Source organism: Zea mays, chromosome 9 (genome assembly GCF_902167145.1).
Source record: "Zea mays cultivar B73 chromosome 9, Zm-B73-REFERENCE-NAM-5.0, whole genome shotgun sequence".
Lineage (NCBI taxonomy): Eukaryota > Viridiplantae > Streptophyta > Magnoliopsida > Poales > Poaceae > Zea > Zea mays.
This window is the reverse complement of record NC_050104.1, coordinates 27,124,220-27,191,336: the sequence shown is the minus strand read 5'-3', so window position 1 is coordinate 27,191,336 and position 67,117 is coordinate 27,124,220. Positions and strand designations below refer to the sequence as shown.

The 67,117-nt window shown below is 45.3% G+C and overlaps 2 pseudogenes; both read right to left on the bottom strand.

Moving 5' to 3' along the window:
- Positions 1–24,077: 24,077 nt before the first annotated feature.
- On the bottom strand, positions 24,078–25,951 carry LOC118473435 (uncharacterized; annotated as a pseudogene).
- Positions 25,952–31,700: 5,749 nt separating this feature from the next.
- LOC118473434 (uncharacterized) lies at positions 31,701–33,562 on the bottom strand (annotated as a pseudogene).
- Between the last annotated feature and the right edge of the window lie 33,555 nt (positions 33,563–67,117).

The window sequence follows — 67,117 nt, the reverse complement described above, 5'->3', positions numbered from 1 at the left end:
TGCGGCAACACCGAACACTATGCCAAGAATTGCCTCAAGAACCAGCAGAGGCGAAGGCAGAATGTTAATCAGAATCAAGGCAATAGACAGAAGGTGCAAGTGAGGCAGGGCAGGCTGAACTTCACCACCATGGCTGATATTCCAGAGGGAGCACCCGTCATGACTGGTATCTTTACAGTTTTGAATCATCCTGCTATTATTCTTTTTGATTCTGGTGCATCACATAGTTTTATCAGTGCCAAATTTAGTGCCAAGTGCCAGTTGCCTTTTCACCACACCAATGGGGGTATCACAATTTCAACACCAGGGGGCAGGGTTGCCACCTATCAAGTTAACAGACATGTGCCCATAAAGTTTGGTAGTCTAATAATTAAAACCACCCTCCTCATTTTGGGTTTGGATAGCGTGGATATTATATTGGGAACTGACTGGTTAACCAGGCACCAAGCAGTTATTGATATTGCAGCTAGGGCCATTGAGGTGCACTCACCAACTTGTGGTGAAACTACACTATATTTGCCCGACCAGGGATGTACCCGTTCTTGTGCCTTCGTTATGATAAAATCCCCAGTGGAAAAGATCCCAGTGGTCTGTGACTACCCAGATGTTTTCCTCGATGAATTGTCAGGGATGCCACCTGACCGAGACATTGAGTTCGCAATCGAATTGCAACCCGGGACTGCTCCTATCTCCAAGAGACCCTATAGGATGCCTCCCGCGGAGTTGGCAGAGCTGAAAAAGCAATTGCAAGAGTTGTTGGACAAGAGGTTCATTCGCCCAAGTACTTCACCATGGGGATGCCTAGCCTTATTTGTGAAGAAAAAGGATGAGAGCTTGAGAATGTGTGTTGACTACCGCCCTCTCAATGCGGTGACTATCAAGAACAAATACCCACTACCCCGCATTGACGTTCTGTTCGATCAGTTGGTAGGAGCCAAGGTATTCTCCAAGATAGATCTTCGCTCAGGTTACCATCAGATCAAGATCCGTGCCAGCGATATTCCCAAAACGGCCTTCTCAACCAGATATGGGCTTTATGAATTTTTGGTGATGTCTTTTGGGCTGACCAATGCCCCGGCTTATTTTATGTACCTGATGAACTCAGTGTTTATGCCAGAATTGGACAAGTTCGTGGTCGTTTTTATTGATGATATTCTGGTCTATTCAAAGAATGAAGATGAGCATGCTAAGCACCTGCACATCGTGCTTCAGCGACTGCGCGATCATCGTCTTTATGCTAAGCTGTCTAAATGTGAATTCTGGCTGAAGGAGATTAAATTCTTGGGTCACACAATTTCTCAGGATGGGATATCAGTTGATCCTGAGAAGGTGCAAGATGTGATGGATTGGAAACCCCCGACTATAGTGAGGCAAATTCGGAGTTTTCTGGGATTGGCAGGGTATTATCGACGATTTATTCCGGATTTCTCTAGAATTGCCAAACCAATGACTGAACTGTTAAAGAAGGGAGTCAAGTATGATTGGAGCCAAAAGTGCGAAGATGCCTTTCATACTTTGAGGCAGCATCTGACAACACCAAGCCATTTGAAGTTTATTGTGATGCTTCCGGTACTGGATTGGGATGTGTCTTGATGCAAGATAACAGAGTAATTGCTTATGCTTCCCGAGCACTCAGACCCCATGAGCAGAACTACCCTACACATGATCTGGAGTTGGCAGCTGTGGTTCATGCTCTTAAGATATGGAGACACTACTTGATGGGAGCTCACTGTAACATCTACACTGATCACAAGAATCTCAAATACATCTTCACTCAGGCAGATCTGAACATGAGGCAGAGGAGATGGTTGGAGTTAATCAAGGACTATGATTTGGAAGTGCATTACCATCCGGGCAAGGCCAATGTTGTGGCAGATGCCTTGAGCAGAAAGGCCCAGTGCAATTATATGAGCATGGATGCAAGAGTTACCACCCTGTGCGATGAATTGTGCAAGCTGAACCTGGAAGTTGTTGCTTCATGTGATTTAAGTTATATCTCGGTAGAGCCCACATTGCAAGAGCAAATAGTCCGGGCACAGATTGAGGATAAGGGTGTTCAGGTTATCAAGGAAATGATCAAGCAGAAGGCAGAGAAATACAAGTGCTTCCGTCAGGACAGCAAGGGAATTTTATGGTTTGGAGATCGATTGGTTGTTCCCAAGGACCCGGAGCTCAGAAAGAAGATATTAGATGAAGCTCACCTTTCCAAATTCTCCATGCACCCTGGTAGCAACAAGATGTACCATGATCTCAGATCTTTATATTGGTGGACCAGAATGAAGAGGGAAATTGCCAAGTATATATCCGAGTGTGACACCTACCAGAGGATCAAAGCTAGTCATTTGAAGGCAGCAGGCCCTTTGCAACCCCTTCCCATACCATCTTGGAAATGGGAGGACATTTGCATGGACTTTATCGTAGGATTGCCCAATACCTCCAGGCACCATGATTCCATTTGGGTTATTGTGGACAGATTGACCAAGACTGCTCATTTCTTACCAGTGCATACCACCCACAAGACAGAGAAGTATGCAGAAATTTATGTTGATCAAATAGTGCGATTGCATGGTATTCCAAAGACCATTATATCTGACAGAGGAGCACTGTTTGTGGCACGCTTTTGGGAGCAGCTGCAAGAATCACTTGGGACCCATGTCATACGAAGCTCAGCATACCATCCCCAAATAGATGGCCAGACGGAAAGGGTAAATCAGATTTTAGAAGACATGTTGCGGGCATGTGCACTACACTACGGAAAAGATTGGGACAAGTGTCTTTCCTTGGCAGAGTTTTCTTATAATAACAGCTATCAGTCCAGTCTAAAGATGGCACCTTTTGAAGCCTTGTATGGAAGAAGATGTAGAGCCCCGCTGAATTGGTCTCAAGTAGGAGAAAGGGAGATATTTGGGCCAGATTTGGTACTTGAGGCAGAGGAAAAGGTCAGAGTTATTACAAAGAACTTAGAAGCTGCTCAGGCCAGGCAAAAGAGCTATCATGACAAGAGGCGGAAGCCTCTACAGTTTGAGGTGGGAGATCATGTTTATCTTAAGGTATCACCCACCAAGGGTGTCCAGAGATTCGAGATCAAGGGCAAGTTAGCTCCTCGCTACATTGGACCCTACGAGATAAAAGCGAGTTGTGGACCCGTAGCCTATCAATTGGAATTGCCACTTCACATGTCAGCAGTTCACAATGTGTTCCATGTATCTCAGCTGCGGAAATGTGTTCGCCTACCCAATGAAGTGCTACCGGAACCGGACATTGAGATAGAACCAGACTTGTCCTATCAAGAGTACCCCGTCAAGGTATTGGATCAGAAGGAGAGATCAACACGGGCAAGGTCAATCAGAATGTATAAAGTTCAGTGGAGTCACCATTCAGCAGAAGAAGCTACATGGGAGACAGAGGATTTTCTACGCTCCCGCTTCCCCGACTTTCTGCCCAAAGGAGTTGGTACGTAACCCCAAAACCCCACCCCCACCTGCCCTTTGAGTACAATTATGAGAAAAACTTAGATAACAAGGATAGTCTAAGTTGTGGATTTAGCTTAAAAAGGGCTTCCTTCTGAAGTTGCAAAGAGAATGACATTCGAAGAGCAGTTAACAAGAGAAACTTGAGTATAAGAAAGAGTAGCACACCGGCGTGCCTCGTAGCACCCTCTAGAGGACTCTGCCTAAAATCTCGGGATGAGATTCCTTTAAGGGGGGAGGGCTGTAACACCTCAGGTGTTACCATGGCTAGAGCACACCTTGGTACTAAGGAATGTGATCACATGTGGTAAAAACTTAAGGAGAACATAAGAACCTTGGAGACCATGTGTTAACCAAGATTGCTAATGACCTAAGAAGCATCACTCAAACTTTTGTGCACTTGCTACCTTGGGCAAGAGGGGGGAAAACCCTAGACCTCTCTTGAACCCTATCTTCCAAAACCATGGTTAAGAGGGGGAGAGAATAAGCAATTGTGCAAACCATGAGTTAATCTTTAACCAAACTTAAGTAACTTTTTAACCAGCAATTGTGGGAAGGAAATGTTGCAAAAAGACCCCTAGAGAAACCCCAAATCCATTCCTTAAGTGGAGAGAGAGCTAGAGCTCTCTATTTCTCTCTAAGTCAAAAACTACACCTACACTAAAGATCAGCCGTGTTCACCTTGGAGATGGCACCAAAACCACCTATGTTCTATACCAAAAAATGTGGTATACCACCTAGGGCACCCACTGGAAAAAGTTGAGCCCGAGATCTTGACGTTTGACATGCCTTGGCATGGTTTTTGTCGCGAGGTGGGCAGAGTGGCATACCTGATTTGGCAACCGAAGATCTCCCTACCTAGGCCATATCTGCCACGGCAACTCAAGGATGAGAGACAGCCCTAGGTGCTAGGAAAAGACTCGCGCCAGATTTTTGCCAAGATTCGCACGTTTGCGACTTGGGTGAGCTGTGGAACACGGGCAGAAGAAAAACTCCACGTGTTCAACGCGCTCTGTGCACGCCAGAGCATGCCCGCGCGCGCCCCGCGTCGCGCCAAAGGCCAGCCGACGCCATGGCCCACGCCTATAAAGCCCGCTCGGGCGTCGACCACACTCTTCCGCGCACGCTCAAACCTCACCGGAGCTCAACTCATCGTCGTTTGCCCGTGCGCGGCGTGTCCGCGGCCACCCGAGCCCCTGCCGCCGTAGATCAGCCAGCCCAGCCTTTCCCAACCCATCCAACCCTCAGAGACGAGTGAGCACACCTCGGTGAAGCTCCCCGAGCGAGGAATTGAAGTCTGCTTCGCCGGAGAGGCTAGTCCACGGTCACCGGAGTTCACAACCCCGCCGGAGTGCGTGGACCGGGTAATCCACTGAACCATTTTTCGATTCCTTGTGCACATAGTCTCTACGTCACCCCGTGAAGCTCACGTGCCATTGGATTGTACCAGATCGCCTTGATTTGGCCGGCACACCCGCCGCCGACGAGGACACCTGCCTGCGCACGTGGACCGAGCGATTCCAGCCATCCCCGCCGTCGAGCCGTACATCGCTGTGACCGCCAGAGCCTCCCCGAGCCAACCCCGCCCCTCGCCGGACCTATCTCGCCGCCGGTAAGCCGCGCCACCCTTTTCTTTCTTGCGGGCACTGTTTAAACCTAGGGAAGGACCGCGTGGGAGAAGGAAAGAAGTCTGGGGGGTTTTGTGAAATGTCAGAGACTCAAATGAATAGTAGCGCGGGGTATAACTGAGAGAGTTAGTTTGGAAATAACCCAGGGTCCTCGGTGTAAACTGCTTTTCCAGAAAACCTTTATTAAATCTGATTTTAAATTTTAACAAAACTTTACTAATTCATAACTTCTGTTTTATTCATCCAAATTTAGTCAAACCAATTTTGTCAGACTCTAAATAATGTAAACTACTTAGGAAAAATATAAAACCCCTATGTACTACAGAAAACTTTAGGGTTCTGATTTAATTATTATTTTGATCAAAAGCTAAATAATAGGGATAAAAATAGTTGCACTATTTGACTAGGGTTAGAAAAATTTGGAGAAGTTTATATCCACTTATTGATCTGTTTAAAAATGCTAAACTTCTCTGTCCAACCCATTAAGTTAGTTTTTACCAATTATTTTACAATATGCTTAAGGTTAAGAAAAATAGAAAAGGTGATTAAATTGATGAACCAGAGGGCACCCTTATTTTTGCTAAAGTACTTATTCAATGAAGTTTACTAGAAAAATCTATTATACCCTGGTTTAGTATGAAATAAGTAGGATCTTTTTTATTTTAAGACAAGAAGGAAAACTTAGAAAAACCTTACAAAAATAACCCCAAGGTGAAAACACCCCAACCCTTGGGATAACTAATGTTTGGTTATTAAGAACTTAAGAAAAATATGAAATCTGTTGTTTGACATTTTTCAAATAACAATGTAGTAGAAAATGTCTTTTTGGCATTTAAATTTAGAAAATCATAACTAAATGACCATCCCTTAGCTTTCTGTGATTTTTGGCACAGAAGCCTATTATTACTGTTAGATGCCAACAAAAATAACCCTTAGGACAGAACTCACCTCTAATTAAGAGATGTAGTGCAAAGTGGCCCATTTTGCACAACTTTTGCTATTTTTGTCTAAAGCATAGCCTTTTTATTTTAAACCTCAAATTCCTAGAACAGGCTATAATGACCAATGGCAACCCACTGTAATTTTTACAGAATTTTTGGAAAATATTAAACCACTGTCGTAGTTCAAACCTACACTAGAAACCATAAATAGAAAATAAAGAAAGGGAAAAATGAATAATAGGAAATTAGTGTCATACTAAAACCCTTTATAACTTGTCCACTGAAATATATAAAGGCAATACCAATTCCCTATGCCTATACCTAGCAAAACCTAAACCTAGAAGTGATAAGCATAAACCATTAAAAGCCACGTATAACCCAGAAACCCTAAGTTACTCATTAACTTAGTTTTTCTTCTCTTAGCATAATGTTATTAAATCCTGCATAATCATGACATACATGTTCATTGCATTTCGATAGACTGTAACCTTGCTGACGGAGAGTACGTCCTCGTGCCGGAGCAAGGAGCTGCTCAGGAGGTAGCCCCGGATCCAGCACCCGAGTCTGCACCAGAGGATCTGCCTGCCACAGCCTTGGAAGGCAAGCCCCGGTTTTATGCATAACCGTTATATATGCTATTTTACCGCACTTAATGTTTGTAGGCTTGTATTGTGCACTTAAGTGTAGGAGTTGACTGAAACCCTAGTTGCATGATCTCAGGAATCCTTTTGAGATGGATACTAGTATGCTAGGTCGAGTAGTTGCTTTATTTAATTAGGATCTCGGTAGAAGACGAGTGATTTTTCTAGCACTCGCGCGAGATCAGGAATTGGTTGTACCCACTTTCATACTATCATGATACTAGTCTGTGGACAACAATCCATGGGGATTGGTTGTCTACGAGATGGGAAAATGGAATAAGGATTAACGTGCGGATACCTGTCAAGCGTTTGAACATACTAAACACATACCGAGAAATATGGTAAATCGGTAAGCCTAGTACTTGAGTGAACCTGCCCACAGACTTTACCCCTCACGCGACCTGAGACGTGGTCTCCCATTCCGGTTATGGTGGGTACAAGTGCGGTCACTGCACGACGGCAGTCGGGGTCAGTGAGGCATTGTACGCCAAGGCGGTGAGCCCTGATCTGTTGCCAGGGGATCGATGGGGATGGTTGATGTGTGTGGGGACAGAGTGCCCCTGCATGTCATGTGTTTAGGTTTACCTTGCAAGGATAAAAACTCGATTCGAATCGTCTGCTTCTCGTAGCTAATGAGACTACTTGATCCATTGTACTGCATTGAGTAACAAGTGGAAATATGATGAGTTGATATAAGATGTTGATTGTTAATAATGTTTGCTACTATGTATGAGTAGATAGTACAGATTTAGCCTTAAGGGAGTCACACTTAAATTGACAAAGTTAAAACTTGACTTAGGAACTCAGCTAGTGTTTTTGGCAACCAAACCCCACAGCCAAACAGCTGCATGTCTAGAGGTAGAGGAGTAGACTCCTCACACCGGGTAAGTCTAGCTGAGTATTAGTATACTCAGCCTTGTTTGTGGCATAATTTTACAGGTTCTCTGGAGGACATGGTTGCTGGAGTGACTTGGCCATCCATCTTACCACCGGGTTGGACTGTCGAGTGGGACCCTACCTCGGCTGAGGAGGAGCATGAGGAGTGATGGGACAGGCTTCCCCATCTCTCTGTTTATTTACCGTTAGTTTTATTCCGCTGCACTTCGAACAATGATGACTACTTTTGCAAAACTCCGATGGTGATGTAATAATTTTAATACTCTTACATGCATGGTTTTATGTTTTATTGTATTTGCTCTGTGACTCACCATCGAGTGAGATTGTGGTACTTGATCCTGTCAGTGGCCGTGTCGGACTAGATCCGAGGGATTGACGGGTTATTCCCATTTAAGTGTGGTCTAGCCTCTAAGGCGGGGCTTAGACACTTAAGTTGGAATAATTCGGGCAGTTCCGCCACACAAAGACTCTAAAATATGAAACATTGGGCTTTTTACCGGTGAGGAGTTCATAAGATGTCTTCTTGAGGATTTGGTGAAGATACAACCGGTTGATGGAGTAGCAGGCGGTGTTAATTGCCTTGGCCCAAAACCGGTCCAGAGTCTTGTACTCATCAAGCATGGTCCTTGCCATGTCTAGTAGAGTTCTATTCTTCCTCTCCACTACACCATTTTGTTGAGGTGTGTAGGGAGAAGATAACTCATGCTTGATGCCCTCATCCTCAAGAAATCCTTCTATTTGAGAGTTCTTGAACTCCGTCCCATTGTCGCTTCTTATCTTTTTGATTCTCAATCCGAACTCATTTTGAGCCTGTCTCAAGAATCCCTTCAAAGTCTCTTGGGTTTGTGATTTTTCCTGCAAAAAAAATACCCATGTGAAACGAGAATAATCATCCACAATTACTAGACAGTACTTACTCCCGCCGATGCTTATGTAAGCGATCAGGCCGAATAAATCCATGTGGAGTAGCTCAAGTGGTCTGTCCATTGTCATCATGTTCTTGTGTGGATGGTGGGAGCCAACTTGCTTTCCTGCTTGACATGCTCTACAGACCCTGTCTTTCTCAAAATGAACATTTGTTAGTCCTAAAATGTGCTCTCCCTTTAGAAGCTTGTGAAGATTCTTCATCCCAACATGGGCTAGTCGGCGATGCCAGAGCCAACCCATATTAGTCTTAGCAATTAAGCAAGTATCGAGTTCAGCTTTGTTAAAATCAACTAAGTATAGCTGACCCTCTAATACTCCCTTAAATGCTACTGAATCATCACTTCTTTTAAAGACAGTAACACCTACATCTGTAAATAGATAGTTGTAGCCCATTTTGCATAATTGAGAAACTGAAAGCAAATTGTAATCTAAAGAATCTACAAGAAAAACATTGGAAATAGAATGGTCAGGTGGTATAGCAATTTTACCAAGTCCTTTGACCAAACCTTGTTTTCCATCTCCGAATGTGATAGCTCTTTGGGGATCTTTGTTTTTCTCGTAGGAGGAGAACATTCTTTTCTCCCCTGTCATGTGGTTTGTGCATACGCTATCAATAATCCAACTTGAGCCCCCGGATGCATAAACCTGCAAAACAATTTAGGTCTTGTTCTTAGGTACCCAAACAGTTTTGGGTCCTTTCACGTTAGAAACAAGCACCTTGGGTACCCAAACACAAGTCTTTGACCCCTTGTGTTTGCCCCCAACATATTTGGCAACTACTTTGCCTGATTTGTTAGTAAGCACATAAGAAGCATCAAAGGTCTTAAATGAAATGTTAGGCTCATTTGATGCAGTAGGAGTTTTCCTTTTAGGCATTTTAATATGTGTAGAATGCCTATAGCTGGATGCCTCATTCTTATACATTAAGCATGATGTGAAGCAGTATGAGGTTTCCTAGCATGAATTCTCCTAATTTTGTGCTCAGGATAATTAGCAGGATATAAAATATAGCCCTCATTATCCTGAACCATGGGAGCTTTGCCCTTGACAAAGTTGGACAATTTCTTAGGGGCATTAAGCTTGACATTGCTTCCCTGTTGGAAACCAATGCCATCCTTAATGCAAGGGCGTCTCCCACTATAGAGCATGCTCCTAGCAAATTAAAAAATTTCATTTTCAATTTCATGCTCATTGATTTTAGCAGTTAGTTGAGCTATATGATCATTTTGTTGTTTAATTAAAGCAAGGTGATCATTTATAGGATCAACATTAATATCTGTACATCTAGTACAAATAGAAACATGATCGACAGTAGATGTAGAGGGTTTGCAAACATTTAATTCATCTATCTTAGCATGTAATATGGTATTCTCATTTCTAAGACAGGAAATAGAATCATTGCAAACATTTAATTCTTTAGCCTTAGAAATTAAACTAGCATTTTCGGTTCTAAGGCTAGAAATTGATTCATTCAATTTATCAATCTTAGCAATTAAACTAGCATTTTCATTCTTAAGATTGGTAATTGAATCATGGCAAATGCTAAGCTCCTTAGTCAAGTTTTCATTTTTCTCTACTTCCTGAGCATAAGCAATTTTTTACTTTAACATGCCTTTTGTTTTCTTTAATAAGGAATTCCTCTTGGCTATCCAAAAGTTCATCCTTCTCATGAATAGCTCCTATTAATTCATTCAATTTTTCTTTTTGTTGCATGTTAAGGTTGGCAAAAAGGGTAAGCAGATCATCTTCATCACCACTAGAACTACCCTCATCACTAGATGTAGTATCCTTGGGGTTGGTTCTAGATTGTACCTTCTTCTTTTTGCCGTCCTTTGCCATGAAGCACTTGTGGCTGACGTTGGGAAAGAGAAGTCCCTTGTTGACGACGATGTTGGCGGCATCCTCGTCGGAGGAGGAGTCGGTGGAGCTCTCGTCAGAGTCCCATTCCCGACACACATGGGCATCACCACCCTTCTTGTAGTACCTCTTCTTCTCCTTCTTCTGTCCCCTCTTGTCGTTGTCCCTGTCACTATCACTAGACATTGGGCATTTAGCGATAAAATGACCATGCTTACCACACTTGTAGCACACCCTTTTGGAGCAGGGTTTGTAGTCCTTCCCCCTCTTTGCTTGAGGATTTGGCGAAAGCTTTTGATGATAAGCGTCATTTCCTCGTTGTCGAGCTTGGAGGCATCGATGAGGAGCCTACTTGGATGTAGACTCTTCTTTCTTCTCTTCTGTCGCTTTGAATGCGATGGGTTGCACCTCGGGTGTGGAGGTGCCGCCTTGCTCCAAGTCGACGATGAGTTTGGAGCCTTTGATCATTAGTTCAAATCTCACAAACTTTCATGGTCATCCCATTTGGTGCTCCCGAGGTTGCGCACTTGGTTGACCAAGGTCTTTAGCCGATTGTACATCGCTTGTGGCTCCTCTCCTTGGTTGAGGACGAATCAACCGAGCTCCCCCTTGATCGTCTCCCGCTTGGTGATCTTGGTCACCTCATCTCCTTCGTGCGCGGTCTTTAGGACGTCCCAAATCTTCTTGGCACTTTTTAGCCCCTACACCTTATTATACTCCTCTCGACACAAGTAGGCGAGGAGTATAGTAGTTGCTTGGGAGTCAAAGTGTCGTATTTGGGTGACCTCGTCCGAATCGTAATCTTTGTCTCCCACATTTGGTACCTGTGCTCCAAGGTGATGCCTCATTTTATCACTCCACATAGAATAATCTTCACCATCAAAACATGGTGGGTTGCCTAATGGAACGAAAAGTAATGGAGTGCGCTTAGAAATATGGGAATAACAAAGTGGCATCTTACTATACTTCTTGCACTCATGGCGCTTAGAAGTGACAAACGCAGCGTCGGAGCCGGATGTGGAGGGCGACGAAGAGTCGGTCTCGTAGTAGACCACTTTCTTCATCTTTTTCTTCTTGTTGCCACTCCGATGCGACTTGACGCGGGGAGGGGATTCCTCCTTGCCTTTGGCGCCGGACTCCCTTGATGGAGCCTTCCCGTGGCTTGTGGCCTTCTCGCCGGTTTCCATCTCCCTCTTGGCGGATGCTCCCGACCTCACTTCGAGTGGTTAGACTCTAAATGAAGTACCATGCTCCAATACTAATTGAAAGTCGCCTAGAGGGGGTGGATAGGCGGAATCTGAAAATTATAAACTTAAGCACACACTACAAGCCGGGGTTAGCGTTAGAATAAATATCAAGTCCAGGAGAGAGGGGAAAAACAAATCAACCAAGAAGTAATGCAGATGAACACGGTGATTTGTTTTACCGAGGTTCGGTTCTAAAGAACCTAGTCCCCGTTGAGGTGGTCACGAAGACCGGGTCTCTTTCAACCCTTTCCCTCTTCAAACGGTCACTTAGACCGAGTGAGCTTTCTTCTCACTTCTCACGGGTCACTTAGACCCCGCAAGGACCACCACACAATTGGTGTATCTTGCCTTGTTTACAAAGCACTTGAGGGTAACAAATGAAAAGGAAAGAAAGCCAACCAAGCAAACAAGAGCAACAAGAAACACAAGTGATCCTCTCACAAGCCCTAATGCGCTAGAGTTGAATTTGGGACTTTGAGTGGATCAATCGCTTTGATTTTTGTCTTGGAGTGAAGTCTATTGCTCTTGTATTGAATGCAATGTGTGGAATGCTTGGATGCTTGGAGTGGTGGTGGTTGGGGGGTATTTATAGCCCTCAACCACCACATAGCCGTTGGGGATGGCTGCTGTCGATGGGCGCACCGGACACTGTCCGGTGCGCCAGCCACGTCACCCAACTGTTAGGGTTCTGGAGCAGTTGACCGTTGGAGGCTTTGTCTTCTAGTGGCACCGGACACGCATTGTTCACTGTCCGGTGCGCCTCTGACTTCTGCGCGCACTGTTGTTCACTGTTCAGCGGTCAACACGGCTTTTGCAGTCGACCGTTGCGTGAGTAGCCGTTGCTCCGCTGGTGCACCGGACAGTACGGTGGCACACCGGACAGTCCGGTGAATTATAGCGGAGTGCGCTCTGAGAAACCCGAGAGTGGCAAGTTGGATACTGTACGGTCCTGGTGCACCGGACACTGTCCGGTGCGCCAAAACAGGGCACACTCGATTTCTTTGCTCCTTTGAGTTTGAACCCTTTCTTTAATCTTTTATTGGTTTGTGTTGAACCTTTATGCACCTATAGAGTATATAATCTAGAGCAAACTAGTTAGTCTAATATTTGTGTTGGGCATTCAACCACCAAAATTAATATTCGGAAAAGGTTAACCCTATTTCCCTTTCACTTATTCTTCTTGTGCCAAGACTAAGACTGATCTGCTTCCATGAGTATATCTTGTATTAGTCTTAGATTGAAAGGGAAATGGAGTATTCGGCAAAGACAACGCTTCCACTCAACTCTAACAATATCATTTACCCTTTGTCGTTACCCCACAATATCTCAATTGGTATAATCTTTCACTCATATTTCTTTTACCAATGGGGGAAAAAGTATTAAAGGGCTCTCAAGTTCTCCGTTTTTGGCGATTAATACCAAAGGGGGAGAAAAGTATTAAGCCCAATGCAAAAGGACTGCACCACCACCATTTCAAAAAATTTCGAAATAAACTTTTCAATTGATGTATTCTCAAAGTGGTATGTGGTATCAATTGGTATCTATGTTTCACTTAACTTGTGAAAGTAAAATTTCAAACTGGTATCTATCCCAAAACCATCTTGAAAGCTAAGAGGAGAATTTCATTCAGGAGGAGTTTTTATTCAGTCAAAGGAAAAGCATTTGAAATAGGGGAGAAATTTCAAATCTTAAAAATGCTTCTTGCAATATCATTCATATACCTTTGACTATTTGCAAAAAGACTTTGAAAAGATGTTCCAAAAGGATTTGCAAAAACAAAACAAGTGGTGCAAATGTGGTCCAAAATGTTAAATAAAAGAAAAGCAATCCATTCATACTTAGTAAAGTTTTTTCAATTGGTTTAACTCCAAATAACCTATGCACATTCCAAATGCAAACTAGTTACATTACTGCACGTTATATTTTCTTTGGTTTGTGTTGGCATCAATCACCAAAAAGGGGGAGATTGAAAGGGAAATTGGGTTAACCATCTCATATAATTAATTTTGGTGGTTGATGATCAACACAAACACATGGACTAACTACTTTGTCTAGAATTCATCTATTACAGGTGCATAAGGTTCAACACAAACCAAGAAAAGAACCAACTTAGGGACACAATTTTATTGGAGCAAAAGGACTTGAGTGTGCTGAAAATTGGCGCACCGGACTGTCCGGTGTACCACCGGACAGTGTCCGGTGCACCAGGCCGTATAACTCCAAACCAGCCACTCTCGGGAATTCCAGGGCGCGCTCCGCTATAATTCACTGGACTGTCCAATGAGCCAGCGGAGCAACGGCTCCCTGCGTGCCAACGGTCGACTGACAGGATGAACAACGCAGCATAGTGTCATGCAGAAGTCAGAGCAGCGAAGTCAGAGGGGCACCGGACTGTCCCGTGCCGCAAGAAGACAAAGTCTCCAACAGTCGACCAGCTTCGAACCCTAACGGTTGGCTGACGTGGCGGCGCACCGGACAAGAAACAGTGCCTGTCCGGCAGCGGCCTTGGCCAACAGCTACAATGTGGTTGGGGCTATAAATACCCCCAACCACCACAACCTTTGGTATCCAAGTTTTTCAGAGATCACATTCGATACAAGAGCTAGTGCATTCACTCCAAGACACATTTCCAAATATCAAACCCTCTCCAAGTCTAGAATTCATCTCAACCATTTAGTGACTTGAGAGAGAGAGTGTTCGTGTTCTTTTGCGCTCTTGTTTCTTGGATTGCCTTTCTTCCTTTCTCATTATTGTTTTGAAGTGACTTGTAATCAAAGCAAGAGACACCTAAGTGTGTGGTGGTCCTTGCGAGGTCTTAGTGACCCGATTGATTAAGGAGAAGGCTCACTCGGTCTAAGTGACCGTTTGAGAGAGGGAAAGGGTTGAAATAGACCCGGTCTTTGTGACCTCCTCAACGGGTACTAGGTTCTTTGAAACCGAACCTCGGTAAAACAAATCATCGTGTTCACTCGCCTTAATTCTTGGTTGATTTGTTTTCCCCTCTCTTTCGGACTTGTATTTAATTCTAACGCTAACCCCTACTTGTAGTGTGTGTTTAAAGTTATAAATTTCAGGTTTCACCTATTCACCCCCCTCTAGGTGACTTTCAACACCTAAGGGGAGCTTTTATTTAGTCAATGGAAAAACATTTGAAAAAGGTATAGAATCTTTCAAACGTGAAAATGCTTTTGAAAAAATATATTCTTATACCATAGGCTAATTGCAAAACAATTTGAAAAATCGTTTCCAAAAGATTTACAAAAACAAGCTAAGTGGTGCAAATATGGTCCAAAATTTTTAACTATATCAAAACATTCATATGTACTTAGAACTGCTTTCACTACAGTAACTTATGCACTCTTGTCATAATTGCAAACTAGTTACTTTTCTATAATTTATACTTGCTTTGGTTTATTTTGGCATCAATCACCGAAAAGGGAGAGATTGAAAGGTAAATGACCTTTATCATTTTCTCTAAATTGATTTTGATGATTGATGACCATCACAACCTAATGGACTAACTAGTCTGCCTAGTTGATTAATTCTCAGGTGCATAAGTCCATCTATCTCAATTCTAAGTCGACTGTCTGGAATACCGTAGGTTATTTCGCATAGGAGGAGCTTTTTTAGAGAATTCATCTATCCACGGACTGTTCGGGCCCTTTCGGCGGATCGTCCGCGACACCTCGGTGAGTCTCGGACAGGAACTATGCAGAACTCATACTTCTACTATGAACTGCCCCAAGGAGCATAGAACACCGTCCAGGACCAAGCTCGGACCGTCCGACCATTGAAAACCAGAGAACCCGAAGGTGACGAGTTCGGTAAAATGCATTTTTAGCGTCCTCGCGGACCGTCCGGGGTGAACGGCCAGTCCGTCCGCGACTGCTTTATCTGACATCTGATGACGTATTTAATGCACTTATAGCCATCAATATAGTCGTTACTACTGACTGTTGCAATTCCAGTCATTGATGTGCAGGGGCGGACCGTCTAGGCTAGGAGCGTGGACCGACTGCGATTGGCAGAAAGTGGACAACGACTACGAAGTGGTTGGTGGCTATAAATACAACCCCAACCAGCTCCATTCACTTCATCCAAGCATCCCATTCATTCTCATTCAATACAAGAGCAATCATTTCATCCCAAGACATTCAAACCTCCCAAGCTCTTCCAAGTGCCATAATTGTGACTAGTGATCATTAGTGATTAGTGCCTTAGAAAGTCTAGGGAGAGTGTGATCTTGTGTTTTTCTTGTTGCTCGGGTTTCTTAATCGTGCTTTCTTCATCTCCTTCTAAACTCTCAAGTAACTTGTAAAGCTAGCAAAAGATACCTAATTGTGTGGTGATCCTTGCGGGGTCTAAGTCACCTTCGAGATTAAGAAGAAGCACTCAACCGGTCTAAGTAATCATTTGAGAGAGAGAAAGGGTTGAAAGAACCTGACCTACGTGGCCTCCTCAACGGGGAGTAGGTTGTTTAGAACCGAACCTCGGGAAACAAATTGTTGTGTTCATCTGTGTTGATCATTACCTTACGATTTGATTCTTCCTCTTCCCTCTCTCTAAGTTCTTTTGCTTACAATCTTTTTGAGTTAGCTCTCAAACTTATCCGCATTAATTGAGCAACTAATAGCAAGAAAATCACTCTTCAGCACTCCGATTTCATTATTACTCATTTCTAATCCTAACCCCGGGAGAAGTTTGTCTTCAAAGTTTATAATTTCCTGGTTTCGCCTATTCACAAATGTGAGAGGTTGGGAATGCGGGGAGGGAGAGGGGGGCTAGGGGCGGCGGAGTCGCGGATGAGGTGGAGAGGGATGGTTCAAATAGTATTGTACATTGGATTTAAGTGATTAAGGGAGAGGAGTTATCCAACAATATGAACTGTTGATTTTGATGGTGTGTTAAGTATGAGTACAATTTATTTGGTGGATTTAGTGGATGTTACTAATGTGGAGGTGATTTGGGTGAGTGGATGTTGTATAGTTAAAACTAGTGGATTATATATATATAGTGGTATAGATAGATGAAATCTCGTATTAATCTCTCGCGGGGCTAGAATGATAATTGTTGGAAATTTTATCCCATTATTTTTTAAATGTATGGTTATCGATTTGTTAGGCTATAATCACACTTGATAATCACTAAATATTTTTTCCGTTTATGTAAAAGAAAATACCCACATGTACAACATAGAGTATCCGCTCAAATGTGTATCTATAGACCACTATATATATAATTTGGAGCCTAGGGCTTTAAAATAGTTATAGGAAACCCTGGTCGGCTCCTCCCCCTACGACCCGCGCCCATATGGTCCCACCACCCCACATTCCACGTCGAGATTATGTGGCGCTTAATTTTAGATATATGTTTTATAGCAGTTATGGACACGATAATAGTTTAAACGTAAAATTCCTACTGTTTGAGCATAAAATAGTGTCACACATAGCATAGAATCATGTTTACAATCACCTTGCACGCGGGGTCCTATTTTTATGGAAGGTTATGTCGTTATCCAGCAGGTGCGCATGCGGTTTTCGATTTTTATGGCACGTGCGGTTTTAGATCCAAAAAATATGCATGCAGGATGTTGTGTGTGCGCATCCTAGGTTTTTGCGTAAAATTCTCAAGTTCGAGCGTAAATAATGTCGTATATGACGTAAATGATGTTACAATGGTAAACAAGATGATTTTTATGATAGTTATGGATATCATAAATCACGAAATTCCCTTTTATTGCGCCCGTGGGACGCTAATGGTCGTCCTTCAGGTTTGAGCGTAAAAACCTTCATTTTGAGAGTAAATAGCTAGCCAATGTGAGAAACGTTGATAACTCTGATGCGTTGATCGTAAAATCCTCAGTTTTGAGCATAAAATAGTGTTAGATATATACCAACTAACAACCCCCATGTCCATGTATCCGTCATAAATCAAGGGATTTGATTAGGGGAGTTGATTAGAGGATTTAATTTGGTGAGTTGATTAGGCGATTTGAATTTTTATGACAATTATGGGCACCATAAGTCACAGTATTCCTTTTTAGTTCACACACAGAAAATATGGTATGTGTTTCATTTGTGCGCAGTCCAGGTTGGAGCATAAAAATCTTCAGTTGTAAGCTAAAAATCTTCATTTCTGACCATAAAACAGAGCAAAAGTGAGAGATGTTGATAAAAATCATCAAGTTTGCACATAAAATAATGGCAGATGTAGCGTAAATATTATTCTCGTAGAAATACCAAAGCCACACAAGAGACAACATACTCCCTCCGTTCCTAAATCTCCGTCGCATGAGCGTTTTGCGTTTTTCTACAAATCTCTGTCGTATTAGCTCCGTTCTTGGTTTGCTCAGTAGCAGGCGCTTCGTTTCCTGTATCCGTCGTTTCGTTTCTACAGTGGCGTCATTAATGCGCTGCCAGCCCACCATCCCGTTAGCTTCTTTATGGAGCATCAACGTGTGCTGCCGCTCCACACTGTTGTGCTGTCGCTGGGTGTTTTTGGCGGCTAAATTTTGTTTCTTCAGGAAGATCAAATGGAAAATCAAAGCTGCGCTGGGTGTGTCCGTGAGCGCGCGAAAATACGTGAGCTACGTGAGCGGCCGGGTGGGACCACGTACGCGAGTGCACGGTTCTGAGCAAATGAATTAACGCCGGGTCATTAAAAGCAACGGAGGGAGTAACACGGTTCTTTGTTGTCCCTTGGTCACTGTGCCCATGGCTTACACGATGGAGATTTATGAACGGAGGGAGTATTCATTATCATAAAATCCTCAAATGGATGTATAAAAGTTGAAGTGGTCGGCATAAAAATATCATGGAATGCATAACACATGGATTAGATGAGGCTGTCGTCGGAGAATGCCCAGAGCCACAATATCGTAGGAGGTCATCATCGGACGATCTACGCTGTTGCAGCGGCGTCCGACTCATCGGAGCTCGAAGAACAATTGGAGGTATCGCGCGTAGATCAGGGAGGTGGCGTTGTCATACACGCCTCTCGCCACCGCTGACGGTTGTCACACCCGAATTTAAGGGATCAAGTCAGGTGCGTCTCATATGTGCGCCAAAGAAAAACATCACATATAATGACAAAGTGTATAGAGATAAATATCACAAGTATTATTATTACATAGCGGAAGTCTTACATAAATAAATGATAACAATAAGACGAACTAAATATTATTCCTTGGTGCCATCAAGCTGACTAGGAGACGCCACCTAGATAAACTCATATTCCTCATTGTAGGGCTCCTCTTGGACCACCTCTCTTCACCTATGGGGGGGGGGGTTATATATCGCAAGAGTGAGCTCACAAAAGATTATAGCTCAACAAGTTGTGGGGAATAATGTGCATGAACTCACCAAAGGTGGGAGTTCATGTGAAGTGTAAGGCTGATCAACAAATAAGGGTTAAAGCTGAGCATTGCTTTTAATAAGTTGGTCAAATTTTATCAGCAGTTACTAAATGTAAGTGAAAGGGAAATGGGCTTAAAACATTTCCTATAATCGATTTTGGTGTTTGACGTCCATCACAAACCACGTGGACTAACTAGTTTGCCTAGATGTATTTTATTTCAGGTGCATAAGGTTCAACATAAACCAAGAAAGAAATTAAGTTGGGAACTCAACAAAGATTGGAGCAAAGACTAGCAATGGTGCTGCCAGTGGCGCACCGAACACTGTCCGGAGTGCACCGGACACTGTCCGGTGCCTAGGCCAAGCACCTCGCAAACTGGCCACTCTCGGGTTTCTCAGAGGGACGCTCTGCTATAATTCATCGGACTGTCTGGTGTACATCGAACATGTCCGGTGAGCCAACAGAGCAACGGTCACCTACGCTCAACGGTCGACTGTGGTGAACAGTAAAAGCGCACAGTACAGAAGTCAGAGGTTAGAGCTACGAAGTCAGAACGCACCAGACATGTCCGGTGCAGCATGAGAACAAAAGACTTCAACGGTCAACCGCTCCAAACCCCAACGGTCTGCTGACGTGGCATGCACCGGACAGTGAACAATACCCTGTCCGGTGCACCACCGGACTGTCCGGTGTGCCATCGACAACAACGACTAGAATAGTGGTTGGGGCTATATGAAAGGGAAATAGGGTTAACCATTTCCTATAATTAATTTTGGTGTTTAATGACCAACGCAAACACGTGGACTAACTAGTTTGTCTAGAACTCATGTATTACAGGTGCATAAGGTTTAACATAAACCAAGAAAGAAATCAAGTTAGGGACACAATTTAATTGGAGCAAAAGGACTTGAGTGTGCTGGAAAATGGTGCACCGGACACTGTCCGGTGCGCCAGGCCGTACAATTCCGAACCAGTCACTCTCGGGAATTCTAGGACGCGCTCTGCTATAATTCACTGGACTGTCCGGTGTGCCACCGGATAGTCCGGTGAGCCAGCGGATCAACGACTCCCTGCGCCAATGGTCGACTCTGCAAAAGCAACAGTGCGCAACAGTGCCGTGACAGAGTCAGAAGCGCAGAAGTCAGAGGGCACCGGACTGTCCGGTGCAGCAAGACGACAAAGGCTCCAACGGTCGACCAGCTCCGAACCCTAACGGTTGCGCTGATGTGGCGCGCACCGGACAGTGCACAATGACTGCGCCCATCGCTAGCACAATTCAGCCAACGGCTAGAAGTGGTTGGGAGGCTATAAATACCCCCAACCACCTCATTCACTTCCATCCAAGCATTTCTGAATTCTCATTCATTGCAAGAGCAAAGTCCAACACTCCAAGACACAATCAAAGCAATCAATCCACTCAAAGCCCCAAAATCAACTCTAGTGCATTAGGGCTTGTGAGAGGATCAATTGTGTTCTTTGTTGCTCTTGTCGCTTGGTTTGGCCTTTTTTCTTTTCCCTTCTATTTCTCAAGTGACTTGTAATCGACGCAAGAGACACCTAAGTGCGTGGTGATCCTTGCGGTGTCTAAGTGACCCAAGAGATTAATGAAAAGGCTCACTCAGTCTAAGTGATCGTTTGAGAGAGGGAAAGGGTTGAAATAGACTCGGTCTTTGTGACCTCCTCAACGGAGACTAGGTTCTTTGGAACCGAACCTCGGTAAAACAAATCATCGTGTTCACTCACCTTGATTCTTGTTTGATTTGTTTTCCCCTCTCTAATGTTCCCTTGCTAGTGTGAATTTGAGATATTCTTTTGGACTTGAATTTAATTCTAACGCTAACCCCCGACCTTAGTGTGTGTTTAAGTTTATAAATTTCAGGTTTCGCCTATTCACCCCCACTCTAGGCGACTTTCAATTGGTATCGGAGTTAGTGCTTCATTAAGAGTCTAACCAACTCGAAGTGATGTCTGGAGATCACGCCAAGAGGGAGATCATGACTGGCGAAAAGGCCACAAGCTCGGGGAGGACTCTCTCAAGGGAGTCCGACAACAAACACAAGGAGGAATCATCTTCCTCCATCAAGTCGCATCGAAGAGGTGACAAGAAGAAGATGAAGAAGGTGGTCTACTACGAGACCGAATCTTTGTCACCCTCCACATCAAGCTCCGAGTCGTCCACTACTTCTAAGCGCCATGAGCGAAAGAAGTATAGTAAGATGCCCCTATGCTATCCCCGTATTTCAAAGCGCACTCCATTACTTTCCGTTCCCTTAGGAAAACCACCATATTTTGATGGTGAGGATTATTGTATGTGGAGTGACAAAATGAGGCATCATCTAACCTTACTCCACGAAAGCATATGGGACATCGTTGAATTTGGAGCGTAGGTACCAAAGGTGGGGGACAAAGACTACGACTCGGATGAGACTGCCCAAATTAGGCACTTTAACTCCCAAGCAACTTCTATACTCCTCGCCTCTTTATGTCAAGAGGAGTATAATAAGGTGCAAGGGTTAAAGAGTGCCAAAGAAATTTGGGACGTTCTAAAAACCGCACACGAAGGGGACGAGGTGACTAAGATCACCAAGTGCGAGACGATCGAGGGAGAACTCGGTCGATTCGTCCTCAACAAAGGGGAAGAGTCGCAAGCCATGTACAACTGGCTCAAGACAATGGTCAACCAAGTGCGCAACGTCGGGAGCACCAAATGGGATGACCATGAGATGGTCAAGGTTATTCTTAGATCCCTTGTATTTCACAATCCTACTCAAGTTCAATTAATACGTGAGGATCCTAGATATAAACTAATATCTCTCGAGAAGGTTATTGGCAAGTTTGTGAACTTTGAACTAATGATCAAAGACTCCAAACACATTGTCAACTTGGAGCAAGGCGTCACCTCCACACCTGTTGGGGGCCTTCGTCTTCCGAAGGTCCTCAAAAACACGATTAACATGTTTCCCAAGTATAATATATGTACAGGAATCTTCGGACTCGGAATGAAGCTATACACAATATGAAAAGCATGATCGGGACGAAGGATGAACCAGTTCCGAAGCTACACGCAGGGAAGCTTCGGCTTAGCAGCAGAAAACGGAACCGACTTAAAGAGGAAAAGGCTATCTAGTCCTCGATAGATTGTCCTTGAGTCAATAGTAAACATGAAGGGCATGAATGTAATTTTACACAGGCTGCGCCCTATGCCTATAAATAGATGAATAGTAGCACCGTACTGTTCACGCGGACTTGTATTCCCTCGCGCGTCACACTTGGACTTTTGCCTTCTATCAAGCCGAAGGTATAAATGTAATTCAATATCATTCGTGTTCATTCATGATGATATAATAAAGATATATTAGTGATGTTATATGATTATTCATGTTATTTCTCATGTTTCATATGCTTCTACTTCCATTAATATACACTGTGATGATGAAGGTACGTCCTTCAAAACCTTCGTCTGAAGATCATTATATCCTAAGGGAGATAATGCTTCGAAGGACAAAGGACTTTAAGCACTAACGTTTTGTGTTGCCTTTTTCTTAACTCATAGCATTTGAGAACAAGTCCCCAACATTGGCGCCCACCTCCGGTGAACTCATTCGACCACCTTCGGCAAGCTGTGACCTTCGTCATGCCGCCGAAGAAAGCTTCAGGGCAAGGGGTTGCATTGCAGCTGTGGCAGAACCTCCCAAGTTATTGGGCCCACATGCACCTGTCCTTGTCTCAAAGACCTTAGACGGCTATGCATGTGCACCAGATAACTTAACAGGATCCATCCGATTGCCCAAGGACATCGGATAAACCACTTACAACCAGGACCGCAAGATTAAGTAACACAAATCACACACACCAACATTTTTGCAGCCGAAATCTTGTTACCAAATTTTACAGGTTACAAAAGTTTTATATTATTTTATCGGAGTGATTACAAAAGTATAAGTTTGAAATATATGCTAGCTCAAGTGACCATCCTCAATAAGAAGTATAGAAGAGTTACTTAGACTTATAAGAAGGCCGAGCCCACCGGCACTTAACACCATCAACAACAGCACAAAGTTAAAACCTGAAAAACAACAGGGAATAAAACCCTGAGTATGGAATTACTCAGCAAGACTTACCCGACTAAAGAAAAGACTCTCAAGGATATGCTGGATTTGGGAATCAAGGAGAGGCTTTAGCAAGAATCAACTTAGATACTTTTGCAGAAATAGCTTACTAAAGTGAGTCCTTACTTTCAATATTTTAACGCCAGATTAAATATCAATAGACTCTGTTTGCATCTGGTCTAATTTCACCATCTCATCAATACAACATCATTTTTATTCATGAGGTTCACATCCTGACTTAGGTTGTAGGGCAGTGACCAAGTCTTCATAACCGCGAATGTACGGCGATCCGAATCGATTATACTTAGCTGAGGATCTCCGATCACACGACATATGTAGCACTTAACCCTTGCATATGTCAACCCGCCACCGGGGTTCTTAAGACCAGATCAGGTTCACGCCAACCGAGAGCACAGATACACCACCGTCCAGCCTCTTGCCACGGAGGGTACACGCTACTCTCGCCACCGCTCCACGCCCATTCCGTGTTATCTTATTCTGGCCTTAGTCTGCCCGAGGCAAAGCTTACCCATGACGAGGCATGTGACCAGTTAAAGGGTCCTCGATCATCAAGCCTACATACGCATCCAATCTTAATCAACCTGGGTAGAACATCACCTGTTCCTAGCCCAAGTCCCGATTTAAGTACTTTGATCCTTAGGATTGTTTGTTTTCCTTAGGACGAAAAGAGCATTATAGGGAACTTTGCAGTAAGATTCCACCACGCTCCCAATGAAAATATTCTTGCATGTAGAAGCCATCTTTCCTCAGGATAACCCCTAAGCTAGGCCTTATTGCGAAAGACAACTTCTACCCACAAGATCTAAGCAGAGCTAAGCATTTTTGTAAATCATATTTTGATACTTCACCAGAAGTATCTATAAAGGTATGGATATCAAGGAAGGCAATGCATCAAAGGGTTCCAAGCAACTCCTATAAACCTAATGCAAATTTCACTAGACTTAAAGTGTGCAGAAATTATTTAAAAACACAAGGAAGGGGTTGCATGCACCGGGGCTTGCCTGGAATAAACACTTCGTTAGTGTTTGTTAGACGACGATCACTTGACGACCATCCTTTGTCCAGATACTTGCTTCGTCTGTCCATCTCCAGTTCCGTTCATCAGCACCATCTTGTGGTCGACTCAGTTCTGGTTCTCCGCATCGCGTGGTTAATTCACGTACCTGAATGAGATACATTATGCACATGAATGCATATAAACATAAATATCGCAAACCTAGATAGTGCTCGTGATAGCGAATTAAACACCTAGCGGTGAGACGTTGAACAATTTCATACGGAGACACTAATTATCTACAATTAAGCGCAATAATTACGCTTCTCGAATCTAACGCAAACATCACCAACCACAAACTATACACATGAAATACAATTAGCCTAATCACAACTTATCAATTAATTAATTAAATTCTAAACTTATCCCTCATTTTATAAATGACACTACATCGTTCACAAAGAACTATTTTAATTTTATTTTACTCCTCACATATTTTACATGTCCACAATTAATCAAACATTTCTTTATCACACATGCCTACTAATATTCTACTCGGTATATTAATTCAGCTAATTGACCGGAATAGCGAAATAACTCGCTATAACTGAACCTGGCTCGATAATCGCAAGAACTGCCAAGTCGACGAGAGTTTCGTGACTTACGCAATTTATCGAGCACCTTAATAAGCATCACACTAGCACATTAATTTATTCATTGATCGAACTATTCTGAATAATTTATCAGCTTACCATTTCCACAGCTGACACGAATCCGCGAGATCGATAGCGATTTTCCGATCCAGGCAATTTGTCGAGCGCTTGGGGAATATCGCGCTGCTAGCTTCGTCTTCACCCGATTCTTGGGATTTCTCGCTGACGCGCGGAACGATGATGACTTTCAGCTGAAGTCGGGAGCGAGCTGGTGAGGTGGGGTTTGAGCAGAGGATGACGTGTTTGACGACTCGACGGCAAACGACGCGACGACGAGCTGGACTGGATTCGAGCTAATAGGTACATTATGGGATAGCGACCAGCATGATGAACGAACTAAGTCGCGACGAGGTCGACCGACGAGGGAAAATAAGGAACACGACAGTCAGTCGGCGAACTGAAGATTGGGAGCGACAGCCGATGAAGAGCTTATCTCCAGAGAGCCGCGCGAAGGAAGCTGAAAATTAATCCGACAGTGGTTCAGCGGCAACTGATGGCCGGTAGAGGAACGCGGCTACGTGCAGAGGAGCAGGGAGAAGACTGTTGGTTTCCTATTTAGCGAGCAGGTGGTACACGGGATTGACGATTTGAACATGCGGAAACACGGACCATCAGGGAATCACGGTGAGACGGTAACATCACGGCGACGCGCCAGCGCTAAAGGCTGAGCAGGGAACTCAAGTTCGACGGCGAGCAAGGAGACATGTCAAAACCCCGGACGCGATGGCGATTTCACACCGAGGCGACCAACTTCGGATCCGAAGCAGGCCGAACGCGACAGCAAGCGTGGCACAATCCGAGCAGGGTAGGAAGGAGAGGATCCGCGCGGCGAGGAGACTCCATGTCGCAGAGAAAAACAAGGAGCAGGGACTGGGCGCGGCATGCTGGAGAAATACCGCGCGCAGAGCAGAGAATCGCTTGGCTGGGCGCACTGGAGCAGCAGGGCGATTGCCGCGGCATGGAATAGCAAGAAGAAGCGACCGGCGCCGAGGGACACGACAGCAGGGAGGAGCAGGAAGGTTGGGCGACCGAGCGCCGTCTCCCGCGGCGAGCACCGACGAGCAGAGAAGACACGCAGCACCAGAGAGCGAGCAGGAGACAGAGAGCACCATGGGAGCTGAGGGAGAAAGAAGCTGGGCTTGGGCGCCATGGGTGTTCGCGGCTGGGGGCGGGTCCGAGCTAGACGACGGCAGAGGAGAGAGGTGGGGCGAGGGCGGCTGGAAGACGGCGCGCGCAGAGGAGCTAGGGGAGCAGAGCTCCGGTCGAGCGCGCCATGGCTGGAGAGGGCGCGGTCAGCGCGAGCTCCATGGCGGGGTGAGCACCAAACTGGGCCCAGGGACGCGCGCGCACGGCACCAGGGACTCACGACCGGCAAGCTGAGGGAGGGAGCCTTGCGAGCGGCGGTAGAGAGGAAGCATAGGCTGGGCACGAGCAGGCACAGGACGCGCGGCCAGGAAGGAGGAGCCGGGGCAGAGGGTGCTCGGCGAGGGACGCTGGGGAGGAGCAGAGGACCACGCCGCTGCAGGGAAGGAGAAGATGATTGGGGATAAGTAGCCTGCGTGCGCAGAGAGATAAGGATCAGAGAGAGGGGCGGTGGGATTTTCTCCCAGAACGACGGCAAATGTTGTTCCCTTCCCACCCGCGCGGATGAGAACGAAGGCAGGAAAAATCCTAGACTGAAGGAAGTGGCGCAAGGATAAGGAAAAGAAGATTTTTTTAAAAAAAACCAAAAATATCTCGTTTCTTAGGATTAAAGTTCAAAAAGATTAAATAAGAGGTCCCAAAACACATTTCGACCACGCATTTCACTTTTCCTAGTTACGAAATAGAGAATCTAATTCCATAGTTACGGGCAATTTGTGTGATAATCAGATCTCAATTATACATTCTCGGACGCGATTTTTATCGATTGACGAGTGGGGACATAATTATTCGTACCGAGAATCTTAGTCGACGAGTTCTATTTAATTGGCTCGGGATAAAATCGTCCAAGTGGTTTGGGCTTCCGAAGTCGTACTCACGCGAGCGATGAATTTTTTAAAAAATCATCGGACGCACCAATTTTTAGAACAAATATGTTCCGAACAGCACGAAAATTTAGGAAGAGCCCGGACAGATGAAAATAAAAACGACTCGCACTCGCGACAGATGGAACAAATGCGATATTGAAATCGCGATAAACGAAGATGTTTAAAATTTAACATCCGTTTTATCCACTGATTACGTGCTTAATTCCATACTCGTTGTCGAGCAGAATATAAACACCAGGGGTGTTACAGCCCTCCCCCCTTAAAAGAATCTCATCCCGAGATTCGAAACGAAAGACTTCTAAGAGTAGAGAAGTATGTAACTCATGTTTATATCAGCGGTAATCATAAGGCAGTCTCAAGCGAAGACGAGTGTCTCAGAATGTTGTTTCTCTAGTGGACATAACATGTATCGCCTTAAGCTAATTTAGAGATATCCACCAATAGAGACACTGTCTGCCAGAGGAACACATAAGGTCCCATGTGTGCAGTTTGCGGTTTCTGATGACACTGTACTAATTGAGTCTGTTGAGCGAGCGGTAGATATGCGACTTTACCCAAACAGAATCAGATGCACCATCTTGGGTAAAACACACAGAAAGAGGTTTACCAACAAGTGGTTACAGTAAGTTCATAGCACACGAGACGGGTGTGAATGTCAAATAACATCACAGTTGACCCGTGGCTAGCTAGAGAATCCAAGTCCACGAAAAATGATAGACTCGGAAAATATCAACGAAAAGATCCGTTGATGTTGACTTCGCAATCAGTCCATTTTATTCAGCACTATTCATGGCTCGACTCGATCACACATGTTGGAAAAGCACACGTGGGGAGATCAAGGCACGACTAGAGCGATGATTAGGTGATTATCAGTCGGTTTTAACTTGATCTTTGTAAGAACTTCCTTTAGAGGGGTTGTACAAAAGTGAGTTTAGACAACTCGATAAAACGATCTCTGAACTCAACCTTTGTTCATTGGGCAGTTACAAGTTAGTAAAGCCAACTTGTTGAACTACTTTTGACATCGAGCAAGTCCTCTCAGTACCACCGGCAGTCCAATGGTCGAGAGTTCACTCTGGTTAACAAGAGATCATGTATTTGAATAGAAGTCCATTTGGTCAGGTTGTTCACCCGTTTCTTCGTGCGAGATGAATGGACTAGGTTTGGGAATACATGGATTAAATAAAAGAGCGAATGAACAAACTCCTGCATCTCAGCAGTAGGGAAAAACTAATCTCCATTTTGAGAGCTAATCAGCTGTTTTCCAACACTAAAGAGCTCCAAGGCTGCACCTTTACACAAAGGACGTAAAAGGAACTTGTATGAGTAGTCACCACCAAGATCAAAAGAAAAGAGACCACATATGAAAGTGGTATGCCCTTTTGATCCAACGGAGATGATAGATGTTGCTTGGTCAATTGACAAACAACATAGAAATTATTTCAAGGGAAATGTTTACGGAAGATCACACATCAGTGTAGTTCCATAACGGATCATGACTAGAGACATCGATACCAGCATGCACCAAGCAGCATAACCTTGCGTGTACATTCATAAGGGCTCTCAGTTTCGCTGCGGCACCATAAGTCCTTAATCATGACACCATCACCGAACTGGCACCAAAAATGAATCTCACGTAGCAAAAACAGATTGTGCTAAGATAACACATTGATATAGTCTCATAATGGATTATGACTACTAACTGTGATACCAGCGCGTGCCAAGTAGCGCAACCATGTGTGTACATTCACAGGAGGCCCTCGGTTTCGTCGTGGCATCATCGGCTTTAGTCATAACACCATTACCAGACGTAACCAATAAGAAATCTCGTATCACACAACTGGATTGAGCAAGGGTGACAATATACAAGAGACTCTACCTGTCAAAATGGTTACAAGTAGAGAGCCAAATAGATTATGGCCTGATGAAATGAACAAAACATGGCCATAACGTAAACTTGATGAAAGGAGTACGATGGGAGACTGTTAATTCAGCCCCAAGCATATTTCTATGCCCATCGCAGAGATTACAAGGCCAAGGATTAGTATCTGATTAGACACGGAGGGAAAACAATCACGAGATGAAGTTGGTATGCCTTCGATAGATATGAGGAAACCAAAGGCATCAAACTCAAGAAAATAATCGGACATGTCTTTCCTAGGTTGGGTTGATAAAATCAACAATGCAATTCTCCAGGAGAGACAAAATAGAATAGAGATAACAACTTGCACCAACCGAACAAGGGAATGGTTTTGGAAGGAGATATGACTCGAGATTCTTGTTTTAAGTCTGGGTACACTTTATGTCCAAACGAAGTTATCTAAGCATTTATTTGCATGAGTTGGGTCATGGAGTGATGACGAAAAAATCAATTTTGGGTTATGGTTCACTAAATAAGAACATGGCCTAGTTTTGGGTTTAGGCAAACAAGTCTCTAACTTTCTATCGGCACATCAAGTACAAGAGCAAACACCATATACGACCTTAACAGGTTACCTAAAGAATGGAGGACATCTTACTTTTTTTGAGTCCATAATACAGCATTACGCCACATTATTTACAATCAATGGTTACTGGAATAAGGATGAGAGAAGCATTTTGGGTGTATAGGTGACAAACATGATGCAACATTCAGGATGCATGCTCGTCCTATACGTCCTCACAATTTTTTTGCCAATTTAATATGGCAATAGCATTCTATCTCGGTGGCATACTTACGACTCTCACGGTATTTTGCTAGTCGTCGGCTACACATACGTTTTCGAGGTTAGTGTACCTGCAGAAAATCCATCACAGCCCAATTTCCCAATGATGCAATTCACACATGACAGTTTATCACAGTTTATACTCCATATATTGCTATATGGAGGCCAGCTCATCATTAAGCGCCGAGCTACGCATAGGCGCCGTTGCCACACTTTAACCATAGGGCAACTCATTATGGTAACTCACCTTCTTACCTAAGCGTAGGTGCGTCGTTACATGTACAATACATTTCTCAGTATTCCCATGTCTGTATACCCATACACATCCATGGGGTACTGAATTCCCGGAAAAGTAAATACTCCACATCGCAGCTTTCATATATACATATATAGAACATGTATATAATCAAGCGCTTTTACACTCTTCCCTAGACCGACGATTCTTCGGTCATGCTCTCACATCTCACCTTACCTGAGCGTCGATCCATTCAGAACTGAATGGCCTTAAAAATAATAATACACATGTATGCAATACCCCCGGTTATGGGTTAGTGGTTTTCAACAAAGCCACCTGATAGTCCTTAGTTTAGGGCTTAACAAAGGATGTCGCTAGCATTATAGTTTTTTTTTCAAAATTGTTTTTCAAAGCCAAACAATGTGTTTAATTGAAAATAGGTTTTCTAAAACCAAAACTTTTGTTTTGAAAATACGTATGTGACTGTATATACTTAATCCTGCTCCGATACCAGCTGTGGCAGAACCTCCCAAGTTATTGGGCCCACATGCACCTGTCCTTGTCTCAAAGACCTCAGACGGCTATGCATGTGCACCAGATAACTTAATAGGATCCGTCCGATTGCCCAAGGACATCGGATAAACCACTTACAACCAGGACCGCAAGATTAAGTAACACAAATCACACACACCAACATTTTTGCAGCGGAAATCTTGTTACCAAATTTTACAGGTTACAAAAGTTTTATATTATTTTATCGGAGTGATTACAAAAGTATAAGTTTGAAATATATGCTAGCTCAAGTGACCATCCTCAATAAGAAGTATAGAAGAGTTACTTAGACTTATAAGAAGGTCGAGCCCACCGGCACTTAACACCATCAACAACAGCACAAAGTTAAAACCTGAAAAACAACAGGGAATAAAACCCTGAGTATGGAATTACTCAGCAAGACTTACCCGACTAAAGAAAAGACTCTCAAGGATATGCTGGATTTGGGAATCAAGGAGAGGCTTTAGCAAGAATCAACTTAGATACTTTTGCAGAAATAGCTTACTAAAGTGAGTCCTTACTTTCAATATTTTAACGCCAGATTAAATATCAATAGACTCTGTTTGCATCTGGTCTAATTTCACCATCTCATCAATACAACATCATTTTTATTCATGAGGTTCACATCCTGACTTAGGTTGTAGGGCAGTGACCAAGTCTTCATAACCGCGAAGGTACGGCGATCCGAATCGATTATACTTAGCTGAGGATCTCCGATCACACGACATATGTAGCACTTAACCCTTGCATATGTCAACCCGCCACCGGGGTTCTTAAGACCAGATCAGGTTCACGCCAACCGAGAGCACAGATACACCACCGTCCAGCCTCTTGCCACGGAGGGTACACACTACTCTCGCCACCGCTCCACGCCCATTCCGTGTTATCTTATTCTGGCCTTAGTCTGCCTGAGACAAAGCTTACCCATGACGAGGCATGTGACCAGTTAAAGGGTCCTCGATCATCAAGCCTACATACGCATCCAATCCTTAATCAACCTGGGTAGAACATCACCTGTTCCTAGCCCAAGTCCCGATTTAAGTACTTTGATCCTTAGGATTGTTTGTTTTCCTTAGGACGAAAAGAGCATTATAGGGAACTTTGCAGTAAGATTCCACCACGCTCCCAATGAAAATATTCTTGCATGTAGAAGCTATCTTTCCTCAGGATAACCCCTGAGCTAGGCCTTATTGCGAAAGACAACTTCTACCCACAAGATCTAAGCAGAGCTAAGCATTTTTGTAAATCATATTTTGATACTTCACCAGAAGTATCTATAAAGGTATGGATATCAAGGTAGGCAATGCATCAAAAGGTTCCAAGCAACTCCTATAAACCTAATGCAAATTTCACTAGACTTAAAGTGTGCAGAAATTATTTAAAAACACAAGGAAGGGGTTTCATGCACCGGGGCTTGCCTGGAATAAACACTACGTTAGTGTTTGTTAGACGACGATCACTTGACGACCATCCTTTGTCCAGATACTTGCTTCGTCTGTCCATCTCCAGTTCCGTTCATCAGCACCATCTTGTGGTCGACTCAGTTCTGGTTCTCCGCATCGCGTGGTTAATTCACGTACCTGAATGAGATGCATTATGCACATGAATGCATATAAACATAAATATCGCAAACCTAGATAGTGCTCGCGATAGCGAATTAAACACCTAGCGGTGAGACGTTGAACAATTTCATAAGGAGACACTAATAATCTACAATTAAGCGCAATAATTACGCTTCTCGAATCTAACGCAAACATCACCAACCACAAACTATACACATGAAATACAATTAGCTTAATCACAACTTATCAATTAATTAATTAAATTCTAAACTTATCCCTCATTTTATAAATGACACTACATCATTCACAAAGAACTATTTTAATTTTATTTTACTCCTCACATATTTTACATGTCCACAATTAATCAAACATTTCTTTATCACACATGCCTACTAATATTCTACTCGGTATATTAATTTAGCTAATTGACCGGAATAGCGAAATAACTCGCTATAACTGAACCTGGCTCGATAATCGCAAGAACTGCGAAGTCGACGAGAGTTTCGTGACTTACGCAATTTATCGAGCACCTTAATAAGCATCACACTAGCACATTAATTTATTCATTGATCGAACTATTCTGGATAATTTATCAGCTTACCATTTCCACAGCTGACACGAATCCGCGAGATCGGTAGCGATTTTCTGATCCAGGCAATTTGTCGAGCGCTTGGGGAATATCGCGCTGCTAGCTTCGTCTTCACCCGATTCTTGGGATTTCTTGCTGACGCGCGGAACGACGATGACTTTCAGCTGAAGTCGGGAGCGAGCTGGTGAGGTGGGGTTTGAGCAGAGGATGACGTGTTTGACGACTTGACGGCAAACGACGCAACGACGAGCTGGGCAGGATTCGAGCTAATAGGTACATTATAGGATAGCGACCATCATGATGAACGAACTAAGTCGCGACGAGGTCGACCGACGAGGGAAAATAAGGAACACGACAGTCAGTCGGCGAACTGAAGATTGGGAGCGACAGTCGATGAAGAGCTTATCTCCAGAGAGCCGCGCGAAGGAAGCTGAAAATTACTCTGACAGTGGTTCAGCGACAACTGATGACCGGTAGAGGAACGCGGCTGCGTGCAGAGGAGCAGGGAGAAGACTGTTGGTTTCCTATTTAGCGAGCAGGTGGTACACGGGGTTGACGATTTGAACATGCGGAAACACGGACCATCCGGGAATCACGGCGAGACGGTAACATCACTGCGACGCGCCAGCGCTAAAGGCTGAGCAGGGAACTCAAGTTCGACGGCGAGCAAGGAGACATGTCAAAACCCTGGACGCGACGGCGATTTCACACCGAGGCGACCAACTTCGGATCCGAAGCAGGCCGAACGCGACAGCAAGCGCGGCACAATCCGAGCAGGGTAGGAAGGAGAGAGATCCGCGCGACGATGAGACTCCACATCTCTGAGAAAAACAAGGAGCAGGGACTGGGCGCGGCATGCTGGAGAAATACCGCGCGCACAGAGCAGAGAATCGCTCGGCTGGGCGCACTGGAGCAGCAGGGCGATTGCCGCGGCATGGAATAGCAAGAAGAAGCGACCGGCGCTGAGGGACACGATAGCAGGGAGGAGCAGGAAGGTTGGGCGACCGAGCGCCGTCTCCCGTGGCGAGCACCGACGAGCAGAGAAGACGCGCGACACCAGAGAGCGAGCAGGAGAGAGAGAGCACCATGGGAGCTGAGGGAGAAAGAAGCTGGGCTTGGGCGCCATGGGTATTCGCGGCTGGGGGCGGATCCGAGCTAGACGACGGCAGAGGAGAGAGGTGGGGCGAGGGCGGCTGGAAGACGGCGCGCGCAGAGGAGCTGGGGGAGCAGAGCTCCGGTCGAGCGCGCCATGGCTGGAGAGGGCGCGGTCAGCACTAGCTCCATGGCGGGGTGAGCACCAAACTGGGCCCAGGGACGCGCGCGCACGGCACCAGGGACTCACGACCGGCAAGGTGAGGGAGGGAGCCTTGCGAGCGGCGGTAGAGAGGAAGCACAGGCTGGGCACGAGCAGGCACAAGACGCGCGGCCAGGAAGGAGGAGCCGGGGCAGAGGGTGCTCGGCGAGGGACGCTGGGGAGGAGCAGAGGACCACGCCGCTGCAGGGAAGGAGAAAATGATTGGGGATAAGTAGCCTGCGTGCGCAGAGAGATAAGGATCAGAGAGAGGGGCGGTGGGATTTTCTCCCAACGACAAATGTTGTTCCCTTCCCACCCGCGCGGATGAGAACGAAGGCAGGAAAAATCCTAGACTGAAGGAAGCGGCGCAAGGATAAGAATATTTTTTTAAAAAAAACCAAAAATATCTCGTTTCTTAGGATTAAAGTTCAAAAAGATTAAATAAGAGGTCCCAAAACACATTTCGACCACGCATTTCACTTTTCCTAGTTACGAAATAGAGAATCTAATTCCATAGTTACGAGACTCGATTTTTATCGATTGACGAGTGGGGACATAATTATTCGTACCGAGAATCTTAGTCGACGAGTTCTATTTAATTGGTCCGGGATAAAATCGTCCAAGTGGTTCGGGCTTCCGAAGTCGTACTCACGCGAGCGATGAATTTTAAAAAAAATCATCGGACGCACCAATTTTCAGAACAAATATGTTACGAACAGCACGAAAATTTAGGAAGAGCCCGGATAGATGAAAATAAAAACGACTCGCACTCGCGACAGATGGAACAAATGCGATATTGAAATCGCGATAAACGAAGATGTTTAAAATTTAACATCCGTTTTATCCACTGATTACGTGCTTAATTCCATACTCGTTGTCGAGCAGAATATAAACACCAGGGGTGTTACAGCAGCCACTGGATGTCAACCAGGAAACACTGCGCGAAGCTCGAACTCAAAAGAGAAAGGCTACAAGTCCAACGCCTCACGAAGAGGAGCTGGACCAGGAAATAAGGGACCTCGAAGCTATCCATCAACAAGTCGAAAGGAAGAGAGAGAAAATGCTTCGTCTCTCCGATCTGCAGAAGAAGATCGATGAGGCTGCTGAAGAAATACGTCATCTCACTCAAGATGACTAGGACCGAAGACCTCCACAAAGAGAGCTTCGTCAGAATAATTCCTACAATGACGATGATTGGTATGACATTTTCCATCATGGGAATTTTGCTTTTGATGATGCTTCTCCTCTGTCTGCAGAACTGCAGGCTACCCCATGGCTTTCATCATACAAGCCACCTTAGCTCCCCATGTATGATTGGCACTCAGATCCAAAGCAGTTTCTGATGAGCTACGAAGCAACCATATCTTCATATGGGGGCAATACCGCAGTCATGGCGAAGTCCTTCGTCATGGCAGTCCGAAGTGTGGCCCAGACATGGTACTCTTCTCTCCGGCTAGGGACTATCACGTCATGGCAAAAACTTAAAGACATGCTGGTTACCAGTTTTCAAGGGTTTCAGACGAAGCCAGTCATAGCTCAGGCCTTGTTCCAGTGCATACAAGACCATGAGGAGTAACTTCAGGCTTATGTCCGAAGGTTCTTGCGTCTGAGAGCACAAGCGCCCATAGTGCCCAATGAAATCGTCATTGAGGCCATGATCAAAGGTCTTCGGCCAGGACCTATGGCTCAATACTTCGCCAAGAACCCCCCCAGACTCTGGAGATGCTGCTTCAGAAAATGGATGAGTACATCTGGGCTGACAATGACTTCTACCAAAGAAGGGAGGAAGCTTATAGATTTTCTGAGATGACTAGGGGCTTCGGAGGAAGAATCCACCCTAGGCATGTTAGATCAATCCACAACTCCAGTCAGAACGATGACAAAGGAGGCCAGTTTTAGAGGCCACATCACAGCTCACAGTCTTCGGGACAGCAACAAAGCTCCTTCAGGCCACCAGCTCCAAGGGGCAGAGGCGGCAGGGGCTTCAGAGGAAGATATGGGGATCAGCCCAGAAAAATCTATTGCTTATTCTGTGGTGAAGACAAGGGCCACACGACAAGAACGTGTCAGGTTACCATTCAGCAACAAAAGGAGATTGCCGAAGCAGAAGCCCGGCAGAATCAGCCGAAGCAAGTTTTACATACTGCTTCGTGCCACTCTCCCTACGTACCATAATATGTGGTCAATCAACCTACAGCTTCTGTTGCTTCGGCAAGCCATTCACAAGCTTCCTAGCCTCAGCTCCCACCGCTGCCACCATTGCAACCTACTTATACCCGAAGCCAGTAGCCAGAAGGGCGCCAGCACCCCCAACAACAACATGACTTCAGGGAGGAGTCCGAAGCTCGTACAGTCAACAGCACTGTACCATAATCAAAGCACATATACTGAGCAATACCCTCCTGAAATACTTTTACTTTTTACACCATTTTGCTTTCTGTATAAGGAACAAGTAATGAAACACTTAGTTTTAATTTCTTGTAATGGTTCTGCCTACACCAGAATGAAATATATCTTCATCACAGATTCACGAAGCTCAAAAGTCGTTCATAAGGGAATGCAGAACCAAAATAAACGAAGCTACAAAAAGTCGTTCCTAAGGGAGCGCAGTGTAAGTTTTCTGCTCAAAAGTCGTTCCAAAGGGAATGCAGAGCCAAATACCACCGAAATATAAGGCGAAGATGTTCAAAAGTCGTTCCTAAGGGGATGTAGAACTTATACCACCGAAATAGAAGGCAAAGAAGTTCAAAAGTCATTCCTAAGGGGATGCAGAACTTATACCACCGAAATAGAAGGTGAAGAAGCTCAAAAGTCGTTCCTAAGGGGATGCAGAGCTTAGACTCAAAAGACGTTCCTAAGGGGATGCAGAGTCTTATGTATTCCAGTGTGGGCGCGTGGCTGTTTGTCTTCGGCATCCTCATCATTTTGCATCATATCATCACATCATTTTGCATAACATTACATCATACATCATATTGCATTAACGACATAAGAATCGAATACGAAGCCAATCTTCGGCAAATGCTTCATCAAAATGAAAATGTGCTAAGGCACGAAGTAAGCTTCGGGAAATACAGTTTTATCAGACTTGCCATAAGAAGGGATCTCTTTCTTTACGAAGCATGAAAAGAAGGGAAGGTGTTTTTTCGCCGAAGGCTCAAAAACGGCATGTGTGTAAATTTCACGCATCGCAAAGAAATAAATTACAATAATTTACATATTCGATTCAATGTTACATACATCAAATGTTACATAGTTTTGTTACAATAGAAGCCTAATATTCATTCCATTGTTCCATACATCAAGAATTTCAAAATATTATTACAATAAAATCTATTCTTCTCTAAGGACTTTTTCTGCAACTTCGTTCAAAAGTTTATCGACAACTTCATCAATAATGGAGTCCGCCATGCTTATAATATCCAGTGCTTCCTTCATTTCTAGATCAACTAGGGGATCGTACGGTTCCGATGGCGGGGATAGTTCAGCTGAAGAAGGTAAATTGATTAGTTCGAAGCCACAAAACAAGTACCGAAGCTAAAAAACCAAAAAATAATACCTATACGCCTTTCGCGTTCAGCAACCTCTTTAGCTCGCTTTGCTTCTGCCCGGGCGTCGTGGGTGTCTTTTTCATTCTTTTTTATAATCTCGTGGGCCAGCTCTCGGCCACCGCTCACCAAGACATCGTTATAAAACTTCCCACCCATTAAAGTTGCTTCGGCTGAAGGATCCTTCGTATCGTCTGTAGAGAAGGCAGCTTCAGCCTGGGCTATAGCCTTTACGTGATCACATCTGGCCTTCTCCAGAATAGCTGAGATTCCTCGAGCACTGGAAAACGCACAAATATCCCCGCGATCATTCAAGATTTCCTCGAAGGCTTCGGCTTCTCCACTTATCCATTCAATAACGCCCTCGGGTCGCCTCGGATAAAATTTTCTTCAGAAGAATAAGCACCCTCTTTGGAGAAGCTAGTTTTTAATTTCTTCATGCAATCCAAGAATTTTTCAAAACACTTCTCCTTGGATTTCCGAAGTTTTCAACATTTTCTCTAATTTATTCTTCCAATATTCACTAATCTCTTGGTTAGCCTGTGCGAGCGTGCAGTTCTCCTTAGCTTCGGCCAGTTATCTCTGAAGATCTTCAACCTCGGCTTTCTGGGCTTCGTCCTGAGCATTGTACTTAGCTTCGTCTTCTTTTATTTTGTTCACCAATGAAATCAAAATTTTGTCCTTCTCCAGACCTTCGTTTCTCAGTTTAATCACCTCTGAGCGAAGGTTGTTAAGTGCCATTGTACAACCTTCGTCTTCGGCGCTCTTCTGTGCCCTTAAGGCATTACTAAGAATTAAGCCCTGCAAAGAAGAATAAAGAATTAAGCATGGCAATAAAATACTTCATTTTTCAACTTCAAAGTTAACCTCTATACCTTTATACTGTTGTACGCGAGGCTATCACCAAGATCATCCTTCGATAAGTCCGAAAGGCCTTCTTCAAGCTTAGGAAATCCTATACTCTTAGCTATCTCCCGACAAACGGATATTTCTTTATTGTCCGGGAGACAGTATAGGAAGTCATCTTCGTCAGTGCCATTAAACACTAAGGCCCCCTTCCGATATTTTAATCTCTGGGCATAGTGTCTGGCTTCTAAGATTTCTTCTTTGGACAATTTTCCCCGAAGCATGTCGAATAATATAATCAACATCTTTGGACGAAGCTTCGGGGGCACGAGATTTTGCTTTTTCTGTTATACCTTGTCCCGCCACCATGTCGGTATCTGAAGTTTGTTGCTTAGTTTCTTACTCAGGCGCGATAGCCTTCATCTCAATAGGCACTGAAGATCCAGCTTCGGCCCTGGCCTGGACTTTGATAACTTCGGCAGCTTTCTTGGTAGGAGCAGGGGTCAAGGCCTTCGTGGTCTCTATGACAGCGTCTAGTACGCTGGCCATCCTCCTCCTCTTGGGAGTTGCAGCAGCAGCTTTTTGTACCTTCGGCAACTTTGCCCCTGGTGATGGGCTCAGAATTTCTGGCATTTCACTGCCTTTTCCACTATCGGCTCTTCGGCCGCACCATCTTTGGCTTCGGCTGGCCCGACTGTAGGCGCCTTCGGCACTACAATCGGCTCTTCGGCGCTCTTCACAATCGGAGCAGCTTGTTTTGTTTCGGCAGTTGAAGAGGTTCCTTCCCCAAATTCAGGCACTACGGCTGGTTCAATATATCGCGGTCGGTGGGTCAGAACCTTCACCTTTTTGCCCTTCGGCACAGCTGTGGTGACCGAAGCGGCAATCTTCCTCTTTTTCCCTTGCCCTCGTAGCGGGTAGTGATAATCAGGGTATACAAAGCCAATCGCATCAAATACCCTGTTCAATCTTTTCTTGCCCCGACCCCCGAAGGCTGCGAACAAAGCATTATCTTCGGCCTTGGAATATGTCCCAAGTAGCTTGTCACTGGTAGCTTCAATACATTTCAACCAGTCATCATTTGGCTCATCAAACCTCTCTCTAAATTTGAAGTTATAATTCAGTCGAACTAAGCCATTTTCACTGGATTCAGTAGTAGTTTCCTTCGATATAACCCAGCTTTCCACAAGTGGCCACACCCTGAAGGCTATGTGCTCCTGAATTATATCCCTTGTGCCAATGAAGGCACAAACATTGCTAAAGGCCTTCTGACATGCTTCGACATCACTTTCAATAGTGACCTTCGGCCTTCGAAGGCCGAAGCAAGACCAGATGGGGCGTTGGATAATTTCCTTGATGTCTTCCCTTGTCTTTAAATCATTTTAACGTAAAACCTTTCCTCCATCCATGCTCCGGGCCATCTTTTCCAGAATGTTGGCACTGGGTGGCTTGCATTGGGGCGAGCAATAAATCCATAACAACCAAAGTTGTTGTGGTACTGTTCTTTGCCAGTAGCCTTCGTCTCGTATAAAAGTTCGTGCATACTGCAGAAGCACTTCGTGCTTGGCTCCAGCCCCTGACTCCTTACAGCCCAGACAAAAATCTCCATCCTAATTATAGCTTTGGGGGTGATCTGATGAAGGAAGATCTGGAATATCTTCAACACTTCAACCACAAATTTGCTCAAAGGGAACTGAAGACCAGCCTTCAAAAAGCTTTGATAGACAACAACTTCATTTTCCTCAGGAGCAGGGACGATGTTGTCTCCTCCAACCCTCATGATAGACATGTCACGAAAGTATCTTCCTCTCATGGTGTCAATATGACTTTGTTTAATGGTCAATTTTCCGAAGACGCATGGCTTGGTCGCCAGGGCCGATCTTCAAAATCTTCATCTCCACTCTCCACATCATAACTATCACTGTCATCAGAATCTTCAGACAAACCCTCCATTATCTCCTTAGTAATTTTCTCTATATTTGTTTTTGCCATAGTCTCATAAAACCCAGCGATAAAAGGATCCACAGTTTTCTTTTCTTCATACAGCTTCGTCTCCTTAGTTATCTTCGTCTCCTTAGTTATCTTCTTCTCCTTAGTCATCTTCTTCTCCTCAGACATGGCGCAAACACGTCTTTAAACCGAAGCTCGGAAAGTTCAAAAATTAGACAAGAGCTAATGAGCAAGAGCTAAAAGTTTGAGAAAATAACGCAAATGGCAGAAATGACGTATCAAATGCTGTCGATGTGGGTTCCTATTTATATGCCTAGCACTTTGCAACTTGGTGGGCCCCCTCTGTCATTGAATGCCGCTATTCTAGCGAAGGAAAGGTGTTTTTTCGAACCTTCGGCTTAAGGCCTTCGTTCATGTCGTAGTCTGAATTTATTAATATAACAAATTAATACTGCGAGGGGCTACTGTTGGGAGCCTTCGTCTTTCGAAGGTCCTCAAAAACACGATTAACATGTTTCCCAAGTATAATATATGTACAGGAACCTTCAGACTCTGAATGAAGCTGTACACAATATGAAAAGCATGATCGGGACAAAGGATGAACCAGTTCCGAAGCTACGTGTAGGGAAGCTTCGGCTTAGCAGCAGAAAACGGAACCGACTTAATGAGGAAAAGGCTATCTAGTCCTCGATAGATTGTCCTTAAGTCAATAGTAAACATGAAGGGCATGAATGTATGTTTACACAGGCTGTGCCCTGTGCCTATAAATAGATGAACAGTAGCATCGTACTGTTCACGCTGACTTGTATTCACTCGCGCGTCACACTTGGACTTTTGCCTTCTGTCAAGCCGAAGGTATAAATGTAATTCAATATCGTTCGTGTTCATTCATGATGATATAATAAAGATATATTAATGATGTTATATGATTATTCATGTTATTTCTCATGTTTCATATGCTTCTACTTCCATTAATATACACTGTGATGATGAAGGTACGTCCTTCATAACCTTCGTCTGAAGATCATTATATCCTAAGGGAGATAATGCTTCGAAGGACGAAGGACTTTAAGCACTAACATTTTGTGTTGCCTTGTTCTTAACTCATAGCATTTGAGAACAAGTCCCCAACAACACCCGAGGTGCAACCCGTTGCATTCAAAGCAACGGAAGAAGAGAAGAAGGAATCTACATCAAGTAGGCTACCAATCAATGCCTCCAAGCTTGACAACGAGGAAATAGCGCTCATCATCAAGAGCTTCCGCCAAATCCTCAAGCAAAGGAGGGGGAAGGACAACAAGCCCCGCTCCAAAAGGGTGTGTTACCGATGTGGTAAGTCCAGTCACTTTATTGCTAAATGCCCAATTTCTAGTGAAAGTGATAGGGACGAAGACAAAAAAGGGAAGAAGGAAAAGAAGAGATACTACAAGAAGAAGGGCAGCGATGTGCACGTGTGCCGGGAATGGGACTCCGACGAGAGCTCCACCGACTCCTCCTCCGACGAGGACGCCGCCAACATCACCATCAACAAAGGCCTCCTCTTCCCCAACATCGGCCACAAATGTCTCATGGCAAAGGACGGCAAGAAAAAGAAGGTACATTCTAGAAGTACTCCCAAATATACTACATCTAGTAATGAGGGTAGTTCTAGCGATAATGAAGATGATTTACTTTCTCTTTTTTCCAACCTTAACATGGAAAAAAGGAAAAATTAAATGAATTAATTGAAACCATTAGCGAGAAGGATGATATCTTGGAATGCCAAGAGGACTTACTCGTTAAGGAAAATAAGAAATTTGTTAAGGTGAAAAATGCTTATGCTCTAGAAGTAGAAAATTGTGAAAATTTGTCTAAAGAACTTAGCATGTGCCATGATTCAATTTCTAGTCTTAGAATCGAGAATGATAAATTAGTTTCTAAGATTGAAAAATTGAATGCTTGCAATGATTCTATTATCTATCTTAGAGATGAGAATGCTAGATTAAATTCTAAGATAGAAGAATTAAATGCTTGCAAACCCTCTACATCTAAAGTTGATCATGTTTCCATTTGTACTAGATGTAGAGATATAAATGTTTAAGCTATTGATGATAACCTTTCCATGATTAAAAAACAAAATGATCACATAGCTACATTAAATGCTAAAATTGTCGAGCATGAGCTCGAAAATGAAAAGTTTAAATTTGCTCGCAGCATGCTTTATAATGGGAGACGCCCTGGCATTAAGGATGGCATTGGATTCCAATAAGGGAGCCAATCCAATGTTAAGCTTAATGCCCCTAAGAAATTGTCTAACTTTGTGAAGGGCAAGGCTCCTACGGTTCAGGATAGTGAGGGTTACATTTTATACCCTGCAAATTATCCCGAACATAAGATTAGGAAGATTCATGCTAGGAAACCTCATTCTCTTTCTCACCATGCATTTATGTACAAAAATGAGGCTTCTAGCTCTAGGCATACCACTCATGTTAAAATGCCTAGAAAGAAAATTCCTACTGCATCAAATGAGCATAACATTTCATTTAAATCTTTTGATGCTTCATATGTGCTCACTAACAAATCAGGCAAAATAGTTGCCAAATATGTTGGGGGGCAAACACAAGAGTCCCAAGACTTGTGTTTGGGAACCCAAGGTGCTTGTTTCTAATGCGAAAGGACCCAAGACCGTTTGGTTACCTAAGAACAAGGCCTAAACTTGTTTTGTAGGTTTATGCATTCGGTGGTTCAAGTTGGATAATCGACAGCAGTGCACAAACCACATGACATGGGAGAAAAGGATGTTTTCATCCTATGAGAAAAATGAAGATCCCCAACGAGCTATCACATTCGGGGATGGAAATCAAGGTTTGGTCAAAGGTTTGGGTAAAATAGCCATATCTTCTGACCATTCTATTTCCAATGTTTTTCTCGTAGATTCTTTAGATTACAATTTTCTTTCTGTTTCTCAATTATGCAAAATGGGCTACAACTGTCTATTTACTGACGTATGTGTTAATGTATTTAGAAGAAGTGATGATTCAATAGCATTTAAGGGAGTGCTAGATGGTCAGCTTTACTTAGTTGATTTTAATGATAACCAAGCTGAACTAGACACTTGCTTAATTGCTAAGACTAACATGGGTTGGCTCTGGCATCACCGACTTGCCCATGTTGGAATGAAGAATCTTCATAAGTTTTAAAAGGGAGAACACATTTTAGGACTAACAAATGCTCATTTTGAGAAAGACAGTATTTGTAGCGCATGTCAAGCAGGGAAGCAAGTTGGAGTCCATCATCTACACAAAAACATCATGATGACTAACAGACCGCTTGAGCTACTCCACATGGACCTATTCGGCCCGATCGCTTACATAAGCATCGGCGGGAGTAAGTACTGTCTAGTTATTATGGATGATTATTCTCGCTTCACTTGGGTATTCTTTTTGTAGGAAAAATCTCAAACCCAAGAGACCCTAAAGAGATTCTTAAGACGAGCTCAAAGTGAGTTCTGATTAAGAATAAAAAAGATAAGAAGCGATAATGGAACGGAGTTCAAAAACTCTCAAATTGAAGGATTTCTTGAGGAGGAGGGCATCAAGCATGAGTTCTCTTCTCCCTACACACCTCAACAAAATGGTGTAGAGGAGAGGAAGAATAGAACTCTACTAGACATGGCAAGGACCATGCTTGATGAATACAAGACACCAGACCGGTTTTGGGCTGAGTCAATTAACACCTCCTGCTACTCCATCAACCAGTTATATCTTCACCGAATCCTCAAGAAGACATCATATGAACTCCTCATATTTTAGAGTCTTTGGGAGTAAATGCTTTATTCTTATTAAAAGAGGTAGAAGTTCTAAATTTGCTCCTAAAGCAGTAGAAGGTTTTTTATTAGGTTATGACTCAAATACAAGGGCATATAGAGTCTTCAACAAATCCACTGGACTAGTTGAAGTTTCTTGTGACATTGTGTTTGATGAGACTAATGGCTCCCAAGTGGAGCAAGTTGATCTTGATGAACTAGATGATGAAGAGGCTCCGTGCGTTGCGCTAAGGAACATGTCCATTGGAGATGTGTGTCCTAAGGAATCCGAAGAGCCTCCACAAGCACAAGATCAACCATCATCTTCCTTGCAAGCATCTCCGCCAACTCAAGACGAGGATCAGTCTCAAGATGATGAAAATGAAGATCAAGAGGATGAGCCACCTCAAGAGGAGGACATAGATTAAGGGGGAGATGAAGATGATCAAGACAAAGAAGATGATCAAGAAATAAGGGATCAGGAGCCGCCACACCCAAGAGTCCACCAAGTAATTCAAAGAGATCACCCCGTCAACTCCATTCTTGGTGACATTCATAAGAGGGTAACCACTAGATCTCGAGTTACACATTTTTGTGAACATTACTCTTTTGTGTCCTCTATTTTGCCATACAGGATAGAAGATGCACTAAGAGATCCGGATTGGGTGGTGGCAATGCAAGAGGAGCTCAACAATTTCACGAGGAATGAGGTATGGCATTTAGTTTCACGTTCTAACCAAAATGTTGTAGGTACCAAGTGGGTATTCCGCAACAAGAAAGATGAGCACGGTGAGGTGACAAGGAACAAAGCCCGACTTGTGGCCAAAGGTTATTCACAAGTTGAAGGTTTGGACTTTGATGAAACTTATGCACCCGTAGCTAGGCTTGAGTCAATTCACATATTACTTGCATATGCTACTTACCATGGCTTTAAGCTTTATCAAATGGACGTGAAAAGTGCCTTCCTCAATGGTCCCATCAAGGAAGAGGTCTAGGTTGAGCAACCTCCCGGCTTTGAAGATAGTGAGTACCCTAACCATGTGTATGAATGCCTGCAAGATTTTCTTATCACTAATGGCTTCAAAGTCAGAAAGGTCGATCCTACTCTCTTCACTAAAACTGTTGCAAAAGACTTGTTTATATGACAAATTTATGTTGATGATATTATATTTGGGTCTACTAACAAGTCAACTTGTGAAGAGTTTAGTAGGATCATGATATAGAAATTCGAGATGTCTATGATGGGGGAATTGAAGTATTTCCTTGGATTCCAAATCAAGCAACTCCAAGAGGGCACCTTCATCATCCAAACAAAGTACATACGAGATATACTTAAGAAGTTTGGGATGAAGAATGGCAAACCCATCAAAACACCCATGGGAACCAATGGACATCTCGACCTCGACACGGGAGGTAAATCCGTAGATTAAAAGGTATATCGGTCGATGATAGGATCTTTACTTTACTTATGTGCATCTCGATCGGATATTATGCTTTCAGTATGCATGTGTGCAAGATTTCAGGCAAATCCTAAGGAAGTTCACCTTAGGGCCATGAAAAGAATCATGAGATATTTAGTTTACACTCCTAAGTTTGGGCTTTGGTACCCTAAAGGATCTACATTTAATTTAATTGGATATTCTGATGTCGATTATGCAGGGTGTAAAATTGATAGAAAGAGCACATCAGGGACTTGTCAGTTCCTGGGAAGATCCCTGGTGTCTTGGGCTTCAAATAAACAAAACTCCGTAGCTCTTTCCACCGCTGAAGCCAAGGTCATTATCGCAGGACATTGTTGTGCACAATTACTTTGGATGAGGCAAACCCTTAGGGACTATGGCTACAAATTGAGCAAAGTCCCTCTCCTATGTGATAATGAGAGTGCAATTCGCATGGCGGATAATCCCGTTGAACACATCCGCACTAAGCACATAGATATTCAGTATCACTCTCTGAGAGATCACCAACAAAAGGGCGATATCAAAATTGCTTATGTTAATACCCACAACCAATTAGCCGATATCTTTACCAAGCCACTAGATGAGAAAACCTTTAGCAAACTTAGGAATGAGCTAAATATACTTGATTCTCAAAATTTTGATTGAAACATTGCACACATAGCTCATGCATATACCTTTGATCATATCTATTTCATTTGGTACATTTGCATATTTCTTATTCTTCTTGTGCCAAGGCTAAGACTAATGTACTTTCATGAGTATCTCTTGTATTAGTCCTAAATTTAAAGGAAAATGGAGTATTCGGCAAAGACAATGCTTCCACTCAACTCTAACGGTATCTGTAGGTGGGAAAATCCTCCGGCCGGGTGGCGGAATGCACCCGCCCTAATCCTAAGATGAGGAGGGGGCCTAAGCGCTTGCCTGTTTTGTGAATTTCGGATGAACACAAGAACACTTGAGGGTTTATAGTGGTTCAGGCCGCTGGAGCGTAATACCCTACCTCCACTGTGTGTAAGTTGTATTGACCGTGTCCCTTGTAACGTTGTGTCCCCTCCCTTTTACAGTTTAAGGGGGGTACATACAAGGATGCTGAGCTCCGACATGCGGGCCCAAGAGCATAATGGAAGGAATACATTATGTGAATAATTAATGCTGACAGCACACATGAGTAGAGGCGTATAGGCGGAGCCGTACAGATTCCCTCCGCCTTAGTAACGCATGAGTAATCAACGGGAGTCATGATGACTGCAGTCCATGCAGTATTGATAGGCAGTGACCCTTTTCCTGGTAACACAGGAGTAATGGTGAGTCATTGTCCTTGTTATGGTAACATGTGAGTAACATCACGACCCACGAAACGTGGACTAGGCGCGTCGCCTGTCACTGGAATGGACAGACACACGTCTTATCCGTAATAAATGCAAAGACATGCATAGCCCAGAGGCTTGATGTCAGGCTCCGCCCGTTGGCTTACGCCGCGCGCAGTAGGCCACGTGGCAGCATCGGGTCTCCCCCTGGGCGGGGAGCAGGAGTGTATGTGATAAGGTCTGGATCACCACATCAGGTCTGGACACGTGTCGGCACCGGACCCCCGCTTGGGTCCTGATTAAGGCCCGGGTATGCTCTATCCTGGGACCCTACTGTGGACGGCCTGGACCCCATACAGGGGGTTTGGATCCCATTCCAGGGGTCCGGTTCGCACACGTGGAGGTCCTGGACCAAACTTGGAGGCCCGGACCATATATACAGGGGTCCGACACCTTCCCATGGGGGTCCGGACTAGCTGGTGATACCTCAGAGTATGTCACTTTCTCTGGACACGTGGCGACACCGGACCCGCCCATGTGGTGGGGTCAGGTGCTGTTGCTGGCCTAGAGTAGTCGCCCGAGGCTGGGGCGAGTCATGGCCTGGTCCCACATACAACTCTTTTACCACGCGACTAAAAATAGTCGTGTGGGTACTGCGTCTTGATACAGTGGTAAGGGGTACCCTAGTTTCAGGGTACCGATAGTGGCCCCTGGGCCCACCTTAGGGGAGGATGCGAGCCTGCAGGTGGGGCCAAAGCTTGTACTTTGCCTCAACATGGCCTGATCGGTGATTGGCGCACTGTTTTAGCACGTCTGCTGATGCGCCCACTGTAAATCCACCTTCAGTCACGTCAACTGCCATATCTGTCCCCGCGGCTGACTGACCCACGGTTCCCACGACTGGTGGTTTCGTCGAGCCACACGTGGGGCGCCTTGTTGCTGCTGCACTGGTTTAAAATAACCTTTTTGTCTTCTACAGCGGCCCCAAGGAGGCACACTATCGCGTGCGGCGGTTCACATACCGCTCTTTCCGCACCTGAAATCCGGCACATGAACTGTATGACTTGTGGACCCGGTGCCCCGTATCAGACACTGGGCTGCCTGGGTCCTAGGTGCTCGTCGAACAGGATTTCTTGCGGCGTTTCAGGGGCGCGCCGGGAGAGTTTCCTTGAAAAATGATTCACCCCGCGTGCAGCAGTTACCTTTTCGCATTCTCTCCCAATTGGTTGCGCCCCTTTGCCTTCATGCTCCTCTGTTCCACGCCCGCGCCGTCGCACACGCCATGGCTTCGCTCGGTCATCCTGATCCCTTTCAGGCTGAGGAAGCGCTCAATCTGGTGCGTGGCCTGCTCGGGTGGAGCGTGCCAGGGCTCGCCGGAAGAATCTGTGCCGTCGCTGCCCCTTGGCGATCTCGTCTTCGGGAAGTTTGTGCTGTTCACCTCCTACATCTCTTGTGGGTTGGCGCTGCCGATTTCGCCCTTCTTCCTGCTACTGCTGGAGGAGTTTGGGCTTCAGCTTCAACACCTCACGCCCCACTCCATCCTCCAGGCAACAATCTTCGTTCACCTCTGTGAGATGTTCGTAGGTGTGGCCCCCTGCACTTCCCTCTTCCGCTACTTTTTCGTGCTGGTCAGGTCCGGAAAGACTAGGGACCACATCGGTGCCTACTACTTTCAGACGAGGCCAGACCCAGCCATAGTCTACATCCCCACCTTTGGCGGTGCGAGGTGGGAAAACTGGCGCATCGACTGGGTGATTGCCAGCACTGAGGCCAACGACCGCCTCATCCTGCCGAGCAATGGGCCAGCACTCGACCGCAAGCAATGGAGGACCAAGCCATCCCTCTCGCTAGAGTTCCTGCCCATACTGGACAGGATCAAGGTCTTGGCTACGGGCGACCTGACATCAATGCACGTGGTCGGCGACCTTCTAAAGCGCCGGATCGCACCGCTGCAGAGGAGGCCACACATGTCCTGCTCGTTCACCGGCCCGAACGACATCGGTAGGATCTAGCGCGGGCCGGGTACCGATCTGTCCTGGAACAAGCTGGAACTCCTGGTGGGGGGATTACTAGGGAGACTTTTGTCCCTGAATCCCTAATACTCCCCCAGGACATCCCGGCGCTCTGTGATGACCCAAGCCTGAGGACGGAGATCTTGGCCACGTTGCCGACCCTCGATGATAGCGGTGTGGCGGTTCGCCAGACCGGCAGCCAGGACCCCCTCCGCGGGATCCAGATTTCTGATGCACCGGCTGGAGGTCCCCAGCCCGCCGGTGTGGCTCCCAGCGCCAATCCCGTCGTGGCACATAGCCCCTTGGACAAGGGCAAAGGGGCTGCAAGCAGTGCCTCCACCCCAGGTAGCTCCGGGGGGTCGGAGGAGGAGAGGCAACGTAGGCTGCATCGCGCTGACGGGTCGCTCGTTTCAGAGACACCCAGAAACACTAGAGGGCTGCAGGTGGGACCGAGGAGGCCAGCTCCCAGGCCCGCGACTCGCAGAGGCGCGTGAGTCCTCCGATTCCGCTGCCACCACCACCATCCGGGGGTGATCACTCCTGGGAGCACCAGCAACTGCAACAGCAGCAGCAACAACAACAAAAGCAGGAGCGGCAATCACCTCGCTTCCAGGGTCACTGGAAAGTCTAGGGCCCCAAGTAAGTGTAGTCCCTTTTTCCATGAGTCTAATCATCATGCCGACAAGTCTTAACCCATCATCTGTTTGCCAGGGCTTCTTCCTCCGTTGCTCCCAAGGTCACGCCTCCTCCGCCAAACACTAGGCCCACCGACGGGTCTGGCTCTCAGCAGCAGGAATCCGCTGAGGGTGGTGCCGGTGGTCCGCTCCTAGTTGCTGCCAGGACAGCGCCAGCAGCTTCCCATGCCCCAGCCGGGGATCCAGCGGCAGCGGCGCCAGTGTCAGGCGGTGTCGCAGTGGCAGAGGAGGTCCCAGCTAGGGGATTGCGCCCACTCCCAACACTGGGGGTGACAGAGGAGGCGCGTCCAACTCCAACCCCCCGCCTGCTCCGGAGGAGATGGAGGTGGTGTTTGGGCGGCGACTCCGGTCGGGTGCCGAGCAAGAAGCTGCGCCAGTCCCCCACCCCCGCATGTTGTCCCGTGCCCACCAGGTCCTTAGTGAAACTAAGGCAGTAATATTGCGGGAGTGGGAGGCGTTTGAAGCTGAGCACCATCACCTCAGTGACTGGTGCACCCAACTGGAGGAGCGCACCAAGACGGCGTCCCGACAGTTCACCTCCGAGCGGTCCCAACTCGAGCGGGACCGCAAGGAGTACAAGAGAGACCTCCAGAGGGTGTGTGCCAGGGAGCTGGAGGCGACCCGGAGGGAGAAGAAAGTGACCAGGAGGGAGGTGGCTGTGACCCAGAGGGAGGTCCTCACGACGGAGTACCAGGCCAAGCTTAGTGCTCTGGACTAGACTCTAGAAGCCCAACGGGCCCAGCAGGTGAAGGCCGTGGAAAGGCTGCAGAAATGGCAGCAAGAGCTCGAGGGCAAGGCCAGCGACGCTGCCCTCGCCGAGGAAAACCTTAAGAAGGAGATGTCCTTGGACAGGCGGGAGACGGACCTCGCCAGGCGAGAGACAGATCTCGCCTTCAGGGAAGAAATGCTCACCCGGCGATGCGAGTTGCTGGCCGAGCACGAGCTCGAAGCAGAGGAAAAAGAGAGGAAGCTGGAGGAGCAGAACCGCCAGTTCAATGCGGCGCAGGCGGCACTGGGCCCCCAGGCAATGGAGGCCACCAGAAAGGCCCTTGAAGATCTCCAAGCAGAACACCATGCCGGGGTCCAGTGCATCGCCGAGTGGGCCGGCGAGGCAAGCACGACACTAGTGCCACTAGAGATGAGTCCCATCCCAATGTCGGAGCTGCCAGTGTCAATCTCTGATGCCCTCCCGGTGCTGGACTCCGCCGCCGATCGCCTCCGGTGCCTGGATCAGATCCTCGGTGCCCGCTTGGAGGCAGAGGGTAGCAAGCTCTGTCAGGCGGTGGTTGAATACGTCCTGACGTGCTTCCGGAGTCACGACCTCGCCATATCCTTGGCGCCGGTGATCGATGGTCCAGTAGCTGCCACAGAAGACGCCGCTCGGGAGAGTGTACAAGATGCAGTGGAGGTGGTGGCCGCTCACTTTCAGCGTGATCCTGTCGACGTCGAATAGCTGAACCTGTAGAGACAAGGCGAGGGTCCCGCTGGGGGCGGCTGTAATAACTTGTGGTTATGTAACATATTTTAAGAGTCGTTAATGAAGTGGCACTGGAACTTATCTGTATGTTATTTGCCCTTGTTGTGTGTAGCGTCATCAATTTCCACCTGGTACTTGGCCCCCCTGGGAGGCAGGCTCGACGTGTCGAGGCTGGATACCAGTATACCAAAGAAAAAGTTGGTGGCCCAGCCCCAAGAAGGTAGTCTCTACAGTTTGAGACTACCTACCTCTGGACTGGGACCTGGACCTGCACACAGCTTCGGCTTTGAAGTTTTAGGAGCACACCCATATGACCCACCATCTGGTATCTTTCATCCTTTGATTAATGCAATAGGACCTACAGGATTTAACCTCGGAAGCCAAGCCGTATGCATGGACCCACAAGATCATAGTTCCAAAAACTAGGGCACCCGTTGCAGAGTGGTGGAGGGTGCAGGCTCAAGGTACGAAACCATGCTAAGCAGCTACACAGCTCCAGACCACTCCAAGAGACGAGCGCCCGTTCTCTAGAACTGGACCCTAGGTTGCCAGACCCCCTGCAGGCCTGGCTACTCAATTCGGATGTCATCATACCAGCAAGGGTGGGAAACTGTATGGGTGGGTTAGATAAAAAATAATGCTTTTAAACTGAAGTAGATTAAAACCATCACAAAAGCACATCTGGGGGGTAAATCTCTTCCTTATAACTTGATATACATGGGTGTAGACCAACAGACCGGGCTTACGAGGGCGAGCCTCACCGGATTGATGTACACATATGCGCAACCTAGTTACAAAGGAAGAGAACTCAACCTCCTAGTTTTGCTTTTATGGATAGAACTTACGGAGATGCTCTATATTCTAGGGATTGGGAAGAGGTACTCCTTCTGTTGTGGCAAGGCGGACACACCCAGGTCGGCATATTTCCGTCACCTTGAAGGGTCCTTCCCAACTGGGGGAGAGTTTGTGGAGCCCTTCTTGGTTCAGTATTCGCCTTAAGACTAGGTCCTCGACCCTGAGCTCCCTACTATGCACAAATCGCTGGTGGTAGCGCCTGAGCGCTTGGTTGTACCGTGCATTTCGGATCGCCACTCGCCATCTACGTTCATCGATGAAATCCACGTCCTCACATCGTAGTTGTTCCTGCATAGATTCATCGAAAGACTGGACCCGTGGCAAGCCCATAACGATTTCCGGGGGAAGACAGGCTTCAGCCTCGTAGACCAGGAAGAACGGGGTCTCCCCGGTAGCTCGGCTGGGTGTGGTCCGGTTCCCCCATAGTACGCACGGAAGCTCGTTGACCCAATTTGCACCATGCTTTTTTAAGCAGTCATAAGTGCGTGTCTTGAGTCCCCTGAGGATTTCTGTGTTTGCCCTCTCAGCTTGGCCGTTGCTCTTGGGATGAGCCACAGACGCAAAGCAGAGCTGGGTGTCGATGCCCTCGCAATACTCTTGGAAGATCCGACTTTTGAACTGGGTCCTGTTGTCCGTAATGATACGGCTTGGGACCCCAAATCTACAGATAATCGACTTGAGGAAGGCAACAGCAGCACCATGGGTGATACTGACCATAGGGGTGGCCTCTGGCCACTTTGTGAATTTGTCGATAGCGACGAAGAGGAAACGGTACCCGCCGACAGCCCTGGGGAATGGTCCCAGGATATCCACCCCCCATACGGCGAATGGCCAGGAGGGTGGAATCATTTGTAGAGCCTGAGTCGGTGTGTGTATCTGCTTTGCCTGGAACTGACATGCTTTACAGGACTTTACCAACTCAGCTGCATCCTGGAGGGCGGTTGGCCAATAGAAACCGTGCCGGAAGGCCTTACCAACCAGTGTGCAGGATGATGAATGACTTCCGCACTCACCTCCATGGATCTCCGCGAGCAACTCACGGCCCTCCTCCTGGGTGATGCACCGCATGAGAATGCCGTTGGCGCCACGGCGGTATAGATCCCCTTCTACCACCATGTATCGTTTAGCCAACCGCACTATGCGCTCTGCGGACACATGATCTTCAGGAAGGATATTTTCTTTCAGGTAGTCCAGGACCTCAGAGATCCATGCATCGGGACCACTCTGAGCTACTGGCTGTGGCACTAAGAGGTTGGCACGACCCTCTGTAGCACACACAATCCTTGGTGGGTTCTGCAGATGGAACGCCACCGGGACCGCTAGCTTCGAGGTGCTAGTCTCACCCCCTTCGCCCGGTTCGGCCGGCTGGGCAGTAGGCCTCAGCAGCCGTCTTTCGAAGACGCCCTCAGGCACGGGTGCTCAAGTTGATGCCCTCGTGGAGAGTTCATCTGCTGTTGAGTTGTTAGCCTGAGGAACATGTTGCAGTTCCAGGGCAATGAAATCTTTTCTAGCTTCCTTACGTAGAGGAGGTAAGCTGCGAGCCTGGGCTCGTTGCAGCTACATTCTCCGCGGACCTGCTTGATAATCAGTTGGGAGTCCCCCTTCACGAGGAGCTGGCGGATCCCTAGGGATAGGGCCGCAGACAAGCCAAAAATCAGTGCTTCATACTCTGCCATGTTGTTGGTGGCCTTGAACTCAAGGTGCACCATGTACTTCACTTGATCTCCGCTTGGGTCGATGAGGACCACTCCAGCACCGCCACCCTACTGGCGAGCGAATTCGTCGAAGAAGAGCGTCCAGTGGGGCTCGGTGAAGACCGGAGCCCTAGGCTCCGCAGGTGTGGGGTCCGAATTGAGATCCGGACCCCCAGGAGCGCTCGGGGAAGGGGTCCATTCCACGATGAAGTCAGCCAGGACCTGGCTCTTGACAACGTGGCGAGGCTAGAAGTCCAGTTGGAACTCAGCAAGCTCTGCGGGCCACTTGGCGATGTTGCTTGTGGCGTTAGAGTTGTGGAGAATGGCCCTTTACGGGAAGGAGGTCACCACCACAACTCTGTGTGCCTGAAAATAGTGGCGCAACTTCCTGGACGCAACAAGTATAGCATAGATAAGCTTGTGCGTCTGAAGGTACCTGGCCTTTGCCTCATGGAGGACTTCGCTGACGTAGTAGACTGGCTTCTGGATGGTTCGGACCACTGCGGTTGGTCCTGAGCCATCAAACTCTTGACCTTCCACCACCATCGTGGTGGTCGGACCACTACCTTCTCCTAGGGGAACTTTCTGAGTCCCCTGGGGATGTTGTGCCGTCCGTTCGGCGACCAGCACCATGCTCACCGCCTCTGTAGCCGCTGCAATGTATAAGTACAACGACTCCCCTGGCTCTAGAGCTACTAGTATTGGTAGGGACACAAGGTGTTGTTTCAACTCTTGAAAGGCTTGTTATGCCTCCTCAGTCCAAGATAATGGGTCGGACTTCCATAATAGCATGAAGAAAGGTAACGCCCTCTCAGCCAGTCTTGAGATGAAGCGGCTAAGGGCGGCCAGTGACCCCGTAAGCTTCTGGACGTCCTTGATTCGGGCCGGAGGCCTCATTGTCTCAATTGCTTTGATCTTCTCTCGGTTTGCTTCAATGCCCCGGTGCGAAACCAGGAATCCCAGCAACTTCCCTGCGGAGACACCAAAGATGCACTTTTCCGGGTTCAGCTTCATGTGTGTTGCCTGCAGCTTGTCAAAGATCTGGGTTAAGTCTTCCACTAGGGTCGACCCTCTCTTAGTCTTGACCACGATGTCAACAACGTATACCTCTACCCTGTCCCTAATTAGGTCACCAAAAGTCTTACTCATCGCTCGTACAAATGTTGGCAAGGAGTTTTTCAGACTGTAAGGCATTACAACATAATAGTAAAGCCCATCCACAGTTACAAAAGCGGTATGCTTCCTATCTTTTCTAGACATCTGGATTTGATGGAAACCAGAGTAAGCATCTAGGAAGGACAGGAGGTCGCACCCAGAGGTAGAATCCACGATTTGATCTATTCGTGGAAGTGGATATGGGTCCTTGGTACAGGCCTTATTGAGGTTGGTGTAGTCGATGCACATCTAAAGCTTCCCGTTAGCCTTGGGAACGATGACTGGATTGACCAGCCATACTGGGTGATGGACCTCTTCGATGAAGCCAGCGTGCAGCAGCTTCTGGACCTCCTCACAGATGAAATCCTGCTGCTCAATGGACTGTCTCTGAGGCTTCTGACTCACCGATTTGGCGTCAGGGTGGATCTTCAGATGGTTCTCGATCACCTCCCTGGGGATCCCAGGCATCTGCGATGGTTCCCATGCGAATACGTCGGCATTTGCCTAGAGGAAGGCGACGAGCGCGATTTCCTATTTCTCCTCCAGATTGCCCGCGATGCGAGTGGTCTGGGAGGAATCCTCGCTGAGCTGGATAGTCTTGACGGGACCGTCGTCTGCTCCAGATGGTTGCACCTTAGGCACCTTGGTAGGCGCCTTGGTACATGAAGTCGAGGAGTCTCTCCCCCCGTCATCCGGGCGAGCGGTTTCTACCGCCAGGGCGTGCAACTTCTTGACAGCTGCAAGCGCAACGGGGCGGTCGCCCCGCACGGTGAGGACCCCAGCAGGGGACGGCATCTTGAGGACCAAGTACCCGTAATGGGCAATGGCCATGAACCGGTACAGGGTCGACCTGCCAATGATGGCATTAAAAGGGAGGTTAACCTCCGCAACGTCGAACTGGACGTTCTCAGTGCGGAAGTTCTCCTCAGCACCGAATGTAACCGTGAGTGCGATGCTCCCAAGGGGATACACCGGTTGAGGGCCCACTCCGGAGAACGGGCGAGAGGGTCCCAGTCGGGATCCTGGGATCTGCAGCTGCTTGAACGCAGCATGACTAATGACGTTGAGCCCAGCTCCACCATCAATCAGGACATGATGTAGCCTCATGTTGGCGATGATAGGGGCGGTGATGAGTGGTAATATGCCGGCCCCTGCCATTTTTTTGGGGCAGTCGGATGCCCCGAAGGAGATAATGGTGCTCCGCCACCGCTGATGTGGGGCTACCTTCGAGACCCCTAGGGTCGCCGAAAGAACCTCGCGACGCTGGGACTTCACGTTCCTACGAGAGGTGAGCTCCCAGCTTCCGCCATACATTACGTACAGCTTCATGCGGCGGTCGTTGTCATCACCGGAGTCGGAGTCTCCAGTTAGGATGTCCTTGAGGACTTGCTCGGGGGACTGATACCCGAGGTCCCGTTCTCCCGCGGCCAGGTGTGAATCATCTAGGCCCCTAGTGATGTTTTGGTAATTAATGACAACTGTTTGTGGACTAACGGTTCTTGGAGAAATAAGAATGCAGGGTTGGACCACATAGAATAGGAAATCTTGGAGATTTATAAGCATTGGTTGTGGATCAAGTGAAGGCAAAGGTATAACATAGGTTTTGTTTTTGCCGGTCTTCAGGAGTTTAGAGAAGATACTTGACCGGATTAGTAGGTTAGATAGCCGTACTATTAAGAGGGGTCAATGACTTTGATATGTGTAAAACTTAGTGCCTCATAGAGCATCTAGTGGTTGCATTTGCATGAGGACTAACAGTGCTTCAAATTTCATGAGTTAAAAATCCTTTCAAAAGCTTGTTTGAAAAGTGCAAAGTCTTGGGATGCGCTGACCGTCCGAGCCTTGAGGGCGGACCATCCGCAATCCTCCAGTGGGGTCCAAAGTCTGTCCACTTCAGACAGGTCCTGTTCATTTGCACTACGGACCGTCCAGGCCTTGGGGCCAGACCGTCCGCAGTCCTGACCAGAGGAGGCTGCTCTCGGCACAGTCCCTGAATTATAGTGAGGACTTTCCGGCCTTGATGGGCGGACCGTCTGCAGGTGCCAAATTTGGTTTGGGCAGGGACTGTGTGGTTTTTGGGATTTGTACTATGGACAGTCCGGAGGATAAGCCCGGACAGTACTGTCTCTAGGTTTCGGACCATCTGGCCTTGTAGGCGGACGGTCTGCTTGTGTTAACTCCACTTGGTCAGAGCTCTGGTGCTCCAAGTTGCTAGGTCACGGATGGTCCGGCCAAGGTGGGCGGACTGTCCGGACCTTACTTTTCTGATAGCTCTGACAGATTTCAAACGGGAAAAATAGCCGTTATGTGTACGGCGGATCGTCCGGCCCTAGGGCGCGGACCGTCCGCGTGTGTGCAGAACCTGTGCCTTTTGCTCATAACGGTTGGATTTGAGTGGGGGACTATAAATAGAAGAGGAGCTCGTGTGTGAGGGCTCTCTTGGCCATTCCTCACATTGAGCTCATTTGTGATCCTCCATCTCACTCTCTCACACACATTGCTTGAGATTGAATTCTAGTGAGAGATTGAGTGTTCCTAGTGCATTTGCATCCATTGGTGATTCTTGAGGCACTAGGTGGTACATCGAGCAAGCGTCATCGGCTTGTTACTCTTGGAGGTTGCCGCCTCCTAGACGACTCGGGTGATTGTCTCCGTCGAGCTCTCCAAGAAGATTGTGGAGAAGCCGCGGTGTTGATTGTGAGGGGTTCGCGCCTACCTCGCCGGAGCGGCAAAGGTGACATTAGTGGAATCGAGGTATTGAGTGATTTCTTGTCCACTTGGCTCAAAGATCAAGCCGTGTCTTGATAGAGGAGCAAGTGAGAGCTTGAAGTCCACCTCAACGTGGATTAGGGGTGATCGGCAAATCACTGATACCACGGGATAAAATTCGTGTCTTTACTTTCTTGCATTACTTATTGTCGTGCAAGTGATTAGTATTTTGCATATTTTTCATCGAGTATTCAATCTCCCTAGTTGATTCTCATAGTTTGTTTACTTGTTATCACTAGAGAATTTATACCTCTTGTTATATTGATTAAATTTCCCTAGTGTTTTTTATTTTAGTCAAAACCGTCTATTCACCCCCCTCTAGCCGGTGTCCTAGATCCTACAAGTGGTATCGAAGCCGAGGACTCCATTGTTTGTGGATCTAATCATCCCGGAGTGGGACAAAATGGCTAGTAACAACAATGTGCACATTGGGAAGCCACCGCATTTTGATGAGAATAACTACGACTATTGGAAAATAAGAATGTCAATGCATCTTAGAGCAATGGGTGGAAAATTTTGGCCAATTGTCAAGGATGGATTTGTTGTGTTGAAAGAAGATGAACCATCCGTTAGTGACAATGAGAATATCCTTACAAATGATCAAGCCATGAATGTATTTTATGATGCTCTTGATATAAATGAGTTCAATCATATCAAGAATCTCACAACTGCTCATGAGATTTGGATTAAGCTAATGGAAATTCATGAAGGAACTACAATTGTGAAGAGTGCCAAGCTATATGTGTGCAAAGGAAAGTTTGAGCAATTTATTATGAAAGAAGATGAGAGTGTATCCGATATGTTCAACCGGTTAAATGAGATAGTGAATGAACTCAAGGGACTCGGTTTTAATGTACCAGATGTGGATTTCACTCATAAGTTCCTTAGATCACTTCCGGAGAAATATGAGACCATTGTGACAATGTTAGTAAGAAGTGATCTATCTACAACTTCTCCAACCGAAGTATTGGGGGAAATTCTTACTCAAGATATATTCAAGAAATCTCAAGCTGATGCTATAAGTTTAGCAAAGAAAGTGAAGAATGAATCAATTGCTCTCAAAGCTAAAGCCTCTAAGGCAATTGAAAAAGAAGATAGTAATGATGAAGAAAACGAAAGTGAGAGTGATGGTGATATGGCTCTATTTGTAAGGAAATTCAACAAATTCATGAAGATGAAGAGAGGTCAACCTAGAAGAGGTCAAACATCAAGAAGAAGTGTTTTCAATGATAGAAAATGTTTTGAGTGTGGGGAACCCGGTCACATTGCCATGAATTGCCCTAACAAGAAGAAGAAGAAGGGCAAAGATGAAGGTGATAAGAAGAAAAATAAATTCTACAACAAGAAAAAGATGGCAAAGCCTACCTAGTTGAATGGGACTCGGATGATAGCTCGGATGATGATGATGATGATGACACCTCATCCAAGCTTAATGCCGGAATTGCCATCAAGGAAGCTCCCTCACTCTTCTCATCCCCCCATTGTCTCATGACAAAGGGAGATGCTAAGGTAAAAATCATCACCAATTTAAATGATATAAATGATGATGATGATGGCTATTCATATGATGATCTTATTAGAATGTTAGGTGAGGTCGATGACTACATGCACAAAGAAAAAGAAAAATTTAAGACCTTGAAGGAATTGTATAAAAACCTCCAAGTGTCTTTTGAGGAGCTCAAGACCTCTCACAACGATCTAAAAGAGAATTGTGAGAAGCTTGCGGATGCTCAAAAATCATCTATTGTGCATGAAGTTGTGGTGGTCACCAAGGATGTTGGAGTCACTTGTGACTTACTTGATAGTCTTACAAGTGAACCACTACCTACTAACTCTATTTGTGATAAATGCAAAATTTCTCTCATGAATGATAATATTGCTCTTGATGAATCAAAAATCATTGTTGAAAATGAAGTGTTAGTAGATAGAGTAAATGCTCTAACTCATGATCTAGAGAAAGCATATGGTGGAAAGGCTAAATTGGATTTCATATTGGGAAGTCAACGGTGCTCACTTAACCGTGAGGGTCTTGGATATGTTCCCAAGAAAGGAAAGAATGCTTTTATAAAGCAAAAGACATTGTTTGTGAAAGAATGTGACAAAGTGTGTCACAAGTGTCACAAGAAGAGACATATTAAGAAAAATTGTCCTAAGCTCAAGAATGTATCCTCCACTTGTTTTGAGCATTGTTATGTTCTTTCTCATAATGCAAAAGGTGTTAATGCTAGATTTGTTGGTACTTCAATTGTTGGCAACAAAAAGAAAGCTATTTGGGTGCCAAAGACCTTGGTCACTAACATCCAAGGACCCAAGCAAGTTTGGGTACCTAAAAGAGATTGATTTCCTTTTGTAGGTGAACTACAAGGCGGGAGGGAATCATTGGGTGTTGGATAGTGGATGCACTCAACACATGACCGGAGATATGAAAATGTTCACCCAAATGAGTGAGGAAGATTGCTCAAATTATGATAATATCACATTTGGGGATAATCGCAAAGGAAAGGTTAAAGGATTGGGTAAAATTGCTATTTCAAATGATCATTCCATATCAAATGTGCTCTTGGTTGAGTCTTTGAATTTTAATTTACTATCCGTAGCTCAATTATGTGATTTAGGATTTAGTTGCAATTTCACGGTTGATGATGTTATTATCTCTAGTGTTGATGGTAGCAATCTTAAGTTTAAAGGTTTTAGACATGAAAATCTTTACCTTGTTGATTTCTCATCTAGTGAGGCAAAGCTCACAACTTGCTTATTCTCAAAGGCTTCACTAGGTTGGTTATGGCATAGAAGACTTGGTCATGTTGGAATGAAGCAACTCAATCGGTTAACCAAGCATGACTTAGTCCATGGCTTGAAAGATGTGAAATTTGAGAAGAACAAATTGTGTAGCTCTTGTCAAGCCGGGAAGCAAGTGGCAAATACTCATCCAAATAAAAGTCAAATGTCCACTCATCGACCTTTGGAATTACTTCACATGGATTTATTTGGGCCCACATCGTTTGTGAGTATTGGTGGTAATTCCTATTGTCTTGTGATTGTGGATGATTATTCTAGATTCACTTGGGTTTATTTTCTTCGGGATAAATCTAATGTGTTTGAAACATTCAAGTCATTTGCTATATTGGCTCAAAATCAATTTGATTTTGATATCAAGAAAGTTAGAAGTGATAATGGGTCGGAATTCAAAAATGCAAGAATTGATGAATATTCTGATGACAAGGGTATTAAACATGAATTCTCTTCCAAATATACCCCAGAACAAAATGGTATTGTTGAAAGAAAGAATATAACTCTCATTGATATGGCTAGGTCTATGTTAGCGGAATATAATGTGTCGGATTCTTATTGGGCCGAGGCAATAAACACCGCTTGCCATTCATCAAATAGGCTATATTGTCACAAGCTTTTGAAGAAAACTCCCTATGAATTACTCATTGGTAGAAAGCCAAATATCTCATATTTTAGGGTATTCAGTTGCAAATGCTATATTTTGAGAAAGGGAAGTCGGTTTTCTAAATTTGAGAAGAAATGTGATGAGGGTTTTCTTCTTGGATATTCATCAAATAGTAAGGCTTATAGAGTCTTCAACAAAACTCATGGTATTATTGAAGAAGCATATGATGTTGAGTTTGATGAAACAAATGGGTCTCAAGATGAAAGTGATAATCTTGATGATGTTGGTGGAACTCAATTGGAAAATGCTATGAAAACAATGGCCATTGGTGAAATAAAGCCAAAGGAAGATGATGATTAAAATAGTGTGGTTGTCATTCCTTCCTCTTCAACTCTAAATGAAGAAGATCACCAAAGCCAACAAAATGATGAAATTATGGATACTCATGATCAAGGTACTTCAAGTCATTCGGTTCCTCCTAATGCTTCAACTAGCAATTATCAAACGGTATCAAGAATTCATCATTCTATTGTAAAGGATCACCCGGTTGATCAAATTATGGGTGATATTAGTAAGGGTGTTCAAACTCGCTCTCGCATAGCTTCATTTTGTGAACATTTCTCTTTTGTATCTTGTATGGAACCTAACCGTGTAGATGAAGCTCTACTTGATGTTGATTGGGTGAATGCAATGCATGAAGAATTAAATAACTTCACTCGAAATGAAGTTTGGAAGCTTGTTGAGAGACCAAAGAACCACAATTTTATTGGTACAAAATGGGTGTTTCGCAACAAGCATAATGAAGATGGGGTAGTAGTAAGAAACAAGGCAAGATTAGTTGCACAAGGATATACTCAAATAGAGGGATTGGATTTTGGGGAGACATTTACTCCTGTGGCAAGATTGGAAGCAATCCAGATTCTTCTTGCTTATGCTTGTGCACATAATATCAAGCTCTACCAAATGGATGTAAAGAGTGCCTTTCTAAATGGTAAGATTAGTGAACTAGTGTATGTTGAACAACCTACCGGTTTTGAGGACCCCAAAAGACCTAACCACGTGTTCAAGCTTTCTAAAGCTCTCTATGGGCTTAAGCAAGCTCCACGCGCTTGGTATGAAAGGCTTAGGGATTTCTTGCTTTCCAAAGACTTTAAAATTGGGAAGGTTGACACTACCCTATTCACTAAAAGAATTGGCAAAGACTTATTTGTTTGTCAAATTTATGTTGATGATATTATCTTTGGATCTACTAATGAATTGTTTTGTCAGGAATTTGGAAAAATGATGTCAAAAGAATTTGAAATGTCTATGATAGGAGAATTGAGCTTCTTTCTTGGTCTTCAAATCAAACAATTGAAAGATGGAATTTTTATAAGCCAATCAAAATATTTAAAGGACATGCTCAAGAAGTTTGGCTTAGAAAATGCAAAGCCTATCAAGACTCCTATGGCAACAAATGGTCATCTAGACTTAGATGAGGGAGGTACTATGGTTGATCAAAAACTTCATCGCTCAATAATTGGTAGTTTACTTTATATTACCGCATCTAGGCCTGATGTTATGTTTAGTGTTTGCATGTGTGCTTGATTTCAAGCTTCACCTAGAGAGATTCACTTGAAGGCCGCAAAAAGAATTCTAAGATATTTGAAGTATACTCCCAATATTGGTCTATGGTATCCCAAAGGTGCTCAATTTGAATTAATTGGATATTTGGATTCGGACTATGCGGGGTGCAAAGTTGATAGAAAAAGCACCTCCGATTGTTGTCAATTTCTTGGTAGATCTCTTATTTCATGGTCTTCTAAAAAGCAAATTTCTGTTGCTCTCTCTATCGCCAAGGCGGAATATATATCGGTCGGAAATTGTTGTGCTCAACTATTATGGATGAAACAAACTCTATTGGATTATGGGATTATTTTCAAGAATGTGCCTCTCATGTGTGATAATGGAAGTGCGGTAAAATTGGCTACAAATCCGGTCCAACACTCAAGAACTAAGCATATTGATATACGACATCACTTCTTAAGGGATCATGTTGGAAAGGGAGATATCTCTATATATTCCATTGGCACGGATGATCAATTAGCCGATATTTTTACAAAGCCATTGGATAAAACGAGATTTTGTACTCTAAGAAGTGAAATGAATGTGATCGATCTCTCAAATATGGCTTGAGGTTGAACGCACATGTGTAGTATTGCATTTCGGTTCAAAATATGCTCTCTACGCTATTTATTGGGTATTTTTTTATGAATTTTTCATTTTAGATTGATCTAAGTAGTTTGATATGAAAATTTGCATTCCTCAAATACATAATGTGTATATGCATGCATACTAACCCTTGGATTGGTCGAAATGTCCATATATGAGCATCAAATCAGATTTGAAATTCAAAATCAGAAAGTGGACGGAATTTAAAAAATTGAGTATCAGGTCGCGGACCGTCCGCCCATGGACCGCGGACCGTCCGCAATATCAGGATCTGGACAGTCTGGTCAGAAGCGTAGACAGTCTGAAGTTATCAGGGGTGGACCGTCCGCCGCCCCTGCGTGGACCGTCCACGACAGTCAGTTAAGACAGGTAGAGGCAGTCAACTTGTCATTTCTATTCATTGTCTCTCCTCTCACGCTCTCCACTCGCCAAAAGGTCACTTTCGTCGATTGTGCACGGACGGTGAAGAGAAGTTGTGCACGGACAGTCCGAAAGCTTGTGGAAAGTTCAACAAACATGTCTTCATCCCGGTATCTCATAATCTCATGGATTTCATCTAATTTCTTCAAATTTGGGGATTATTCGGATTTTCTCTCTGATCTAGAATTAAGCAATAGATTCACAAATCTGATTGGTGGGATTGTTAGTGCTACTCATTGTGAATGTTGTGCAAAAAATTGAACGAGTTTGGATGGATATTTTCTGCGGAAACTTCGATTGAATGATTGAGGCATCTAGGGTTCTAGAGAGTCGCCCCTGGACGGTCGCGGACCGTTCGCCAGGTGGGCGCGGACCGTCTGGACCTGTGGCACGGACAGTCCGGCCCTCTAGCGCGGACAGTCTGGACCCTGAAAGAGAATTGCACTTCCTTTCTCTATGATTGTGGCGTTATCAACTATTCACCTATGGATGTTTCTCACATTTATTGCAGTGGTCTGGGTGGTCTTCGAAAGAAGCTTGTCGGTCGCTTCAAATCAAAGTGCCCTCATGCAGACGATGCTGACTACACTCCAACCACTAGCACAGAGGCCCAATCTTCAGCTGGGGGCAGTGTATCTATGGACACAGAGGACGTTTCGCATACACATCCTGACTATCCGATTAACGTCACAGGATGGACATTTCCAAAGAGGAGGTTCTCTATGGCAGAATACTGCTCCAGGAGGACTGTCAATCAATATACTCTGCCATCAGACACCAATGTTCAATTCTTTCACACTCAGCTCCAGTTTGATGTTTTTTGGGGCACATTGATGGATACCAACTTTCACAAACATCAGGTGATTGATTGGACTTTCATGCTGGGACAATCAGCTATGGAGGACCTGATTCCAAAGTTTGAGACATGTGGTCTGTACCACTTTATGGGTCAGAGGACTGATTTTAGTGAGATGGCAGTACAGCAATTCTTGGCCACAGCTGAGATTGATATAGATGAGGAATCCATCACTTGGATGACTGGTTTCAAAAGATATTCTGCAACGTTTGCTGAATTTGCAGCTGCCAACAGTCTGAATTATGGCACCATTTCAGTTGGGATTGATCTATACAATGAAGATAACGTTGAAGACTTTGCGCAATTTTATGAGCCCGCAAGGATGGGTATACCTAGGAGGTTTGGAGAGACAGCAGGACTGAGGCATCATCCTGCTGTGATCAACAAACTTGCAAGAGTCACAATTCTTCCCAAGACTGGGGACAAGAGCAAAATTCGAGACAAATTCTGGAACATTATCCACCATGTCATGAATGGTGAGGTAATGAATATTGTGCTTTTCATGATGAGACAGTTAAATGATCTAAAAGTGGACAAAAATCAGAATTTAGCCTATGCTCCTTACATTATGGTTCTCATCAAATCCAAGACAAGATTTGAGGGGCCATGTGAGATAGTTCATACACCCTTTAGACCCTTCAAGAATGAAACTGGGTTCCTCACCAGGCCACTCACTCCCTTCCCAGATGATGAGGAAGATCCTGGTTATGATGCAGGAGAAGCTCCTGAAGCTGAGGTAGAGCAGATGCCTCCTCCTCCACCTCCTCCTCAGCCTCAGCAGTACTGGCAGCCTGGTCCAGGCTATTTTGACCCATATTTTCAAAACATGCAGCAAGGGATTCAGACCCACATGGATAACCGCTTCCAGGGACTGATGACACATATGGACCAGCGCATGGATGCCATGCAATCTCGTTTTGATGATAACTGGGATGCGCTAAACACTGAGTACTCTGAATTTCGCAGTCACATTCAAGATCATGTCACTGATCCCATCATGAACAGACTCAACAACATGCAGTAGAGTTTTCAGGACAACATGGGAGCTTTGTCTAGTGAATTTGACAATCTCTCTACCAATGACAGCATGCAAGAGATAAATCAGAGGCATCAACAACTCTAGCAAGACTTTGGACAGTTCTCCTCTCTCTTTAACACCTTCAGCACTCACTACTATAGCATGCATCCTCCACCAGGTGATTAGTGAAGCCCCTCCTTTGTGGCAATTGATGCCAAATGGGGGAGAGAAGAGAAGAAAGAGAAGAGAAGTTGTCATATTCAGGGGGAGCTTGTCTATGTGGACATTGAGACCATGCATGTGCATGTTTACCATTTTATGTCGCACGCACTATTTTATGTCTTATGCACTTGGTATTGGCTACTATTTGAACTCTATGTCTTATGCCTATGGACAACTATTTGTAAAATTCTGTGGGTTGAACTATGTTTAGTTCAAATTACTCTGTGAATGGTTAATCGAGGAGTGATTATAATTGTTGCGCTTACTTTACATATTATCTCTTGTACGCCTCGATAACCATGACCGTAGGAAGGTCTCCATCAAAAACTCCGATCTATTATGTGTGTTGTATGTTCAGCTTGAAATATCATGCACACACATAGGGGGAGCTTTTCTTACATTCTAAGTTTTATTGGGATTTATCTACCTCTCAGACAGAATTTCAAATCAAGATAAGTCCTATGAAACTCATCTCCAAAATCCTTCTTATACCTAAGGTATGAGGCAGATTTGGAAAAACAAAACTTCTCTTGAATATATTGTGTAGTGTTGTCATCAATTACCAAAAAGGGGGAGATTGTGAATCATCTAGGCCCCTTAGTGATGTTTTGGTAATTAATGATAATTGTTTGTGGACTAACGGTTCTTGGAGAAATAAGAATGCATGGTTGGACCACATAGAACATGAAATCTTGGAGATTTATAAGCATTGGTTGTGGATCAAGTGAAGGCAAAGGTATAACATAGGTTTTGTTTTTGCTGGTCTTTAGGAGTTTAGAGAAGATACTTGACCGGATTAGTAGGTTAGATAGCCGTACTATTAAGAGGGGTCAACGACTTTGATATGTGTAAAACTTAGTGCCTCATAGAGCATCTAGTGGTTGCATTTGCATGAGGACTAACAGCGCTTCAAATTTCATGAGTTAAAAATCCTTTCAAAAGCTTGTTTGAAAAGTGTAAAGTCTTGGGATGCGCGGACCTACCGTGCCTTGAGGGTGGACCGTCCGTGATCCTCTAGTGGGTTCCAAAGTCTGTCCACTTCGGACAGGTCCTGTTCACTTGCACTGCGGACCGTCCGGGCCTTGGGGCCGGACCGTTCGTAGTCCTGACCAGAGGAAGCTGCTCTCTGCACAGTCCCTGAATTATAGTGCGGACCATCCGACCTTGATGGGCGGACCGTCCGCAAGTGCCAAATTTGGTTTGGGCAGGGACTGTGTGGTTTTTGGGATTTCTACTACGGACTATCCGGAGGATAAGCCCGGACAGTATTGTCTCCAGGTCTCGGACCGTTCGGCCTTGTAGGCAGACGGTCCGCTTGTGTTAACTCCACTTGGTCAAAGCTCTGGTGCTCCAAGTTGCCAGGTCGTGGACGGTCCGGCCAAGGTGGGTGGACTGTCCAGACCTTACTTTTCTGATAGCTCTGACAGATTTCAAACGGGAAAAATAGTCGTTATGTGTACGGCGGACCGTCCGGCCCTAGGGTGCGGACCGTCCGCGTGTGCGCAGAACTTGTGTCTTTTGCTCATAACGGTTGGATTTGAGTGGGGACTATAAATAGAAGGGGAGCTCATGTGTGAGGGCTCTCTTGGCCATTCCTTGCACACATTGAGCTCATTTGTGATCATCCAACTCACTCTCTCACACAGATTGCTTGAGATTGCATTCTAGTGAGA